The sequence below is a fragment of the Aquarana catesbeiana genome, linkage group LG01 (genome assembly GCF_042186555.1).
Source record: "Aquarana catesbeiana isolate 2022-GZ linkage group LG01, ASM4218655v1, whole genome shotgun sequence".
Classification (NCBI taxonomy): Eukaryota; Metazoa; Chordata; class Amphibia; order Anura; family Ranidae; genus Aquarana; species Aquarana catesbeiana.
Window position 1 is genome coordinate 564,050,320 of NC_133324.1, and position 72,089 is coordinate 564,122,408.

General features: G+C 41.7%; 1 protein-coding gene across 5 annotated transcripts; it reads right to left on the reverse strand.

Moving 5' to 3' along the window:
• Positions 1 to 2,100: 2,100 nt before the first annotated feature.
• On the reverse strand, positions 2,101 to 47,192 carry ADAMTSL5 (ADAMTS like 5). 5 transcript variants are annotated; one of them, XM_073596767.1, is made up of 13 exons: positions 46,980 to 47,192; positions 46,823 to 46,892; positions 44,548 to 44,684; positions 39,877 to 39,937; positions 34,106 to 34,217; positions 21,951 to 22,078; positions 18,975 to 19,098; positions 16,923 to 17,006; positions 14,040 to 14,200; positions 13,721 to 13,934; positions 10,495 to 10,566; positions 2,917 to 2,965; positions 2,101 to 2,733 (listed from the first exon to the last, which is right to left on the reverse strand). In XM_073596767.1, exons 1-13 carry the CDS (start codon positions 46,994 to 46,996, stop codon positions 2,658 to 2,660), a joined length of 1,305 nt encoding a protein of 434 aa, XP_073452868.1. In that variant the 5' UTR covers positions 46,997 to 47,192; the 3' UTR covers positions 2,101 to 2,657. The 5 variants fall into 5 exon arrangements, with proteins under 5 accessions (XP_073452868.1, XP_073452847.1, XP_073452844.1 ...); XM_073596746.1 differs by having other exon boundaries at positions 2,101 to 2,965; positions 10,495 to 10,563; XM_073596743.1 differs by having other exon boundaries at positions 2,104 to 2,965.
• Positions 47,193 to 72,089: the final 24,897 nt, after the last annotated feature.

The following is a 72,089-nucleotide window of genomic DNA, read 5'->3' on the forward strand; positions in this document are numbered from 1 at the left end:
CGTTCCTCCCATAACATCCCCCTTAGGGAGCACTACAGCTATATACAACTCCGACATTTTCTCCAAACCCTTATAAAATCTCAACCAACCCCCTATACGTTAACCCCCTTCGAAAGCCTTTGTAGATCACGACCCCAATCCTCGGGTTTGATTTCTTTAATATATACAGCTATAATAAGCTCCAAAAGGCCACCCTTGAGATCATACCATCTCCAGTGGGAGGCGGAACTGGGGAAGCGATTGGACCCAGAGGATTGACAGGTCATGACTATCGCATTGTCCTGATGCTCCAAGAATGTTCTTTTCTTCTGCCTATAAAGTGCTTTATAGATGTTATTACACACCGGCCAGATTAGCTAGTTTTATCCCAACATATTCCCCCCTGTGTTTTCGTGGGTGTTCTCGGGAGGGTACGATGGCACACATTTGGTGGCAGTGCCCCAGGGTATGCAGACTATGGACTAGAGTCTATGCATTGCTTCGTAGCCTCTTCAATACCAATATAAAGAGAGACCCCTTTGAAGCCATTCTGGGGAAACCGATCACAGAATTACTAAGACCAGAACGCCATTTGGCATCTCATATTTTTACTGCAACTAAACTAACCATAGCAAAGGCTTGGAAAACTCCGGCTCTCAGCTTTGAGGCAGTTAAAAAACGCGTAACTGAGATCATGGTTAATGAGAAGCTGACTGCCGTGTTATCAGATACGCATGATAAATTTCTTCGCACCTGGCAACCATGGGTGGTGTATTCCCACCCTTCCCGTTTTGATTCAGCATTACTCTCTTTCTAGTATGTCTCCACCCCTCCCACCCCCTGGACTCCCCTCTCTCCTCCTTTTCCTTTCCCTGATTACTCCCTCTGTTCTTTATCCTACACACCTATTTCACCCTTCTTCTGGTCCTCTCTCCTCTTATTCCTTCCTTTTACCTTCTCTTTTCTATGTCTCTCTAGCCCACAGGCTAGGCCCTGCTGGGCTCGGACACATGATGAGAAACATCTTACGAACCTATCTTGCCCTTCTTTAATTCCACATTGATGAGTTATGTTTTACATTTATCTTTTTGTTTCTTTTCTTACCACAACTGTTATATAAAGTTCTGCAACTATGTCTGCAAAAAAGTGGAACTTAGCATTTCACTATACTACTAGTATGTGTTGATCTTATGAGATTCCTAGTGTAATTTTGGGATCTAGTGCAAATCCTACTATTTCAGACTATTATTCTTTGAAATTTTATAATCTACGCAAACATGTATGCATAATGTGTCCTTTATTGTCTATATGTATCATTATGTTGATTTATATGTCCAATAAAAACCCTTTGTACAAGAAAAACTTCATAACAACTCGCTCATCCATGTCTTTATTTACCTTGCTTTGTGCACTGGTGCGCAGTCATGTTGGAATAGGTAGGGGCCATCCCCACAAAGTTGGGAGCATGAAATGTCCAAAATATCTTGGTATGCTGACGCCTTAAGAGTTGCCTTCACTGGAACTAAGGGGCCAAGCCCAACCCCTGAAAAACAACTCCACACCATAATCCCCCCTCCACCAAATGATTTGGACCAGTGCACAATGCAAGATCCATAAAGACATGGATGAGCAAGTTTGGAGTGGAGGAACTTGAGTGGTCTGCACAGAGTCCTGACCTCAACCCAATAGAACACCTTTGGGATGAATTAGAGCAGAGACTGTGAGCCAGGTCTTCTCGTCCACATCAGTGCCTGACCTCACAAATGCGCTTCTGGGAGAATGGTCAAACATTCCCATAGACACACTCCTAAACCTTGTGAGCAGCCTTCCCAGAAGAGTTGAAGCTGTTATCGCTGCAAAAGGTGGGCCAACTCACTATTAAACCCTATGGACTAAGACTAGGATGCCATTAAAGTTCATGTGTGTGTAAAGGCAGGCATCACAATACTTTTGGTAATATAGTATGTATATATACCATCAGTTACCAAAATCTAAATTAAAAAATGACCAAATAGCATAACAATTGTAAAAGCATTTTCCTTAATGCAAAACATTTAAAAGCACCATCCATATTTTATTCATATTTCAGATATACAGTACAAGTAATTACCATATAAATCCACTACAGTGTTTTCTAATGCCCTTACATTTTTCTAGGACTTGAAAATAGTAATAAATATTAAATAAAATGGTAATAATTTCCACAAAAAATTGTGTATGCATTATATTTCATAGTTACAATAGCACACATTAGGTTAAAAAATGTAAAAAAAAAAAAAAGGTGAAAAGAAGTAATGAAGAAATGAAGTTGCATCAATAGCATTAGTTCTAACAGGGACAGTTGAATGTGCTTTAGGTTACTTTTGTCAGGGCTTTCATTAGTTATGTGTATTACAGGTTACTTACATTAGGTTAAGGATACAAGCTGCAACATTTGGCAGCCTCATACTGTGACACAATTTTGAAATAATTTGTCTTATTCCTGGCTTGCCTTGTGCATGTTATAACACAAAAAAAACGGAGTTGAAATTCCAGTTAATATTTTTATTGTTACACAATTGCAATTGCCAGACTTTCAGTCTCTTCCAATCGATTTCTTTCTCATTCCTTTTATTGGTTTGGGCCCATCACCTCTCTCCATCTGGTATGTACAATAAAGATGCTGTTGTGCAGGGTCCTCAGGAGGACAATCGACATGATCTGTTTAGGCGCTGCATCTGCTGGTCCTCGTGCTGTGACCATGGCCTGATATAACTATTTGGGGAGAGCAGGATTCTATTTAGAGTGAGCTCATGGTTTACATGTCTTGAAGGCATCATTATATATTCTTGATTATCTTCAAGTTTGGGACAGTCACACTGGTTTGATACCCAAATATATTCACGGTGTACAAGAGGAAACTTGTTTTTAAACACGTGCTTCACATATATGTCGTACCGTGTCTCCAGACCCATTTTTCTTCTCCCCAAAATCTTGACACGGATCACTATACACAGGGTGAGTAGGAAATTAGTTACAATAACTACAAATATAATGATTTTCTTTACAGAAGAATGCATTTTCAACAAAGATGTTATGTGTTCCAAAACACTGAAATTAATTAAAATCAAATATCTGAATTACTGCTATATGTGTAGGTTGCATCAGTCCTTTTCTCATTGAATTAAAAATACCTGGTGATCCAGCCCACAGCACATCACCTGCAGGCAGTCCTATGTGGAGATCCCAACATCACCAGTACTGGCGGGATACTGTGGAGAGAACCATGCCCCGCAGTCCCAGCACATTTACTCCATACATGACCGTTACAAAATAGAGCTTACTTTAAAATTAGTTTACATACAGTATCTCAAAGTGAGTACACCCCTCACATTTTTGTGAACATTTTATTATATCTTTTCATGTGACAACACTGAAGAAACAACACTTTGCTACAATGTAAAGTAGTGAGTGTACAGCTTGTATAACAGTGTATAACTTGTATAACTCAACACATAGCCATTAATGTCTAAACCACTGGCAACAAAAGTGAGTACACCCCTAAGTGAAAATGTCTAAATTGGGCATGTGGGGCATCCTCAAACGGAATGTGGAGGAGCGCAAGGTCTCTAACATCCACCAGCTCCGTGATGTCGTCATGGAGGAGTGGAAGAGGACTCCAGTGGCAACCTGTGAAGCTCTGGTGGACTCCATGCCCAAGAGGGTTAAGGCAGAGCTGGAAAATAATGGTGGATACACAAAATATTGACACTTTGGGCCCAATTTGGACATTTTCGCTTAGGGGTGTACTCACTTTTGTTGCCAGCAGTTTAGACATTAATGGCTGTGTGTTGAGTTATTTTGAGGGGACAGCAAATTTACACTGTTATACAAGCTGTACACTAACTACTTTACTTTGTAGCAAAGTGTAATTTCTTTTTTTTTTTTTTTCCAGATCAATGTTTATTGAAATTAAAGGTCATATTACACAATAACCATACAGAATGATAGCAAACAAGGATTAGTACAGTGCTTTGATATGTAATAAACCATACTAAACATTATATTTAACTTTTATACTAAGGAACTGAAGTATGGTATAACAGTAAGCAAACATAAACAGGTAATAATCATTCTAATGCCCCGTACACACGGTCGGATTTTCCGATGGAAAATGTCTGATCGGAGCGTGTTGTCGGAAATTCCGACCGTGTGTGGGCTCCATCGGACATTTTCCATCGGATTTTCCGACACACAAAGTTGGACAGCAGGAGATAAAATTTTCCGACAACAAAATCCGTTGTCGGAAATTCCGATCGTGTGTACACAAATCCGACGGACAAAGTGCCACGCATGCTCAGAATAAATAAAGAGATGAAAGCTATTGGCCACTGCCCCGTTTATAGTCCCGACGTACATGTTTTACGTCACCGCGTTTAGAGCGATCGGATTTTCCGACAACTTTGTGTGACCGTGTGTATGCAAGACAAGTTTGAGCCAACATCCGTCAGAAGAAATCCTAGGATTTTGTTGTCGGAATGTCCGAACAAAGTCCGACCGTGTGTATGCCCTATAACAGGGGCATCTATGCCTGGAATTAGTTTAGTGAGTATGTTTTTGTTACTGGGATCTTGTTAGGTCTTCGCATGTTTAATAACGTAGCAAAGTGTCATTTCTTAAAGCGGGGTTCCACCCAAATTTTGAACATTATCTCTATGCATTCTCTTCCTTGCCTAGATGCTGACATGCTGTGTAAAAAGAATTTAAATCGCCGTAATTACCTTTTTTTTTTCCTAATCTTCTTAGCACTTCCTGGTTTTCCTCCCATGGGAGTAGGCGTGTTTCTAGCCTCTCCCAGACCTCCCACAGTCCCCTGGGAGATAGTCTCAGGCTTTCCCAGCATGCATTGTGCAACAGCGTCATCACAACATCTCGGTGAATGCTGGGAGCACAGCATTCACCGCATCCAGAAAATACATGCTTGTGGGCTTCAAATGCCCACAATGAAGATGGAAACCGCCTTCAGTGAATTTTATAAGTTATTCTTTACAACGAAATCGGACATAGGGGGACTTATTACACAGAACATGTGAGTAGATAATCATGAGAAGAAAAGTTTGTGAATGAACTCCAAAAAAAAAAAAACGATAGATAGGTGGACCCCCGCTTTAAGTGTTGTCACAAGAAAAGGCATTATAAAATATTTACAAAAATGTGAGGGCTGTACTCACTTTTGTGAGATACTGTATATACACAGTGCCTTGAAAAACTATTTATACCCCTTGATATTTTCCACATTGTGTCATGTTACAACCAAAAATGTAAATGTATTTTATTGGGATTTCATGTGATAGACCAACACAAAGTGGCACATAATTGTGAAGTGGAAGGAAAACGATAAATGGTTTTCAAATTTTTTTACAAATAAAATAAAGAAATATCTGAAAAGTGTGGCGTGCATTTGTATGCAACCCCCTTTACTCTGATACCCCTAACTAAAATCTAGTGGAACCAACTGCTTCTGGACCTGTCCACTGGTTCAGGACTTCTGGGTGGAGGTGGGTTCTTTCATTTCCTCTGCTCTAGGCCTCTCTAACATCATCCACCCAAAAAACGGTCTGCTAGGGATCTTTGGGGACTTACAGATATCACAAGCTAAGAGATTATTACATATCCTTTATTTCTATGTCAGAAAGACTATACTGTTGTCATGGAAGGGTATACAGACGTCTTTGAAATCTCTATGGCTAAAATTAATTAATGACGTTATACCATTGTATAGACTTACCTTTGAACTCAGGAAACGGAAAAAAATGTTCCACAAAATCTGGGGTAGATGGCTTGCCAGCCCCCTGACCCTCTCTTTATAATGTATGCATGGTAGGGATCACTTACAGGCTGCGCCAGGTTAGGCTATACTATATGCAGATTACTAATATTGCTATACACCGACGAAATGCTTGTGTATGTACCTATGTGATCAATATCAAACTGCTGTACCACCATTTGTCTTTTGTTTACACATGAGCTATGTACTTGACAATGTATACCAATGATTGACCGAGCTTAATTAGTGGTTGTTTGTTGTGCTTGTTTTGTACAACTGGTTTGTAAAAAAAATCAATAAAAATATCTTTAAAAAAAAAATCTAGTGGAACCAATTACCTTCAGAAGTTACCTAATTAGTAAATAGAGTCCACCTGTGTGTAATTTAATCTCAGTATAAATACAGCTGTTCTGTGAAGCCCTCCGAGGTTTGTTAGATAACCTTGGTGAACAAACAGCATCATGAAGGCGAAATAACACACCAAACAGGTCAGGGATAAAGTTGTGGAGAAGTTTAAAGCAGGGTTATGTTATAAAAAAAATATCCCAAGCTTTGAACATCTCATGGAGCACCGCTCAATCCATCATTCGAAAATGGAAACAGTATGGTACAACTGCAAACCTACCAAGACACCTAAACTGACAGGCTGAGCAAGGAGAGCATTAATCAGAGAAGCAGCCAAGAGGCCCATGGTAACTCTGGAGGAGCTGCAGAGATCCACAGCTCAGGTGGGAGAATCTGTCCACAGGACAACTATTATGCCGCGTACACACGATTGGGCATTCCGACAACAAAATCCATGGATTTATTTCCGACCGATGTTGGCTCAAACTTGTCTTGCATACACACGGTCGTACAAATGTTGTCGGAAATTCCGAACGTCAAGAATGCGGTGACAACATGTACAACGGACCGAGAAAAATGAAGTTCAATAGCCAGTGCGGCTCTTCTGCTTGATTCCGAGCATGCGTGGAATTTCGTGCGTTGGAATTGTGTACACACGATCGTAATTTCAGACAACGGATTTTGTTGTCAGAAAATTTGAGAATCAGCTCTCAAATTTTTATTGTCAGAAATTCTGACAAAAAATGTCCGATGGAGCCTACACACGGTCGGAATTTCCGACAACAAGCTCACATCGAACATTTGTTGTCGGAAATTCCAACTGTGTGTATGCGGCATTAGTCGTGCACTCCACAAATCTGGCCTTTATAAAAGAGTGGCAAGAAGAAAGCCATTGTTGAAAGAAAGCCATAAGTAGTCCCGTTTGCAGCTTGCGGGGAAGCCATGTGGGGGACACAGCAAACATGTGGAAGAAGGTGCTCTGGTCAGATGAGACCAAAATTGTACTTTTTGACTTAAAAGCAAAACGCTATGTGTGGTGGAAAACTAATGCCCCGTACACACGGTCGGATTTTCCGACGGAAAATGTGTGATAGGACCTTGTTGTCGGAAATTCTGACCATGTGTAGGCTCCATCACACATTTTCCATCGGATTTTCCGACACACAAAGTTTGAGAGCAGGATATAAAATTTTCCGACAACAAAATCCGTTGTCAGAAATTCCGATCGCGTGTATACAAATCCGACGGACAAAGTGCCACGCATGCTCAGAATAAATAAAGAGATGAAAGCTATTGGCCACTGCCCCGTTTATAGTCCCGACGTACGTGTTTTACGTCACCGCGTTCAGAACGTTTGGATTTTCCGACAACTTTGTGTGACCGTATGTATGCAAGACAAGTTTGAGCCAACATCCGTCGGAAAAAATCCTAGGATTTTGTTGTCGGAATGTCTGAACAAAGTCCGACTGTGTGTACGGGGCATAACACTGCACATCACCCTGAACACACCATCCCCAGTGTAAAGAGTGGTGGCAGCATAATGTCGTGGGGATGCTTTTCTTTAGCAGGGACAGGGAAGCTGGTCAGAGTTGGGGGAAATATGGATGGAGCCAAATACAGGACAATCTTAGAAGAAAACCTGTTAGAGTCTGCAAAAGAATTGAGACCGGGATGGAGGGCCACCTTCCAGCAGGACAACGACCCTAAACATACAGCCAGAGCTGCAATGGAATGGTTTAGATCAGGGGCCTCCAAACTGTGGCCTGGGGGCCAAATGTGGCCCTTTTCTTGCTTTTATCTGGCCCTTGGGGCACTATTCTTCGTATTGATATGAGACACTATTCTGCCCACTCACACCAACAATGGGGCATAATTCCTACCACTGACATTAACAGCGAGGCGCTATTTTTCCCACTGACACTAACATTGGGGCACTACCCCCCAACCAATACCAAAGATGGGGCACTGTTTACTCCCACTGAAGCCAGAAAAAAAATTATATTCCTGCTGGTCACAGTCCGGCCCCCCTAAAGTCTGAAGGACAGTAAACTGGCCCTTTGTTTAGAAAGTTTGGAGACCCCTGGTTTAGATCAAAGCATATTCATGTGTTAGAATAGCCCAGTCAAAGTGCAGACCTAATTTCAATTGAGAATCTGTGGCAAGACTTGAAAATTGCTGTTCACAAATGCTCTCCAATCAATCTGACAGAGCTTGAGCTATTTTGCAAAGCAGAATGGGCAAAAATGTCCCTCTCTAGAAAAACTGGTAGAGACATGAATACAAATCTACCCCACACTTTTCACATAATTACTGTATATATCGGCGTATAACACGCACTTTTTTCCCCTTAAAATCAGGGGAAAATCGTGGGTGCGTGTTATACGCCGATCCCCGCTATTTTGTGATCTATCGGAGCGATCGCCACCCGCCATTGGACCTATGCTATGTCCATCATAGGGACTGGGCGTGACTGTGAATGGCGCCGAGAAGAGCCAAGAACCCTCGGCTATGTGTATCTCAGGTCCGCCCAGTCACTATGTTCTCGGCGGCGCTCGTTCAACTCCGCCGAGTCCCTCCGAACTTCGCAGCGCCATATTTAAAACTACACGCTTTGTGTATGTTGGCGGCGATCTGTCCAAGCCTGTAATGGACACTGGGGGCAAGGCTGCACTGACCACTGGGGCAATGCTGCACTGACAAGGCTGCACTGGGGCAATGCTGCACTGAAAAGGCTGCACTGGGGCAAAGCTGCACTGACAAGGCTGCACTGACAATTCTGCACTGGGGCAAAGCTGCACTGACAAGGCTGCACTGGGGCAAAGCTGCACTGACAATTCTGCACTGGGGCAAAGCTGCATTGACAAGGCTGCACTGACAAGGCTGCAATGGACACTGGGGCAAGGCTGCACTGACACTGAAAAGGCTGCAGATGGACACGATAAGGCTGCATTGATGGGCATTTAAATGTAAGGTTTTTTTCCTTAAACTTCCCTCCTAAAAGTTTTTTTCCTTAAAATTCCCTCCTAAACTTGGGGTGCGTGTTATACGCCGGCGCGTGTTATACACCGATAAATACGTATTGTAAAAAATTTGGAAAACCATTTATCGTTTTCCTTCCGCTTCACAATTATGTGTCACTTTGTGTTGGTCTATCACATAGAATCCCAATAAAATACATTTACGTTTTAGGTTCTAACATCAAAAAATGTGGAAAATTTCAAGGGGTATGAATACGTTTTCAAGGCACTGTATATATATATATATATATATATATATATATATATATACCGTATTTATCGGCGTATAACACGCACTTTTTTCCCCTTAAAAAAAGGGGAAAATCGTGGGTGCGTGTTATACGCCGATCCCCGCTATCGCTATGTGAATGTCGGCGATCGCCGCCGACATTCACATAGCGAGTAGTTTTAAATATGGCACCGCGAAGTTCGGAGGGACTCGGCGGAGCTGAACAAGCGCCGCCAAAATCACAGAGCCGAGATACACATAGTCGAGTGTATTCGGCTCTTTCCGGCGCCGCTCACAGTCACGCCCAGTCCCGCCATCGGACCTGTGTTATGTCCATCATAGGGCGGGACTGGGCGGGACTGTGAGCTGCGCCGGAAAGAGCCGAATACACTCGACTATGTGTATCTCGGCAGCGTTCGTTCAGTTCCGCCTGCGCCGATTCCCTCCGAACTCCGCGGCGCCATATTTAAAACATATGTGTATGGCGGCGGCGGCGGTAGGCATGGACACTGGGGGCAAGGCTGCACTGACCACTGGGGCAAAGCTGCACTGACAAGGCTGCACTGGGGCAAAGCTGCACTGACAAGGCTGCACTGGGGCAAAGCTGCACTGACAAGGCTGCACTGGGGCAAAGCTGCACTGACAAGGCTGCACTGGGGCAAAGCTGCACTGACAAGGCTGCAATGGACACTGAAAAGGCTGCAATGACACTAACAAGGCTGCAGATGAACATTGATGAGGCTGCATTGATGGGCATTTTAATGTAAGTTTCTTTTCCTTAAACTTCCCTCCTAAAAGTTTTTTTCCCTAAAATTCTCTCCTAAACTTGGGGTGCGTGTTATACGCCGGCACGTGTTATACGCCGATAAATACGGTATATATATATACACACAGTACATACACACACACACTGTATATATACAGTATAGTATATATGCTACTGTAATGACAAAAAATAAAGGCTTTTAGTGGTTAAACAACTTATCTCAAATCTGACAAAGGGTTAAAATAGCTTATGCTGCTTAGAGCATTGATGTTATGATTATTATGGTTTGTGATCACATTACTCATAGAAAGGAAATGATTGTAAAACCAGTTTTTACAATGTTTGCTCTTACCAAAATCACTCTGGCAATAATGCTTCTTCCTTTGAGATTTTCTTTTAAATGGTACACACTTTCCACACCCTTCTTAAAACAAAAACAAAAAAAACAAAATAAAAACAAAATGCTTAAATTCCCCAACATAATTGAAAAAGATTTACCAAGGAAACATAACTATCAATCATGGGAAATAAACAACACTAGGGACCCTGCAAATTACCAAGTGTTTAAAGCATTTAAAGAAACAGTAAAAACGTGTGTGTATGTATATATATATATATATATATATATATATATATATTTATATATATATATATATATATATTTAGGTTTTATATTTACCACCTGCAGTTAGCAGATAAGTGTACTTACAGAGGTGCTGTCTGCTAGAGCAATTTGAGCTCCAAAGCAAATATACCAGTGCACATTTCTGCCACAAATTCACACTTCCAGGGTGTCCGATCCTCAAACTCTTGGGTGGCCTGCAGTGCCTTACCCCCTAGCCCCTACAAAAGTGTTTCTGCTGCAAGTTCACAATTCTCCAAAGATTAGCTGCTGCAAAGTAATCCTTTTGTTATTGTTTATTATGCAGTAGAATTCAGTGCCAATCTTTGAATATTTTTGTACATTCTACAGAAACACTGTGATGGTGTAGGGGCCAGGGGATAGGCATTTTAGGAGGCCCAGATGTGTGAGCATCTCACACTTCCAGAAGGGTTGATCTTCTGGCAGAATCGTAGCACTGATATTTTTGTTTAGGAGACTCAGATTGCCAGTCTGCGTTTTAGTTATCAAGTTATAAGGTAGGGACAGATTCAACAACATTTTCACTCACTCAGCATTGCCATTGATTTGGGCAGTGTTTTATGGGGCGCGTGGCAGCCCGCGGGAGAGGTCGGCTGATACTTTGCGTGAAAGTATTGCTGTCTGATTCTACATGCTGCCAACACATCATATGTTGATCTTAGCTGCAGCACCTAGCAGTTAGTAAAAAGAGCCCCATATGCATTACTGCATATGTAGCCTGATTGCATTACAGTAATATATAGTGAGGGTTCAATTTGGCTTTAATACATCATTATATATATTTTTTCTAAATACAAGCAGTGTAAGTAGCTGAATTTGCCTGGGCATCAGCCTCCTGCGGTCCATGTACAAATGAGCTAATCATGTGCTGACAAGAAACATGTTGATAAAAGTGGAGAGCAGAATGACAGACAGATGAGCTTTTCAGTGTGCTGTTTTTTCCTTTAAGCTGGCGATAGATGGATTGAAATTTGGCTGGATCAGTAGGGACCAGACAAATTTCGATCCGTGTGTGGTCCCTCCTGCTCAACAGAAGTTGATTTGACAATTATCTTCTGTCGAATGAGCTTGTTGGAAAAGTGTTCTTGATCAGTGACTGCAAATAATGGGCTGCAGCTGCTGATCAGTGTATTCTGACAATGGAAAGTCCCGCTGTCAGAATACAATGTCTAAGTGAAGAGGATTCCTCTTTTCACCTCAATTGTGTGGATAGAAGAATTCGTTCAGCTTTGGCTAAACTTACTTTCCAGTAACAGGCTAGGCCTGGGCAGGAAACCTGTAGGAATTATCTAAAAGTGGTTGTGTATATATATATATATATATATATATATATATATATATATCAAGTGAAGCGAGTGGCCTCGGGTGATACACAGTAATTAAACAAATTCTCCTACATAAGGTGTAGCTGTTTATTTGCAATCTTTTCTTTGCTACATCTTTTCAAAGTCCAGAATTTTTAAAGCCTGTCAACACTGTGTCAGAGCTGAACTGACAAGGGCAGGGAGTTAAAATTACACTTTGCAAAGCTCAGTGAGGAGAGCTCTGTGAGCTGATTGGAGGGAAGGGACACACCCCCTTCACCCAGCACACAGGAACAGAGCTGAGAGACTGTGAATCAACTGGAGATCCCTCTGCTGTTACCTTTTTTCTCTTGGTGTCAAGAAAACCTGTCAGAAGTGATTTATGCTGATAGAAGAGGAATGAAGCAGCAGACAGAAATAACAATTAGTGCTCTTTTTTGAGGCAAGTTCACACTAAAGCGAAATGTCCTTTGTTCATGTTTCATGTCTGAGGTTTACAAATACTTTAAAGTGGTTGTAAACCCTCATGGTTTCTCACCTTAATGCATTCTATGCATTAAGGTGAAAAACCTTCTGTGGTGCTGCAGCCCCCTCCCCCCTTTACAGTTAGTGTAGTGTGTCCTCTGCACAGTGTGCACCTAAAGCTACCTGAAGACAATTGCTGTTGTTCTGATCCTATTAATACCACAGGCAGGCAGCTACAGTATTTACAGTTAGTGTACTGTGTCCTCTGCACAGTGTGCACCTAAAGCTACCTGGAGACAATTGCTGTTGTTCTGCTCCTATTAATACCACAGGCAGGCAGCTGCAGTATTTACAGTTAGTGTACTGTGTCCTCTGCACAGTGTGCACCTAAAGCTACCTGAATTAAATTAGTGGTGTTCTTCTGATCCTATATTAATACCACAGGCAGGCAGCTACAGTATTTACAGTTAGTGTAGTGCGTCCTCTGCACAGCCCCTGTTTTACTGTTTTACTTACCTGACCCCGTTTCTTTGCTGGCCTGGGAACGAGCAGACCAGCTCTAGCTGGTGTCTTGTGTCCTGATTGGATTGATTGATAGCAGCACAGCCATTGGCTCCCCCTGCTGTCAATCAAATCCAATAACGCAGCACCAGGGGGCGGGGCCGAGTCCTGCATTCTGTGAATAGACACAGATGCAGGACTCGGGAACGCTCCCGCATGGGTGTCCACCGTAGGAGAGAGCTTCTCCAACGTGGACACTCGATGCGGGGAGGAGCCAGGAGCACCTCTGAGGGACCCCAGAAGAGGATGTTCGGGGCCACTCTGTGCAAAACGAACTGCACAGTGGAGGTAAGTATGACATGTTTGTTATTTTTTTAAATAAAAAAATGAAGCTTTACAATCCCTTTAACTTCAGTGTAGAAAAAAAAGCAGGTCTCCTGCCCTGTCAGACAGTACTTTACTGGTGGCAGAACAGTTTTAATTTCAGAACTGAATGTGCAGAAAGTCCTTTGGTGGGTAATACAGTTTTCTTATACATCATTTGTCTATATATTTAGCAGTTTGCCTGGAGTTCAGCTTAAAGAATCCTTCACTATTCTGTTATGTGTTTATCAATGGTAAAATCAATATGAGGGTCTGTATAAATTAAAATGATATTGAGATACCTGTTTTTACATTAGAAGGATCATCTAGCTTTTTTTTTGTCCTCACTGTGTTTCCATCACTGCCAGATGCAGGCGTGCGTACCCAGGCATCCAAAGCTGTATCCCTGGGTTGCGGTGGAACTTGTCTTTGTGAATCCCTCTGGATGCTAAAGTACTTGTCCTTTGGTAGCCAATACTCATATTCAATGCCTGGGTTCTGCACTTGAAAGAGTACCTATAAACAGATAATAAAGTATTGTAGGTCAAAAGCTACTATGCATACTGCAACTACTATGGTATTATGGTTCGGTAGAAATAAATTGTGAAAAAGGCTTCTCACCAGAATATATAAGTCCTCATTTGTAGGTCCTGGTGCTTCTAGGAACTCATGACTGCCATTATGACCATAACGGACCTCTGTACCTGCTACCCTGTAAACTCCTGGCCTGGACATGGCCCAATTTCCATTGATCTCATAACCCTTGCTCAGGCTCATCAGGGCTAAGGCAAATATGGAAGTGGCAGCTCAATATACAGAACTGTACAATACACAAACATTAGACACAAAGGGTTCCTCATTTTCTAGAACATTTAACAATCTTGGTTTGACATAAAGCTTGTACAAAGAAGAAAGGCAAATGTGTTTCATTTTTGTTTTAGTGATGGTCAAGGTTAAAAAATAATTTTTTTACAAATTAGTTTTTAGGTAAATCTTCTTAATCAGTTACAGCATGCAGTTGTTTCTTTTGGGATAAAGGTTTTGTATGAATAAATAAAAGCTGATAATTGTAATGTCTTCTGCCAGTGTTAAGTGGTTTCTCTCATCCATGTAAACTAATACATTTTGCTGTAGAGCTTGACTTTTTGTGAAAATCACCAGATTTGCTGGCTGATTAACCAGGTAAAAATAGAAGAAATACAGCCTAAAAAAGGAAACAAATACAGCCATCACATCTAAGATTTGGTAGGCTGGAATACAATAAATTGATCAAAACCGTTATAGTTTTTCTTTAAAGACAGGATATCAGGCTGTATACACAGTTTAGAATTGCAATGTAATTACTCAGTAACACAAAAATGAAATATGAGTAGGGAAAAAAGGGAACCAAGATAAAAATAGAATTTTGTACTAACTGAAAAATTATTTTCCTGGAATCCATTGAGGGACAAAGAAAATCATTAACTTTAGGATTATTTTGCCACCTTAAAGGGTATCGGACACTGGCAAACACAAAATAAAAATATAGGCCAGCTAAGGATAACCCCTCTCACTACTAGCATGGCTCAGTTTTATAGTAAAGAACTACTGACAGCATGATCAATGATCATAAACACAGAGGTGAAACCTGCATAAACAGAATGTTGAGCTGTAGAGGTCTGGAGTGAAGCTGGGAGTACCTTGAAGGAGACTACTATCAGACCCCATACTCTCATGCAAAAGTAGAGAGATGGAAGACTCCTGGATTAAAGACTATGAGCCTGGACTAGCGAGTGAGGTTTCACCTGAGAAACACACTGGCCTCAGCTGTGCCGAGGACTAGACAGAGATACTTTAAACAAAGAACAAAGCAAAGATTTCTGGAGGTTCAGGATCTATCTAAGCTGTTGTAATGTCTGGGCAATCATGACCACATCGTCCGACAAAGCCTGCACTGACTGTTCCCGCTATGGAGATGCCACAAGAAATGTAGCAGTGCTAGTACTGGTGCCAGCCCAAGGTGTAGATAATGGGCCAAATAGCAGAGTCAAGTGCAGAAACCCACAGCAAAAGTGCAGGAAATACTGATGCACTGGGAAGATAGGGACATGCAGGTTGACATCCTTGATGTGCACAGAAGCCAGAAAGTCTCCCTGCTTAAGGAAAGCGGTGACTGACCTGGTAAATTCCATGCAGGATTTCTATTCCCAAATGAAGACATTCAGTGCTGTAATATCTAAGATGAAGTGGATACCCCCTTTGAGTTTAGGGACTATGAACAGGTTGGAGTAAATTCTCTGGAGCCGCTTGGCAACAGGAACTGGAGCAGTGACACTTGGATCCAGAAGTCCTAAGAGGAATCAATGGAGATCTGATAATCTGTGCAGTGATACAGAACGATTGGAGGTAAGCTTGTAGCCTTGGAAGCCGCCTCCTATACTCAAGCATCTGAGATGCGAGCTATTCAAATGTCTGTAAAAGAAAGTAGGGGCACACCTTTATGCAGAAGGTGGTTTGCCTGAGAGTTTACAAAAGAGAAAACCACAATGAGTGTAGCGCTATTGAAATGAAAAAACATCCAATATGAAAAAACGTTAAACCAACAGTTCCAAATGTAAATGGTAGGGAAGAATCATCCGTATATAAATAGGTAGAGAGTCTTCAGGAACTAAACATTTCAAGCAGAGATATATGACATCTGAAATGAAGACAGACACATCAACACCGAAAATGAAGAGGCTTACCAGATGGGATGGACCCAAAAGGGCATACGCCGAGTTGGGTCGGATAAGGCTTAGGTGGTGAGTGGCTGTAGATGGCCCAGAAAGGCGATGATTGTGGATTGACCCACAAGTTGCTGTATCCCTCAAAGCGATGCCAAAACCCGGAGGGGCGAAGTATATGGAACGAACCACGCGTTGTTATATCCCTCCACACTCGTCTCCTCCGCGCTACATGCAGCAAAGGTGCCACCTTAAAGTTTTTTCATATTGGACGTTTTTTCATTTCAATAGCGCTACACTCATTGTGGTTTTCTCTTTTGTAATATCTTGTTGGTTGTGTTAGCTGCTTGTCTCTTCTCAGGGCAGCGCAGAATTGTTTTGTATATGCCTGAGAGTTTAGCAGACTTTGAGCACTAGACCTTGTTGGTGGACTGGGAGTCATGCTTAAGAGGTCTTGATGTGGTGGTTGCGAGAGTGGTGCAACAAAGAGAACTTTTCTTAGTCACTAGCAAGGGATTCACTTTTTAAGTCTGTGCCTTAGGCTTTTTACGCTGGAGAAGATGGTTTTCCCACCAGCAGTATTTTTGGTAATGACATCAAGGGTTGGTCCAAAGAGACATTGTCCCTAAAGGACATGCGGATGAAACACTTCTCACATGCAGGTTGGTAATACACTGTTAAAGCCTTGTATAACAATAATTAAGTAAAGAAATCTGGCAATGGATAAGTAAAAGCCAATTTCTTATTTATTTAAATATTATATAATATATTTATTATATATGTAAACATATTCTGTGTTTACCTAAAATATTGCGACTTTGGTCTTTCACCTTAATATGTAATGCACCAGCTGGAATCTGTGTTACATTTTTGTATTGAAAGAACCCTAAAATTAAATTTTAAAATAAAGTTAAAAAAAAATTAGAAAAAAAAACAGAAAAATAACTTTAACATGATTTATGATTTGATATGAACACCATTTCTGAGCAAGTGTTAAAAAGACTTTTTCAGTAAATAATGCATTTTTGCTCTGTGTGTTTAAAGAGACTCTTTTGATATTAGAATACTGAAAAACAGTTGTCTGTGCGTATCTGAAGCAGCTTTCAGTATCTGCCCAAATGTGGGTTTCTTCTGATGAGTAGCACCAAAACTTTATGTTAAACCTACCCCCACACATTCCTATTGGTCCGTCGATATGATAGGTCATTTTGCAGACCAATAGGAACGTGTGAAAGACTGAATGACCATGGATAAGTGTTAAACGTTTACTTTCAGAATGGCCCGATATTCAGGCAAAGCAGAGGATAATAAAAGGTGACAGCACATAATACCTGTCAGCGGTGTTCCTACACATTAAAGCCCAATTCCAGGGACATTTTTTAATTATCTCTTGCTGTGGGTAATTGCTCATTTTTTTCTAGGGGAGAGGTGAAACACTTTTACTTACCTAATTCTCCGCTCCCCTGGCAGATGGCTCTTCCCTGAGCTCTGACGGTAGACTGTCCAATGGCATTAATGTGTTGGCTATGGACTATGAGCTATGTACCCTGCTTTGGTCTTGATGATTTCAGGATCCTAGATCGCTTGATTGTGGAAAAGAAAGGGGCTGCAGGTACTTGTCTAGCTGTAGGGAGGAGTGGAGGATCGGGTAAATAAATCGTCTTCTTATTTTGTTTCCGTAATCCTAAACAAGCAATTAAACCTTGTAGTGCAGGGGCAGCACCACTGCAAGAGATTTTTTTTTTTAGTTGCCTGGAGTTGGACTTTAAACATCTATTCAAGTTACTATTTCTACGTGCCTAGCTAAGTGATATTGCTGACCATACTAAAAAACATAGGTCATCCACAATGAAAGATGCTTTAATAATTAGTTGTTATCGAATTACCAAGTATCATATAGCAGCTGTTATTTTCTCTCTCTGTTTTCAATGATTTCTTTTTCTGCAGTCATTGAAAAAAATGTTCCTTGACCCAGTGAGTCAAAACAATTATTATGTTTGAGATCATTTTCTTTTCATTTTAACACTGTAACACTATATACTGTCTATCTTAGAGTTCTGTGAAGCTTATTGTCAGTCATTCCTCAAACATAACCTCCTAAGTTTTGGTAAATAAGTGTTAAAAAAAATGAACAGGAAAAAAAATCAGAAACATAACCACTAAGTTGATCATAGTTCTGAAAGAAAATAGAAAAAATAGGATGCACCAGCCTTGTGCATTATCCTTTGATAGGTTTATTAAAAGAAAGAATAAAAACTACTCACAAGCATATAAAAAGAATCGCAATATGAAAGCCTTTAACTTGTGGCAATCTGTCTAGTGATAGCTGTCTCCAGATGATGGAAGAGAGGACATACGAACCACTGCTGGCTGATGCATTTCGAAAGGGGTACCTTCTTCCTGAGGGCTTCAGAGGCTCCGAGGAAGAAGGTATCCCTTCAAAGCACGTCAGCCAGCAGCGGTTCGTACGTCCTCTCTTCCGTCATCTGGAGACAGCTATCACTAGACGGATTGCCACAAGTTAAAGGCTTTCATATTGCGGTTCCTTTTATATGCTTGTGAGTAGTTTTTATTCTTATTAAAAAAACATATCAACGGATAATGCACAAGGCTGGTGCGCCCTCTTTTTTCTATTTTCTTTCTGACTGCTAGGATACCCCTATCTTGGAGGGCAGCAAGGCCTGAGACATTATCCACCCTGAACCTTAGATCACCCGATCAACACACTTGTGCGCAAGAGTATTTGTTTTGCTGCTATCATGATCATAGATCTGATCTAACATGATCTGTCATGTAGTTTTGCAGGAATGGGGTGAGTAGAAATAGCCACAAGTTCACAGAAATACAACATAACCTGTAGAGGGATAAGAGTCCCGGAAAACATTCCAGATAAAAATGCAGGAGTCTATCTTGCCACTGCAACTTCCACATGAGTCAACAGTCTCTCCAGATCCCAGAACACCATCACAGCCTGCTGTCTACAAAATAAGAGCACATGCAGAAATGACAAGAGGTAAATTATTGTTGATGTAGCGATCCTTGTTTTTACTGCCAATAAGTTTTCAAAAAAGTACAGTATGTAACATGTAATCATAATAACAGTGTACTGTAAACTATAGTATTAAATTGAGACCATAGACCTCTTGTGTTCTAAAGTTAGAGCTGTTATACCACCTGTAAAGAAAAGGACTTTGGTATGAGGAGGCCAGGTTAAAGTGTCACTTAGCATAGCCTTGTACATCCTAAGTTTGCCCTATATGTAACGGTGTGTGTAGTCAACTTGGAGAAACCCAACTTTAAAAAGAAAGGGAGACCTAGAGGTAAGTGGGGGGAAGAGGAGGAGTGAGGGTATTTCAAATCCCCTGATTGTTCTCTTCCAAATACAAGAAAACAAACATTAAGACCATAAGACTTTTATGAGAAATGCCAACAAACTTAAAAAAGCAAAAGTTGTTTTTTGTGTCTAGAAACATGTAGGTGTGGAGAACCGACATTCCACGCATAAGATCATATATATTGTTCCCTTCAAAGTGGTATGCTATAAGGAGGTTAGGCTGTCGGGTAAGAGTGATGTTTGAGCATATTGGATCCATGGGTTCAACAGAACTGAGAAATAATTTGTGAGTATCAATAAGTATTCAAGTAAGCTTTTGTAAATCATACACATTGGTTATGCCAAGATTTGCCAATAGTTTGTTTTACTGACAGTAAGACAAAGTGATCCTTGTTTTCAGCAGCAGCAGCCAATGAGAGCTTAACCTCCCTGGCGGTATGATTATTTTGGATTTTAGGTGCTGAAAGCGGTACAATTATTTTGCATGGAAATTTGGCGTTTTATATTGTAGGCTTGTAATTCTTAACAATAACCCACTTAAATCTGTCCACCAAGAGTCTAGTAGATATCCCGGGTATGATGACGTTTGAAACACAAAAACATAAATTATAATATAATAAATAAATATAAATCATTTAAAAAATAATAATATAATAATAATAAAATAAATTTCCCCACGATTCACTATCGCTCAATTCTGCAAGTGTTCTAATTTACTATCGCTGTTTTCTAGCTGGTCTAAAGCCACTTTTGACATAAAGGGACACTTTTTGGTTGCTATGGACAATCTCCAGTTTCCAGGCAGAAAGAACAGTATATATAATATAAAACTGCATGCAGGGCACTGGACAAAGCACTGGGGAAAAAAGGGATGTGAAATAATTTCATACAGTACTGTAATCTGTAAGATTACAGTACTGTATGTGTTATGATTTTTACATTTTTTTGAATTTGCCGCCAGGCTCCATCCCCGTGCGTCGCGCCGCTCGCAGGGAACGGAGCCTGGCACAGAAAGGCTTCGGAGGAGACACAGCCCACGGACACTGCGGGGGACATCGCAGGATCCTGGGGACAAGGTAAGTAAAGCCGCACCAGGATCCTGAGATGTAATCCCGAGTGTGGCTCGGGGTTACCGCTAATGGGACTGAAATTTAACCCCGAGCCACACTCGGGATTACCGTCAGGGAGGCTACGGGCTCATTCACATGGGTGCTGGGGCCCATCCTCTCGGCTTAGCAGCTTTTTTCTGCATGTGCATCCACCACAGAGCTGTGCGCTGACAACCTATAGCGCTCATCTGAATGAGCCCTCAAAGATAACATTTGTAGATAAATTAATTAATTCATTATTAATAATAATAATGTGGTATAACATCCAAAATTACCTTTCCATTTCAATCTGATATCACTTTACTTTTAAAAAAGTTTCAAAAATGTAATGTAATATGGCAACTTGGATGTGGTTCTGTACACAGCTGGTGTATGGAGCACCCCCAAAAAATGTAATTTCCTGCTTGTGTGATTGGTTCACTAATTTTCTCACTAATATAATTTTTGATAACATACTAAGTTATAACTACTTCTAAAGGGATGCAGACACTGCTGCTCTCCTCATTAAAACACTGAAAGTGCATTAGATGGTTATAATAAACACAGATCCTCCCAGGAATCAGTGCAGAAAGAACTTATTCTAAGATTAGTTGTATCAACCTGATCTCTTTTACAAGCAGATCTGAAAATGACTGAAAGGATTGCATTTTTTTAAAAGACCTAGTCTATCCAATACACATTTAGTTCTTAGTGAACATTGATACTGTAGGTTGATTCGCCCACTCTTCTCATATCTCATGGGGACTTTAGCGTTCCTATGAAATATAAAGTGGTTATGAAAAGGGAGGGAAGGGATAGAGGGGGCAGATATTTATTGTTGCTTCCATAAGCATTGGTCTCTCTGGATCTATCAAAGCACTGTGTTTTCTTGTGCATAAGGTACAAAGGAAAGCAGTGTGCGGTGTATGCCAAAACAAAAATATTTTTTTAAATAAAATTACAAGTAAAAAATAGCATAAATCATGATCATCCACCTAGAATGTAAGTGAACTTAGGAAAATATTGTGTTTAGTTAGTGTATTTTGCCTTGAAGACATATTTTTAGAAAGAGATGAGACCTGAACTACAGTACAGTGATTTAACTAAAAATGTATAATTTTGTTTTTAAATATCTCTATTATCTACTAATTTAATGAACATTACCCAGTCCACAAAAGCGTGTATGTGAATGTTTGGAAACCAAAGACATACATCAGCCAGCTCCCCAACCCCTATAATAAAGAACCTCTGTCCCCAAAGTAAAATATAAATACAAAGCCCCAAGAACGTAACTCTTTTCTATAAAAATTCGAATATATATATATATATATATATATATATATATATATATATATATATATATATATATATATATATATATATATAAAACAAAATGAAAGATAATTACCAGGCAATTGCCACTGATGCAGGTACCGGCAGAGTCTGCTCCACAGCTGGTTCCATCAAGTACTCGCCCAAAGGTATAATAAAAGTTATATCCAACAGCCAAACAGTTTAAATCACAGGCATTGGAAGCTGAAATTAATTATATATTTGACATGACGATGATAGATAATTATTCATTATTTTTACACATATTATTATTAAATCATAAGTAAATTCTAACACCAATTTTTCTATGGTTCTTAGGGACAGGGGTAGGATTAAAAAGTAAATAAAATTAGACTTTTAAAATAATGATCTCTAAGTTCAAACTCAGCAAAAATAGTTTGACTAGTTTTAGGCAGAGTGTAGAAAAGTTAGAACTTGTCAGTTTTTTTTTTTTTTAAATTTCTTCCTGTGTTTTTATTCACTTCCTTTCCTAATGATGAGACAAGCTGTTAAAAGAAAACTACCCAAACTAAGGGGACAATCCCAACCTTAAACCTTTTTGCCAGGTTTGCCTTTTTGGAGAGTTCTCCTCCCTTTTTTTTCACTGTGGTGAGATCTTTTGTTGTCACCAGGGCAGGAAGTGAGGGTGAATCGTACAGAAGTTTTAACCTTTCTCACTTTCTTAAAAAAAAAAAAAAGATTGATTGTCTGCTTTAAGCTGTTAATGGTGTGATAAAGAGACTTTGTCCTAAAGCAAACCATTGTGTAAGGTGCTTTATGCTGTGCATCAACATGCATTGCATTAAAGCAATCCATTTATTTGAACAGGCACACTGGAAAATGCACCTGCAATCTTTTTCCTGATGCAGTGCACCACAATGCAGGGTCAAGTGTTACTTTGTATTCTACTGCAACACATATGTCTTTCTTTTGTGAATTTGGGGTGCCATTGAAAATGAATGGCATTGCAACACACTAAAGAGTGCATGGTGCATTGCCTGCAATGCAAGAAAACTATAGGTGTGAAGCCAACCTAAGGGCCATGCCACACAGTTTTCACCAGCTTCAGGATCGCTAAGAGCTCCCTCGCTAAAACTGCCAGTGAGATGTTGCTCCTTCCCTGGCACATAACTAGTGAGGGAAATTCGACAGCGTCCAGGACCAGCAAGGAAACAATTCAACAGAAGTGAGTGAAATGTGCTCCAGCGTCTGTCACTGGCAATGTGCTATTAGTTGCACAGTCAACTGTTTGACATTATCCCAAGACTGTTGTGATATAAGTAGCTGTTTGAAAAAAAAATATTATATATATATACAGTGGGGATGGAAAGTATTCAGACCCCCTTACATTTTTTTACTCTTTGTTATATTGCAGCCATTTGCTAAAATCATTTAAGTTCATTTTTTTTTCTCATTAATGTACACACAGCACCCCATATTGACAGAAAAACACAGAATTGTTGACATTTTTGCAGATTTATTAAAAAAGAAAAACTGAAATATCACATGGTCCTAAGTATTCAGACCCTTTGCTCAGTATTTAGTAGAAGCACCCTTTTGATCTAATACAGCCATGAGTCTTTTTGGGAAAGATGCAACAAATTTTTCACACCTGGATTTGGGGATCCTCTGCCATTCCTCCTTGCAGATCCTCTCCAGTTCTGTCAGGTTGGATGGTAAAAGTTGGTGGACAGCCATTTTTAGGTCTCTCCAGAGATGCTCAATTGGGTTTAAGTCAGGGCTCTGGCTGGGATATTCAAGAACAGTCACGGAGTTGTTGTAAAGCCACTCATTTGTTATTTTAGCTGTGTGCTTAGGGTCATTGTCTTGTTGGAAGGTAAACCTTCAGCCCAGTCTGAGGTCCTGAACACTCCGGAGAAGGTTTTCGTCCAGGATTTCCCTGTACTTGGCCGCATTCATCTTTCCCTCTATTGCAACCAGTCGTCCTGTCCCTGCAGCGGAAAAACACCCCCACAGCATGATGCTGCCACCACCATGCTTCACTGTTGGGACTGTATTGGACAGGTGATGAGCAATGCCTGGTGTTCTCCACACATACCGCTTAGAATTAAGGCCAAAAAAGTTCTATCTTGGTCTCATCAGAACAGAGAATCTTATTTCTCACCATCTTGGAGTCCTTCAGGTGTTTTTTAGCAAACTCCATGCGGGCTTTCATGTGTCTTGCACTGAGGAGAGGCTTCGGGCCACTCTGCCATAAAGCCCCGACTGGTGGAGGGCTGCAGTGATGGTTGACTTTCTACAACTTTCTCCCATCTCCCAACTGCATCTCTGGAGCTCAGCCACAGTGATCTTTGGGTTCTTCTTTACCTCTCTCACCAAGGCTCTTCTCCTCCGATAGCTCAGTTTGGCTGAACAGCCAGCTCTAGGAAGGGTTCTGGTCGTCCCAAACATCTTCCATTTAAGCATTATGGAGGCCACTGTGCTCTTAGGAACCTTAAGTGCAGCAGAAATTTTTTTGTAACCTTGGCCAGATCTGTGCCTTGCCACAATTCTGTCTCTGAGCTCTTCAGGCAGTTCCTTTGACCTCATAATTCTTAGTGATGATCCGCCCCGTGAACACCCACTTGCTCAGCGGGGATCGCTCCGCCGATCCCCGCTGAGCAGGAAGATGACAGGTCCGTCGCTGCACACTGTGCAGCAACGGACCTGTCAGAGTGCTGCTCTCCCCTACGGTGGATCGGATGATGACTGACCATAGGGTCCGTCGTCACCCGATCCGATCCGATCCGAAAACGGATGGAAAAGTAGGGTTTTCCTCCATTACACTTTTTGGATCAGAGCGGGTCGGATGTCAGCGGATATGTCACCTCTGACATCCGACGCTCCATAGGGATACATGTATGTCTGTTTTTCATCCGAAAACGGAAGGATGAAAAACGGACATACAGATCCTCCGTGTGAAAGAGCCCCAAAGGGTCTGAATACTTAGGATCATGTGATATTTCAGTTTTTCTTTTTTAATAAATCTACAAAAATGTCAACAATTCTGTGTTTTTCTGTCAGTATGAGGTGTTGTGTGTACATTAATGAGGAAATGAGGAAAAAAATTAACTTAAATGATTTTAGCAAATGGCTGCAATATAACAGAGAGTGAAAAATTTAAGGGGGTCTGAATACTTTCCATCCCCACTGTGTATATATATATATACACCTTTCAAGCCCCTTGAGTGCCACTCTCTTTTGGGTTTATATGCACTATAGTCTTTGCTGTGCACCCAGGCCCATCTTTTATCCCTGATTTGTGTGCGTTGACAACCATTGGCTACATATATATATATATATATATATATATATATACACACACACGGTATCTCAAAAAAGTGAGTACACCCCTCACATTTTTGTAAATATTTTATTATATCTTTTCATGTGACAACACTGAAGAAATTACACTTTGCTACAATGTAAAGTAGTGAGTGTACAGCTTGTATGACAGTGTAAATTAGCTGTCCCCTCAAAATAACTCAACACACTTAATGTCTAAACCGCTGGCAACAAAAATGAGTACACCCTAAGTGAATATGTTCAAATTGGGCCCAAAGTGTCAATATTTTGTGTGGCCACCATTATTTTTCAGCACTGCCTTAACCCTCTTGGGCATTGAGTTCACCAGAGCTTCACAGGCTGTCACTGGAGTCCTCTTCCACTCCTCCATGACAACATCACAGAGCTGGTGGATGTTAGAGACCTTGCGCTCCACCACCTTTCATTTGAGGATGCCCCACAGATGCTCAATAGGGTTTAGGTCTGGAGGCATGCTTGGCCAGTCCATCACCTTTACCCTCAGCTTCTTTAGCAAGGCAGTGGTCGCCTAGGAGGTGTGTTTGGAGTCGATACCATGTTGGAATACTGCCCTGCGGCCCAGTATGCGAAGGGAGGGGATCATGCTCTGCTTCAGTATGTCACAGTACATGTTGGCATTCACGGTTCCCTCAATGAACTGTAGCTCCCCAGTGCCGGCAGCACTCATGCAGCCCCAGACCATGACACTCCCACCACCATGCTTGACTGTAGGCAAGACACGCGTCTTTGTACTCCTCACCTGGTTGCCGCCTGCTTGACACCATCTGAACCAAAAAAAGTTTATTTTAGTCTCATCAGACCACAGGACATGGTTCCAGTAATCCATGTCCTTAGTCTGCTTGTCTTCAGCAAACTGCGGGCTTTCTTGTGCATCATCTTTAGAAGAAGCTTCCTTCTGGGATGACAGCCATGCAGGCCAATTTGATGCTCTGTGCGGTGTATGATCTGAGTACTGACAGGCTGACCCCCCACCCCTTCAACCTATGCACAATGCTGGCAGCACTCATACGTCTATTTCCCAAAGACAATCTCTGGATATGACGCTAAGCACGTGCACTCAACTTCTTTGGTCGACCATGGCGAAGTCTGTTGTGAGTGGAACCTGTCCTGTTATACCGCTGTATGGTCTTGGCCACCGTGCTGCAGCTCAGTTTCAGAGTCTTGGCAATCTTCTTATAGCCTAGGCCATCTTTATGTAGAGCAACAATTCTTTTTTTCAGATCCTCAGACAGTTCTTTGCCATTAGGTGACATGTTGAACTTCCAGTGAAAAGTATGAGAGAGTGAGAGTGATAACACCAAATGTAACACACCTACTCCCCATTCACATCTGAGACCTCGTAACACTAATGAGTCAGATAACCCTGGGGAGGGAAAATGGCTAATTGGGCCCAATTTGGACATTTTCACACAGGGGTGTACTCACTTTTGTTGCCAGCGGTTAAGACATTAAAAGCTATGTGTTGAGTTCTTTTGAGGGGACAGCAAATTTACACTGTTATATAAGCTGTACACTCACTACTTTACATTGTAGCAAAGTGTCATTTCTTTAGTGTTGTCACATGAAAAGATAGAATAAAATATTTACAAAAATGTGAGGGGTGTGCTCACTTTTGTGAGATACTGTATACACATACACACACACAGTACTGTTCAAAAGCCTTAGGCAGGTGTGAAAAAATCTTCTATGGATATAGGCTGCCTCAAATTCTTCTGTCTCTGTAATTCCAGCAGGGACGTGCAGTGAGGTCAGTGGCTGGTGAGGCACTGGCTAGTATCAGAGCTAGATACACACAGGTTACGTACGCCGCGATCATTAGAGCGAACGTAATATATCTAGCACTAGACCTCTGTAACTCTAAACATGTAACCTGTAAAAAAATTTAAAGCGTCTCCTATGGAGATTTATAAGTACTGACGTTTGACGCCATTCCACAAGTGTGCGCAATTTTAAAGTGTGACACGTTTGGTATCTATTTACTCGGCGTAACATCATCTTTCATATTATTCAAAAAAATCGAGCTAATGTTAGTGTTGTTTTTTTCCAAAAACAAAATGCTTTTAAAAAAATTGCTGTGCAAATACTGTGTGACATAAAAAGTTTGTGACATAAAAAGCAACGACCACCATTTTATTCCATAGGGTGTCTGCAAAAACAATATATATAATGTCTGGGGGTTCTGAGTAATTTTCTAGCAAAAAAAAAAAATGATTTTTACATGTAATAAGGGACAGATTACTGAAGTTTGAATTTATAACTTCCAACCAGTAATTTCACAGTAAATAGATAAATAATACATTATTATCTTATAACATTTAGCTTGAATGTAACAGTACCTTTTCAGCAGGATTCTCCCTCTTAACTGTGTGAGAAAAACATGAGATTGTGGGTAAATCTTATACCAATAAACCCATGTTTTTTTCCTTGTAGTTAAAGTGGTAAACCCACTTTAACAAAAAAAAACTAACACCTGCAAGACAAAGGCATAATGAGCTAGTATGCATAGTTGTAAGGCGCCTTTCACACGGACGGCTATTCTGACGCAGTTAAAAGCATGTTTTTTTTTCTGTGAAATTCAAGACTTCAGGCACTGCGATCAGCTGCATTTGTACAGTGCGATTAGCTGCGGTTGCGTTTAGCTGCAGTTTGCCATTTCCATAGCAACCTGACAGGGTACCGACTCGTATTGAACGGGGATCCGACTTGGATCCCCTCCAATGCCAGGCACTGTTTGGTATGAATCTTGAGGGGGAACTCCACGCCAAATTTTAAATAAAAAAATGGCATGGGTTCTTCTCCAAGAGCATACCAGGCCCTTCGGTCTGGTATGGATTTTAAGGGGAACCCCTAAGCCTAAAAACGGCATGGAGGTCCCCCTCAAAAACCATACCAGACCCTTATCCGAGCAGGCAGCCCGGTCAGTCAGGAAAGAGGGTGGGGACGAGCGAGCGCCCCCCCCTCCTGAACCGTACCAGGTTGCATGCCCTCAACATGGGGGGGTTGGTGCTTTTGGGCAAGGGGGGCACCCTGCGGGCCCCCCCACCCAAAAGCACCTCATCCCCATGTTGACGAGGACAAGGGCCTCTTCCCGACAACCCTGGCCGTTGGTTGTCGGGGTCTGCGGGCGTGGGGCTTATTGGAATCCGGGAGCCCCCTTTAATAAGCGGCGAAAGAGCAGAAGATAGCGGAGGAGCCCGGCACAAGGAAGAAGGCACCGGAGAAGAACCAGAGAGCGTGGAGACGACACCGGAGAGAGGGAGAAGAGGCCTGACAGACCCCCGAAGTCGAAAGAAGACCACCGAAGTCGGAAGAAGACCCCCGAAGCTCCCTAATAAATCACTTTAAAAACCTGTTGTGACAGACTCACCCGGGACAGAGGCTTTTGAAAGGGACTGAATGTCAGCCTCTTGCCTACAGATTATGGGCCCTGGCATTTGGGGTACCCTAGAGGTGTTGTTACTTTGGCTTCGGGTCCTTGTCCCCCAGGACACACAGACTCTGGGGACCCTGTATTTGCCATATTAGCAATAGTGATTGAGTCATAGTGTTGGGAGATGCTTATATCATCAACTCTGCTCACGTGTCTAATGTCTGCTATAATGTGTTTAATGTAAATGAGTCTAGTCTGGCTTACCACAGCTTCTAAGGGTATTCCACACATTGTTGTTTGTTCTAATTAACCCTCTGTTGATGTTTATGGTAATGTGTATTGAATAGTCAATGAGCTAGGAGACGTAAAGTCTTAAACCCAAAGGTCATGTCTCTGAGTCACCTAGTCTGGGTAAATGATTTAGTAAACTAGCTCATGTTAATTAGGTTACAGTTGTATTGTTAGAGTAATATGAGCAGGAGGGGGGAACCTCCTCTAACGGTATATAAAGACTTGTAATTTGGTTCTAATAAATGAGTCCATGTTAGCATCTAAGCAAGTCTCGCCTTGTTTTGTGCTTTGTGAGCGGTTGGAATATCTGATATCTATATCCAGACTGGGAGGAAGTGGTATACTGACGGAAGCACTCAAGAGGAGTGAGGGACGTTCCGTGACACCTGTCTACTGTGTTTTTTTTATTGACACTTTTTTTCCTAGGTGAATGGGTAGGGGTACGATGCACCCCATACTCATTCACATAGGGTGGGGGGCCGGGATCTGGGGTCCCCTTATTAAAGGGGCTCCCGGATTCCGATAAGCCCCCCACCCGCAGACCCCAACAACCAACGGCCAGGTTTGTCGGGAAGAGGCCCTTGTCCTCATCAACATGGGGACGAGGTGCTTTGGGGGCAGGGCGCCCCCCACCCCAAAGCACCAACCCCCCATGTTGAGGGCATGCGGCCTGGTACAGTTTAGGAAGGGGGGCGCTCGCTCGTCCCCACCCCCTTTCCTAACCGACCGGGCTGCGTGCTCGGATAAGGGTCTGGTATGGATTTTGAGGGGGACCCCCACACTGTTTTTCGGCTTAGGGGTTCCCCTTAAAATCCATACCAGACCGAAGGGCCTGGTATGCTCTTGGAGGGGAACCCATGCCGGTTTTTTATTTAGAATTTGACGTGGAGTTCCCCTTCAAGATTCATACCAAACAGTGCCTGGCATTGGCGGGGATCCAAGTCGGATCCTCGTGCTTGTCGCTCATTGGGAAAGGAAAAAACATTTTTCCTTTCCCGATGAGCGAGCCAGCTCGGCACTGCTATCCGCAGCTGACACAGTGCACTGCGATTACCTGCGGTTATGTGCGGATAGCTGCGCTAAATCGCTCCTGGACGCAGTCAATTCTATTTTTTCTATCCTCACCAAACTGCATGTAATGGAAACGCAGCTAAACGCAGTGTGTGAATGGGGCCAAAGGAAAGCATTGTGTGCATTTAGCTGTGGTAGAAAACGCAGCTAAAAGCACAATTCTATCCGTCTGTGTGAAAGGGGCCTAAGAGTTTACAACCACTTTGAGGGCTGGGCTGGAAGGGAGCATTTGTCTTTTAGACACATGCCCTTTCTATGACACTGCAGTGAGAGGCGTGCATTTACTGCAGCATTTTTATTGGACAGCTGGGACCAATGGTACTTTACCATTGGTCCAAGACTCCAAGTTGTTTATTGAGCTCAGTGCCTCTGACAAGAAATGAGGAGAGGCACTGTGAGCTCATCCTCTCAGTCTGCTGCAAACAGAGTGCGTCAGCTTGTATTTAAAATGGCCGCTCTGTATTTCGTTTTTGACAGGCTGCGCAAGGAGTCCCATATCTCTGGAACCATATGTCGTAGGAGCCCCAAATATTTACCAGTGGTGGGGTAGGACTTAGGCTACATACTGCCAAACCCGCGAAGCTCATTTTTTTAAATTTTTTTTTTATGTTCATAACAGGTGAGGCCCTGTCTCACCTGCCTCCCCTGACTGCACGTCTCTAAATTCCAGACAGACTCGATGTGGAGATCAGGGCTCTGTGGGGGCCAAATCATCACTTCCAGGACTCCTAGTTCTTCTTTATGCCAAAGATACTGTAGTTCTTAATGACATTGGCTGCATGTTTTGGGTTGTTGTCCTGCTGCAGAATAAATCCGGGGCCTCTCTGATGGTATGGCATTATGAATAATTATCTGCCTGTATTTCTCAGCATTGAGGACACCGTTGATCCTGACCAAATCTCCAACTCCATTTGCAGAAATGCAGCCCCAAACTTGCAAGGAACCTTCACCATGCTTCACTGTTGACTGCAGGCACTCATTATTGTACCGCTCTCCAGCTCTTTGTGAACAACCTACCTTTTGCCACAGCCAAAAATTTAAAATTTTGACTCATAAGTCCAGAGCACCTGTTGCCATTTTTCTGCACCCCAGTTCCTATGTTTTTGTGCATAGATGAGTCGCTTAGCTTTGCTTCCATGTCCTATGCACATGTCTTCAATGCTGAGAAATACACGCAGATACTTATGCATTATGCCATACCATCAGGGAGGCGTGTAACTGGCTCCAAATTTATTCTGCAGCAGTACAACGATCCCAAACATACAGTCAATGTCATTAAGAACTATCTTCAGTGTAAATAAGAACAAGGAGCCCTGGAAGTGATGGTTTGGCCACCACAGAGCCCTGATCTCAACATCATCATGTCTGTCTGGGATTACATGAAAAGACAGAAGGATTTGAGGCAGCCTACATCCACAGAAGATCTGTGGTTAGTTCTCCAAGATGTTTGGAACAACCAACCTGCCAAGTTCCTTTAAAAACTGTGTGCGAGTGGACTTAGAAGAATGGAAGAATTGACACTGTTTGGAAGACAAAGGGTGGTTTCCATCAATAAAAATAAGTTATTCACACTTCTATTTCTGAAAGCATTCTCTAAAACATTTGTACAGTACTATGCTACAGTATATACTGTAGTGTGTGTGTGTGTGTGTGTAAATGAATGAAATATATATATATATATATATATATATATATATATATATATATACCCGTATTTATCGGCGTATAACACGTGCCGGCGTATAACACGTGCCGGCGTATAACACGCACCCCAAGTTTAGGAGGGAATTTTAAGGAAAAAAACTTTTAGGAGGGAAGTTTAAGGAAAAAAAATTTACATTTAAATGCCCATCAATGCAGCCTCATCAGTGTTCATCTGCAGCCTTGTTAGTGCAGCCTTGCCCCAGTGTCCAGTGCAGCCTTGTCAATGCAGCTTTGCCCCAGTGCAGCCTTGTCAGTGCAGCTTTGCCCCAGTGCAGCCTTGTCAGTGCAGCTTTGCCCCAGTGCAGCCTTGTCAGTGCAGCTTTGCCCCAGTGCAGAATTGTCAGTGCAGCTTTGCCCCAGTGCAGTCTTGCTCCAGTGCAGCCTTGTCCCCAGTGGTCAGTTCAGTGCAGCCTTGTCCCCAGTGGTTAGTGCAGCCTTGTCCCCAGTGGTTAGTGCAGCCTTGTCCCCAGTGGTTAGTGCAGCCTTGTCCCCAGTGGTTAGTGCAGCCTTGTCCCCAGTGGTTAGTGCAGCCTTGTCCCCAGTGGTTAGTGCAGCCTTGTCCCCAGTGGTCAGTGCAGCCTTGTCCCCAGTGGTCAGTGCAGCCTTGTCCCCAGTGGTTAGTGCAGCCTTGTCCCCAGTGGTCAGTGCAGCCTTGTCCCCAGTGGTCAGTGCAGCCTTGTCCCCAGTGGTCAGTGCAGCCTTGTCCCCAGTGGTCAGTGCAGCCTTGTCCCCAGTGGTTAGTGCAGCCTTGTCCCCAGTGGTCAGTGCAGCCTTGTCCCCAGTGGTCAGTGCAGCCTTGTCCCCAGTGGTTAGTGCAGCCTTGTCCCCAGTGGTTAGTGCAGCCTTGTCCCCAGTGGTTAGTGCAGCCTTGTCCCCAGTGGTTAGTGCAGCCTTGTCCCCAGTGGTTAGTGCAGCCTTGTCCCCAGTGGTCAGTGCAGCCTTGTCCCCAGTGGTCAGTGCAGCCTTGTCCCCAGTGGTCAGTGCAGCCTTGTCCCCAGTGGTCAGTGCAGCCTTGTCCCCAGTGGTCAGTGCAGCCTTGTCCCCAGTGGTCAGTGCAGCCTTGTCCCCAGTGGTCAGTGCAGCCTTGTCCCCAGTGGTCAGTGCAGCCTTGTCCCCAGTGGTCAGTGCAGCCTTGTCCCCAGTGGTCAGTGCAGCCTTGTCCCCAGTGGTCAGTGCAGCCTTGTCCCCAGTGGTCAGTGCAGCCTTGTCCCCAGTGGTCAGTGCAGCCTTGTCTCCAGTGCCGCCGACATACACAAGTTTAGTGTGTATTTTTAAATATGGCACCGCGGAGTTCGGAGGGACTCGGCGGCGCTCGTTCAGCTGAACGAGCGCCGCCGAGAACACAGTGACTGGGCGGAGCTGAGATACACATAGCCGAGGGTTCTCGGCTCTTCTCGGCGCCGTTCACAGTCCCGCCCAGTCCCGCCATTGGACCTCTGTTATGTCCATCATAGGGACTGGGCGTGACTGTGAACGGCGCCGAGAAGAGCCGAGAACCCTCGGCTATGTGTATCTCGGCTCCGCCCAGACACGCTATGTGAATGTCGGCGGCGATCGCTCCGATAGATCACAAAAATAGCGGGGATCGGCGTATAACACGCACCCACGATTTTCCCCTGATTTTAAGGGGAAAAAAGTGCGTGTTATACGCCAATAAATACGGTATATATATATATATATATATATATATAAACACACACATACACTAGTTCTAGGCCATTGAGTTAGTAAGACAGATTACTGTTATGCAGAACATGATTCGGGAAAGACTGTGTGACAATATTTTTTAATATACATCTATTACATGTACTTATACCTTGCACAATATTTTCCAGGTGCTCTAAGATGCAGAAGCAGTAAGTGAAATGCATCTATTCAAGTTATCATCTATTCAATTTACCAAAAGAACCACACCCATAGGCATGTGCAGGGGGTGTGCCAGGTGTGCCTGGGCACACCCTAATAACTCTGTGTGGTGCCGATTCCCCCTACTGCCCGGGCTTCCCCCCGTGTTGCCCCCATCCCCTCTCCTGCAGTGCTGCTGGCTTCCCTCCTCTTCTCTCCTCTCCCCTCGGCTGCTGCGGGGGATGTTTCAGGATGGAGAGCAGGGGAAAGGGTTAGTCAATATGTCATTTACTGGCTCTTCCTTTTCTAAATGAACACAGTGAACACACTCGCTCACTGTGTTCATTCACAAACTGAAGCAAAGTAAGCACAGTTTACTATGCTTCAGTGTGTTTGAGCTTTGGGGTGCACATCCTAATGGAATAAGCTGCACACACCTATGACCACACCATCATAAAAATTATAAATACTTGCATTCAGAATTTTACCTATATAGTACATTTTAGAACTATGGTGCCACTGTTGTTTTGAGGGATTTTTAACAATGGAAAAAGCATCAGACATTACCTAATCAGAAACTGTTTGTGGATTTTAAGCTTTATTAAATCTTAATGTTCTAACATTACCTTCATAAAATGGCACCCAGTTGTATGTTTGCTCAGATGAACCTGGTATTGGTCTGTTGTTGTAGACAGCACATTGCACATTTCTGAAAGGCACGGAATCTGCAGGGCACTTCTGTAAAATCACACAGCAAGCAAAGAGAAAAATGCCAGTTAAAGTGTATGTAAACCCGATTGATTAAATTTGACCTAAGCATATATATCTGTAGTGTTTTCTTATCTCTCTCCAAAACCCTAAGTGTCGTGTCTTTCTGCTGTTTCGTTCTTCTGTTATCGGCATGATAACTTCTGACAAGTTCTCGGAGAAGGGAGATAAAACCAGCCTGAGATTTGTGTTGGGGTGGGTGCTATAAATAGATTTAAATAGATTAGCAGAGAGCTTGTTTTGTCACAGTACAGCTCTAAAGGTATCTTCGTTCTTCTGCCTATGTGGAGGGGGGTGTATGCCTTTCCTCCAATCAGCTGTCACACAGTGTAAGTCCAGACACCACTCCTATTGCAGAATGAGAAAGTAAAAATTCTAACACCATGTAAGATTTCTAAAGAATATATAAAGCTGAAGACAGCAGATATACATGTAAAACTTATGTAGAGATATTTGTTTAATCTCTGTGTATCATCTGAGGCTGTTCACTTCACTAGGTAAAGGAGAGGGTTTACATCCACTTCAAATATTGTCTAACTACAAGAGGCATCTGTATTCCTACTTATTTTAGACCTAGATGTGCTTTGTATATTTCTTTAAAATGTATGCAAGACTACATCAGCTAAACAGACAATGGCCAAGGCGTGGAAATCTCCACTAATTCCTGAAGCAGAAATAAGGTCAAGAGTTACGCAAACCATGCCCCATGACAAAATTGAGGTGAGGCTATCGGGCATGATGTAAAAATACACATCAATATGGTACCCTTGGTTCTCCAAATGCCTTCCTATGGGTACTGATGGCAGCCTTTAGGTCTAGATAAATGAGTGGGCATAGTCCAGGCTGCCCTTGCCCTCTCAACCCCCTTCCCCTTCCTTCCTGCTCTGCTGACTTCTCTCATCGCACTAGTCCCTCTGGCTGTTATTTTCCCCTCTTCTTCTTTCCAACCATAACCATGTTACAATGGGACATACTGTATTCACTATTCTGTATATTACCTTGTTTACTTGATATTCAATAATGATATGTCAATGCTTTCAGAGGCATTCCACATGTTACAATATTATCTCTACATTATCTCTCTGAATTTTGAGATGTCTATGTCACTCTAATTAATTATTCAATATAAATCATTTAACTAAATATGCAATAATCCAGCATGAAAATTAGATTTTGTGCTGGGGACTCCTATAAGAAAGACCAGGCACTGCTGTTCTTTCATCTTATTCAGTGAGACTGTTCTTGTAGTTTTCTGCAAGCAGCCTGTTGTGGGAAGTGTGATAAACTGCAGTGTCAGATTCCAGCCGCTACCACCAATGTGTTAAATGCCAGGTCACTATCCTGCCAAAGTCACCAGTATGTGACCAGTAAAGACTTTCTGTTGATTAGGTAAATCGCTATACAAAACAGGTAGCAATAGTAAAAGTTTCAACAGGTTGGGAACATTTAGGAGAATCCAGGCTGGTAACCTTAGGTGTGGCCTACGCAAGCTATTTCGGGTCTAGACACATGGGGACTACGTCAATATAACCCAAACGATATTCTTAAAGCGGAGTTCCACACAAAAATGGAACTTCCGCTTTTCGGAACCCTCCCCCCCTCCGGTGTCACATTTGGCACCTTTCAGGGGGGAGGGGGGTGCAGATACCTGTCTAAGACAGGTATTTGCACCCACTTCCGGCATAGACTCCCATGGGAGTCTACGCCACTTCCCGTCCCCACCGCGCTGTCTGCTGGGAACACACAGCTCCCAGGAGAGAGCGGGGACCACTTGGGACGTGCAGCGCGACTCGCGCATGCGCAGTAGGGAACCGGGAAGTGAAGCCGCAACGCTTCACTTCCTGATTCCCTCACCTAGGATGGCAGCGGCAGCTGCCGAGAACCGAGCGGGTTCTCGGCGTCCCCTGCCGACATCGCTGGACCCTGGTAAGTGGCCATGTATTAAAAGTCAGCAGCTGCAGTATTTGTAGCTGCTGGCTTTTAATATTTTTTTTTTTTTGGCGGTGTGGGTGGACCCCCGCTTTAAGTTTTGTATGTCAGCAGACGGAGTCTCCTCATGTACCAGAGGTGGGCTTTGGAGGAGAGGACATGGATACACGTTTCTGGCTCATGCATTCTGAGTGAGATTACATTGGTCAAACTTTCCCCATAACCTCAGACATAATAACTGAAAATTCCTCCCTGGATAAAAAGGAGGGAGAGTCAACCCTGAAGGGGTTAAAGAGGATTCTGTGGAGTGCAGCGACCCGGACTAGGAACAATGGTCCAGGTTATCACTATCAGGTCCTTAGAAGGAACTCAGAAATCCACCCTGAAACTGTTAGGGGGTTGTAACCTGCAAGGACTGCTGCCCTTATGCTAATGATCTGCCATACTGATGTAAGTAAGTGAAGGATTCCCACAAGGGGTACTGACAAGCACCCATGACAAGTGCACTGAGGAATTTTGAGAACAAGATTCAATAAATGTGGGTATAAGAAAAAGTGGCCTAGTGCAACTGTTAAGCCAAAGAGAGTAATAGGGAAGAACTTTTATATAAACGCTGGAATACTGATTTGAAAGAAACTACTAGACTCAGCCTTCAATATATAAATCTCTCTTTTAGGATTAAGGTCCCTGTACCAAACACTGGCATTTCTTGTCCTAAGGGATCATGCACACAGGGTGTTAGAAAAAACAAGCTGCAGCGCCACTACCGACGCCAGAAAAAAGCAGCTGCAAAAACGTGCTTTTAGTAGCTGTTCGTATTGGCGTTAATGCATGTTTAGCCACGCTAGCTTTTAGTGGCGTTTCTCTGCCTCTATTCAAAATCAATGGTTCCCTATGAGAGCCCATTGATTTGAATAGAAGTCGGATCATGATGATCCGACTTGCAGTGCGACTTGTCCGCTGAGGATCTTGTATGGATTTTAAGGGGAACCCAAATGCCAAAAAAAACGTTATGGGGGTCCCCCCCAATAGCAATACCAGACCCTTATCCGAGCATGCAGCCCGGCAGGTCAGGAAAGGGGAGGGACAAGCGAGCACCCCCCCATCTCCTGTACCATACCAGGCCACATGCCCTCAACATGGGGGGGTGGGCGCTTTGGGGTGCTGCACCCCCACCCCAAAACAACTTGTCCCCATGTTGCTCGCTGGTTGTCGGGGTCTGCGTGCTGGGGGGACTTATCGGAATATGGAAGCCCCCTTTAACAAGGGGGCCCCAGATCTCGGCCCCCCCACCCTATGTGAAAGAGTATGGGGTACATCACCCAAAAAAAGTGTCAAAAATAAAAACAGTACACAGGAATGTATTAATCATGTATATTGCACTTAGCTCATCTGAATGACTCTGGTTCAGGGATTTTGTTTCTCTTTCATTTACACTGATTTCATTGAGTTGATTTAATCATGTCTTCACTCTCTGGTTCTTCTCCTCTCACCGCTGATGACTTCTTCCGCTGCCGGTTCTCCTCTCTCTGTTTTCTTCCGCTGTCTTCTCCCCCTGTTCTTTCTTCAATGTGCTCTCAACGCTCTCTACCGATGTAATACTAGGGCCGCCAGAGTCTCTGCCCCCTTGTGATGTCACCGCACCTGGTGGTGACATCACAAGGGGGCAGAGCCTCCTGATGACGTTGCCGGGTGGCCCAGCCCCATGGCAATACAAGTATTGGCACACGGTGCCCTAGCATTACAATGGAAGAGAACGTCGAGAGAACATCGGAGGAAGAACAGCGGGAGAAGACAGCGGAGAGAGGAGAACCGGCAGCGGAGTAAGTGAGAGGAGAAAAACTGGAGGGTGAAGACATCGCCAGAGGGAGAAGAAATCGTAAGGAGAAGAGACGCCAGAGCTGCTTTAATAAATTACTTTGTCAAAAAGCCGTGTCCTGTTTTTATTTTTTGACACTTTTTTTTTGGTGAATGGGTATGGGGTACGATGTACCCCATACTCATTCACACAGGGTGGGGGGCCGGGATCTGGGTGCCCCCTCATTAAAGGGGGCTTCCAGATTCCGATAAGCCCCCCACCTGCAGACCCCAACAACCAACGGCCAGGGGTGTTGGGAAGAAGCCCTTGTCCCCATTAACATGGGGACAAGGTGCTTTGAGGTGGGGGTGCAGACCCCTGCCCCAAAGCACTCACCCCCCCCAAGGTTGAAGGCATGTGGCCTGGTATGATCCAAGAGGGGGGGCACTCGCTCATCCCTCCCCTTTCCTGACCCGCCGGGCTGCATACTCGGATAAGGGTCTGTTATGGATTTTGGGGGGACCCCCACACTGTTTTTTTGTCATGGGGTACCCCTTAAAATCCATACCAATCCGAAGGGTCTGGTATGGATCTTGGGGGGACCCCACGCCGTTTTTTTTTTCATTTTGGTATGGGGTTTCTCTTCAAGTTCCTCAGCGCACAAGTCGCACTGCAAGTCGGATCATCATGATCCGACTTCTCGTGTGACTCCTATTCAAATCAATGGGCTCTCATAGGGAACCATGATTTTAACATGTAAAAAAAAAAGGATTGACAGCGTTAAGCCGCTGCTCCTGAACGCACAGGCTGTCATTTTTTTCTACTGCCTCTAAACGCTTATGTCTCCAAACGCCTCTGAGAGTTTATGTGTGCATGGACACATAAGCTAACATGGAGAGGCATTTAGAAGCAGTTAAAAAATCGTTGTATGTGCATGAGCCCTTACATACCCACATGCCTGTGTGTACAGCACTTTAAAGAGACAGGTGCTATGTATGAACTATACTGCTCCTTTTTTATATTTATTTCCTTGAATGCAATTCATTTACATGTCCATCTCTTGTTGCTGACCATTATACTGTGTTATGTTTTGTGGCCCTAGGAACCCACCTAGATCGACTTGTGGGCAATCCAGCTCTGACTGTGTCTCCAGGACCGGAAGTTGAGGGAAATACGTCCAGCTGGACACAGAGAGCAAAATATAATCTGATAGGGATTTGAAATCAAATCCTTCCTTACTATATTTAACAATACAAAAAAAAAACGTTTGGGTAGACATACAATTTAAAACGTCAATATTACCAAAAGGTAACACACTTCAAATCAAGGCCAACAAGGTAAAAAATACATCCTACGACAAGTAAAATAACATATTTGCTATCAGAGTGCTTGTTGGGTAGAAATGCACATTTTTATGAGCCTTTTGAACATTATAGAATGGCTTATGCCTGATTTTCTATTTCTAAACCTGAAATATGTTATTTCCTCATGCAGATAGCCATGTCTTTTAGCACGTTTTTATAGCTATATTATAAAGAGGTCTGGTATCGGTCAAAAACTTTAGCTCAGTGTGACAAACCTATGATCTGCCCTGACAACACTTCCTCAACATTCCATTGCTTCCACAATTGTGCCCATGGTCCTATTTAGCTTACTTACAAGTGGAACATTGATTTCTTAGTCAGAATTTCAACCTATATATGAATACAGGAAGTATATAGAGATTTGACAAGCTGGAAACAGACACAGACCAATAGGGGACAACAATAAAACCAAAATCAGCAATGGTGGCACAACCTAAGCAGGATCTGACATTTTAGTATGTCGTGTGACACCATATATTAGCTTCTATATATGTGTTGGGGATTTTTTTTGTTCACTGACCTAAACCAGCAGACTTACCTTGGACTGACAGGATTTGTATTGTCGTAGCTCTCCGACACATGTGTCCTTTGCAGAAATCCTTTGAAAAGCAAAATCAGCATGATATGATAAAAGATATATGATATGATAAATCAGAAAAATGTTTATATCATTGTACAGCTATAATTTGACAACTAGTTAATACAAACTGTATTTGAATTAATTTGACAGCATATTCTTTGTATCTCCAGAACATATGTAAGGCTAACCAAATTAGCTCTCAATCAGCATAAAAATAATAACTACGAGGAAAAGGGGGGAAGTGAGTAAATTAAAGCTGGCCATACCCGGATCAAAATTTTGCCGCTGCAGCAGGGACCAACCAAATTTAGATTCATGTATGGGCACTATGGTTGATCTACTGATCAATCACGCTGTTGCATTTTAGCCACTCGATCAGCATTGCAGGCTATAGCATGCAGAGCTGATCAGTGTATTCTGACAGTATGAAGGTCTCCCAGCTGCCAGAATACAATAGCTCAGCGGGAAGGTTTCCTTTATTCACCTTGGGAATTGTGTCAGTTTTTTGTGTGATTAATGTATGGGCAGCCTATGGCTGTTTATGGTTACCTAAGGTTAATAAAGAGTTAATTAGAAACAAATTTCATTTACAAAAAATAATTTGGTAGGATTTCTTTAACTGTTCATATACTGTTCAGAAACTTTGTTTTACACAGCTGTGGCTAAAGTGGTGGAGGGAGGAAGAGGAACAGGGCATATGACAAATGCCCAAGGTACTTTGTTGAAATTTTATAGGGTGTACACTGTATGCCTTAAAGTGGTAAAAAACAAATGTTCAGGCGCATAGAAAAAATTCCAAGCAAACAACCAAAAGAATGAATGGAGCTGCTGTCCAAAACTCATAGACCAATGAGATGAAAATAGACAATCGGGGGAAGAGATAGCGCTGAACAACAGACATATGCAAAATCCTCATGTATGAAGCAAAGACTCTATTTTATAAAAAGTAGAGCTGCACACAAAAGGGGGAAGTTCCCCTTTAAGGCCTCTTCCCCTGCTCCTGTTTGTGAAATGGAGCTTTTGGGGAGGAAGGGGGAGCGGGTACATGATTTTGACAAATTCCCACTCCCACTTTCACTCCGACCGCCTAGGCGATCAGGAGCAGAAGTTCTCCTTCTCCTCCTCCCTTCCGCATTCTTCTGGGACAGGTCCCAGAAAACTCCAGGACCATTCACAGTGCACAGTGCCGCTCGCACATTAGCAGTGGGCACCTGGCTGTGAAGCCGCAAGCTGTCACAGCCGGGTGCCCATAGTAAAGATGCCGGGGAGAGAGGACACCCGGAGAAAACGCCTGGGCTGAGCACAACACTTGATCCTGGGACAGGTGAGTGGCTGTTTATTAAAAAAAGTCAGCAGCTACAGCTTTTGTAGCTGCTGACTTTTAATTTTTACATAGCAGACTGGAGCTCTTCTTTAAGTAGCTAAACATTAACATAATTTACTGGTTGTTTAAGATTGTTATCCATTTCAAGAAACAACAATCCTAATGTATACTGGCCTATCACAAGAATAATAATGGGGTTGGCAGTGCTGGCTTCCTTTGGAAAATGCTAGTTGACAGACTGCATCTTGCAAACATTTGGAATTAAACAAAAGTCAGGAAAATCATGAACTACCTATCTTTATACTTGCTCTTAAGGCGGCCATACAGGGATCAAAATTCACCTGGTTCAACAGGGACCGGGCAAATTTCTATCCATATATGGGCACCCTGGTTGTACAGAAGTCGATCCACCGATCAACTTCTGTACAACAAGCCTGTAGTTTTTTTCCTAAACGATCAGCGTTGCTGGTTATAGCCGGCAACACCGATCAGTGTGTTCTGACAACAAGGACATCTTCCAGCTGTCAGAATACAATAGCACAGCGGGAGTGATTCCATCATCCACAATGAGTGTGTGGATGGGGGAATCAGGTCTTTTTTTCTTTTTTCAACCCGCTGGTTGAAAAAAAAAAAAAAAAAAATGAATGTATGGCCTGCCTAAGTCAGTGATTCAAAACGTATCAAAGATAAAACATCAGCAAGACAGCCAACCAACTAACATTTTTAGAAGAAGTTGTCAGCAACGGCAACCTACATCATTAGGGTTAAGGTTAAAGCTGCATTCAAAGCAGATATAATGGAGTATGCATTCACTAATAAATCATTGAATGTTTTTGTAAATGCAATGTAAGTACCTGACTTTTACTTGGTATCAATCTCTTGCTTTCCGCTTTACAGAATATTTTAGATTGGAAGAAGGGTGGGTAGCACTAGAAGCCAATCAGTTGTGCTCTATGCAAATATATGGAAAACATATGGAAAACAATGGCTAAATGAGAGAGCAGTCTGCTGAGCTCATTAGTCTATTACTGTTCCCTTAAATTTTAATATACAAAAATCAGGTCTCATGCAAGCCTTGCTGTGCTCTCTGAAAGGACTGTCGATCTCAGGACTGGATGAGCAAAAATTAGTCTTTTGGCATCCAAGTAAAGGAAAGAAGTGTTATGGCCCATTTTACAGTTAGGGATAGTTTAGATATTACAAAAAAACATACTGTTGTATTTACAGTGCTTTGAAAAAGTATTCACACCCCTTGATATTTTCCACATTTCATCATTTTACAACCAAAAACATAAATGTATTTTATTCAAATTTTATGTGATAGACCAACACAGAGTGGCACATAATTGTAAAGTGGAAAGAAAACGATAAATGGTTTTCCAAATTTTTTCCAAATAAAAATCTGAAAAGTGCGGCGTGCATTTGTATTCAGCCTCCCTGAGTCAATACTTTGTAGAACCACCTTTCACTGCAATTACAGTTGCAAGTCTTTTTGGGGATGTCTCTACCAGCTTTGCACATCTAGAGTGACATGTTTGCCCATTCTTCTTTGCAAAATAGCTTAAGCTCTTTCATATTGGTTGGAGAGCGTCTGTGAACAGCAATTTTCAAGTCTTGCCACAGATTCTCAATTGGATTTAGGTCTGGAATTTGACTGGGCCATTCTAACACATAAATATGCTTTGACCTAAACCATTCCATTGTAGCGCTGGTTGTATGTTTAGTGTCGTTGTCCTGCTGGAAGGTGAACCTCCGCACCAGTCTCAAGTCTTTTGTAGACTCTATCATGTTTTCTTCTAAGATTGCCCTGTATTTGGCTCCATCCATCTTCCCATCTTTCACTGTGGGGATGGTGCGTTCAGGGTGATGTGCAGTGTTAGTTTTCCACCACACATAGCGTTTTACTTTTAGGCCAAAAAGTTCACTTTTGGTCTCATCAGACCAGAGCACCTTCCTCTGCATGTTTGCTGTGTCCCCCACATGGCTTCTCACAAACTGCAAACATGACTTCTTATTGCTTTCTTTCAACAATGGCTTTCTTCTTGCCACTCTTCTATAAAGGCCAGATTTGTGGAGTGCACGACTAATAGTTGTCCTGTGGACAGATTTTCCACCTGAGCTGTGGATCTCTGCAGCTCCTCCAGAGTTACCATGGGCCTCTTGGCTGCTTTTCTGATTAATGCTGTCCTTGCCTGGCCTGTCAGGTTAAGTGGGTGGCCATGTCTTGGTAGGTTTGCAGTTGTGCCATACTCTTTCCATTTTGCGGATGATGGATTAAACAGTGCTCTGTGAGATGTTCAAAGCTTGGGATATTTTTTTATAACCTAACCCTGCTTTAAACTTCTCCACAATTTTATCCCCGACCTGTCTGGTGTGTTCATCGGCCTCCATGATGCGTTTTTTTCACTAAGGTTCTCTAACAAACCGCTGAGGGTTTCACAGAACAGCTGTATTGAGATTAAATTACACACAGGTGGACTTTTTACTAATTAGGCGACTTATGAAGGCAATTGGTTCCACTAGATTTTGGTTAGGGGTATCAGAGTAAAGGGGGCTGAATACAAATGCACACCACACTTTTCAGATATTTATTTGTAAAGAAATTTGAAAAACATTTATCATTTTCCTTCCACTTCACAATTATGTGCCACTTTGTGTTGGTCTATCACAGTGATGGTGAACCTTGGCACCCCAGATGCTTTTGAACTACATTTCCCATGATTCTCATGCACTCTGCAGTTTAGTGGAGTATCATGGGAAATGTAGTTCCAAAACATCTGGGGTGCCAAGATTCGCTATCACTGGTCTATCACATAAAATTCCAATAAAATACATTTATGTTTTTGGTTGTAAAATGACAAAATGCATACCTCCCAACATTTTGAGATGGGAATGAGGGACACCTACTAACAAATGTATGTAGACATAGGACACGCCCCCTGCCACACCCCCTTAAAGGTGAATTAACCGAAAAAAGGTTAATTAAATCCAGAAGGGCTTTTTTTTGCCACTACTATTTCTTTATATTCACTTTTAAAATGTACAAATGCAGCAATTTAGAACTTGGATGAAAGGTTTAGCACTGGGAAACACTTTTTGAAAGCTATATTTTATATACAACTATATAGATCAGACCAAAATGAGAGACAAATGGAGGGGAAAGAGGGACATTGCTTCAAATCAGAGACAGTCCCTCGAAATCAGGGACAGTTGGGAGCTATGCAAAATGTAGAAAATTTTAAGGGGTATGAATTTTTTTTCAAGGCACTGTATTAGCCATTTTTAAAAACATTTTGTTTATGTACCTTAGACACTTGCGGCTTCTAAGTACTACTCCATCCCCACATGAACTGGAGCAAGTAGTCCATGATCCCCATGTTGTCCATAGTCCAAAGGAAGAGTGCAGCATTCTCTCACTTTGAAGGCTCCACCTGTCTCTTACCTACTTTATATAAAGAATCAGAGATTTTGTTAGAACTATGCATAATTGTACTATAAAGCTGATGGCAAAACATTTCTAGGGCCTAACTCCAAAGCCCAAAACAGTCCTGGAATTCTTGGGCAGGTGATATCTATAGTATCAGTAACATGAAAATACATTGTCATGCCACTAGCATGACAAACAGAGCTACAGCAGATGGCATAGCCATCATATAAAAAACTGCAGGAAAACAGAGATGACATACAAAACAGGTCAGAAATCTAAGAAATGGCTTCATGTGCAATACAGACCACTTTCTTCTGTTTGTTCGTGGAAAAAAAAAACATAACTTTTGAAATAACACCTAATCCTCAGATATAAACCAAGCTGCATCAGGTACAGTTACTGAAACTTAATTTGAAATTGCAAAGTTTGTAGAAAGCACATTGTTTTCATAATTGGAATGCCTGTGAGTACATGTTCCCCCATGTATTGCAGTGAAGAGAGCAGAGAGTTTACCAGTGCTGATATAGCCTCCCTGACATTTCTGTGTGCAGCAGCTGGGGACGAAAGGAAATGGCAAAACAAAAGGAATTTGAGAGAATTCCTTTTAGACCAAGAAAACAACTGTAATAAGATTGTTTACTTAATAAAATGACGCAGTAAAACAAGAAATTATTGTTTGCATTCATCTTTTAAATATATTCTCTTTTATATAAAGTATTTTATGCTGTAATCATTTAGGCAACATTTTTCATTAGGTTGTAAACATTTACATACCCAAATTAATAAATATACAACCACCTGCAATGTATATACAGTATATACAATACGATATAATATAACATATATATGCTCTGTGAGTAAACCCTCTATTTTTGTACACTTACAAAGTTTAACAAACTGTATTTCTGTTTTAAAATTACAGAGTGCTACTTTGCAATTATAATAGGAGCATATACTTTCTTGCACATTGTGCAAGTCAGCAGAAAGCTACAGCATGTGCGTCCCTCTGCTCCAGCTCCATGTGCAACGTTTTGTATTATATGTATATTTCAAGCAAAGTACTACATATTGAACAAGGAGGGCACTTTGGTGCACATGGCCAGTCCAACATGTACTGAAATATATACATACCTCCCAACATTTTGTAATGGGAATGAGGGACACCTACTAGCAAATGTATGTAGGCATAGGACACGCCCCCTGCCACACCCCCTTAAAGGAGAAATAACCCAAAAAAAAGGTTGATTAAATTCACAAGTGCTTTTTTTTTACCACTACTATTCCTTTAGAATGGCTTTTAAAATGTACAAATGCAGCAATTTAGAAATTGGATGAAAGGTTTAGCACTGGGAAACACTTTTTGAAAGATAAAAAGTGCATTTTATATACAACTATATAGATCAGACCAAAATGAGGGACAAATGAGGAGGAATGAGGGACAGAGGGACAGAGGGCTCCAAATCAGGGACAGTCCCTCAAAATCAGGGACAGTTGGGAGGTATGTATATGATTAAGAACCTCTGTTGTAATATACAAAAAATGTTTAAGTCAGAACTGAGCAGACATCAGAAACCAAGTAACAAATGTCCCATAAAGAATACTATTACTGCCTAGCTCTGTTGCTGTCAGGAGGGAAACTTGTTCTTTGAATTTAAAGGCTAGTATATAAAGGCTTTAGCAATCAGTTTGCAATTTTCTAACTTCATCTCAAAAGACCATGTTCACTATATGAACATTGCAGATAGTCCACAATATGCAGAATATCTGCAGATGCATGCAGGTGCCATTAATTCAGTATCATGCTCTTTGGTGCAGCGCAATTTTAAAAGTCACACCTGCCATACTTTTTGCACGTTCCTCTGCATTCTGCAGCCCACTGAAATGAATAGGCTGTCAAAAAAAAACCACAAGCAAATGCACGAAAAATATGAATGTGCAAACACACCCTATATGATGTGAACCATCCCTAAATGTGCTTGTCATGACATTTTTTGTTCATCTTTTTGTTTATATATATATATATATATATATATATATATATATATATATATATATATATATATATATATATATATATATAAACTCTTTTGGCCAATGGAAAAGCATACATAAGGTACATACATGATCTGGAAGTATATTTAGGAACATCTCACCTGAACTTGTCTGGTAGTGTGAATCATAAATAAAGACAAGAGCAGTCTTACACCTGGGAGCCTGATCCTGCTAAACACACAGAAATTTTACAGCTAAGTAGCAATTATCTCACATGCATTGGCAAAGAGTTATACTAAATAAAAAGTGAAAACTCACCAGTTTTCCTGCCACATCTTAAGTGTTTTAAGAAAAAAGAAGAAAAAAAATGTATATTTTTCAAAATGCCCAGCTATATTTCTCTACCAAAGAAGCCAAGATAGCAGTTTCAATTACTGTTCAGTTTGGTGAGTTTGCAAGATTCCTTATTGCTTACAACAAAATGTGTCCATAAAAACGAATCCAAGATCTTGAACTTCTGCTTTTTCCTCAGAAACACGCCTCTTAGATAATACATTTTTTAACAGTCTCCTTCCCAAGGCAGTCTGTTCATATCAGCTGTGACAACAAACCATTTAGCATTCATATGACACCAACACTTGAGCTAAATCATTTTAAAAGTGCTCAGTTTTACTAAATATCAGTGCCATCTTATGGAATACCAAATAAAATACAACTAGCAGTATAATTTATACACTATTTGGAAATTCACTAGGAAAAAGTCCCAGTTAGTAAGAACCTGTTTTCACAAGAAATTAACGTTTCTATGTCTGCTTTATGGACTTTATTTCAGTTCTTTACCCACTACTGTTTTGCATACACTGATACAAAAACGGAAAATTGTATACTCACCTTTCTGTAATTTTCCTTTCCTGTCGCATCTCATGGCAGCATACATCTATGGGTTGTGGCTTTGCCTCCGCAACCTGATAGGATCGCGTAGCTATTACACCCTGAGAGGGCACCCGCCCCAGTATTCTCCGTATATATATATACCTCACCTCAGACGGGTGGGCATCTGTATGCTGCCATGAGATGCGACAGGAAAGGAAAATTACGGAAAGGTGAGTATACAATTTTCCGTTTTCCTGTTGCATCATGGCAGCACACACCTATGGGGAATAACTCGCAAACTGCGTGGGTATGAGCATAAGATAAGTTTATTTACAAGGAATAGAGGTGTTGGACTGTATAACTGCTCTCCCGAATTCAACCGTGGACAATCTAGCGGAGTCCACTTTATATTGGGAAATAAAGGTGCTCTTTGAAGACCAAGTAGCTGCTTTGCACATGGTTTCGGAAGATACCCTGCAGTAGGCCGCCCAGGAGGTTGCCATTGCCCTTGTGGAGTGTGCCCTTAAGCCCTCAGGTATTTGTGTGTGGTTAGATGAGTAAGCTCTTTTAATGATCTTCACCAACCATGCTGCGATGGTGCGAGAAAGGTCGCTGCTTGTCCTCTCCTAAAGCCATGTGGAATGATTAAGAGATTCTCTGTCTTTCTCAGGTTACTGGTTGCTGAGAGGTAGGCTTGGATACTGGACTTTACATGGGTTAGGATCACCCTGTTCTGTGGAGAGAGTGGGAAGGCATAACTCTTGATTAAAGTGGAAGGAAGACGACACCTTTGGGATGAAGCAATCCAATGGTTTTAAGACTATCTTGTCTGGGTAGAAAGTTAGGTATGGTTCCTTTGCCAGCAAGGCCTGCATTTCCGAGACTCTTTTAGCCGATGTAATTGCTATTAGAAAGGTGACCTTGAGAGTTAGGTTCCAAAGAGAGATGCCTTCCATCGGAAAAAATGGTTCATGGGATAAGGCCTCCAGCACTACCGAAAGGTCCCATGTCGGGAAGGAAGGTTTTCTGGGTGGTCTCAACTTTAGGCAAGCCTTTTGGAATTGGGTGACAAGAGGCTCCTGTACCCACTTCACTCCTGTCATAGTGGACAGGGCTGACACATGTACCTTCAGGGTACTAGACCTAAGTCCTTTATCTAAGCCTAGCTGGAGAAACGCGAGGATCTGAGCGACTGTTGGAGATGATGAGTTCCAGGATTGCTGTTGTGCGACTGAAAGAAACTTCTCCCAGATCTTTCTATAGGTATTGTTGGTTGTGCATTTTCTGGCTTGAAGGAGAGTGTCTACCACTTTCTGGGAACAGCCTTGGACTAAGAACCTAGCCCTTTCAATCTCCAGGCTGTTAGATGCAGCCTCTCCAGGAATGGGTGAAGGAGCTGTCCCTGCTATTACTGTAGACTTTGACCTCTTGAGTTTGAGTAGGAATCTTGGAATGAGGGGCGTCGGTGGAAAGATGTACCCCAGACGGAAGTTCCAGTTGTGCTGTAGACAGTCCGTGCCCTCTGCCGATGGGAAAGGACTTCTCGCCAGATACCTCTGGCATTTTGTGTTGGTCGGTGTCGCTGTCAGGTCTATATCCAGTATCCCCCAAGTTTTGGTTATGAGGGCAAAAGCTTGGTGGCTTAAAGCCCAATCGTTGTTGGATACAAAACTCCGGCTTAGAGAGTCAGCCAGTAGGTTTTGAACTCCTGGAACGTACATTGCCGTTAATCCTGACAGGTTCAGTTGTGCCCACTCGAGAACTGGGTGGACGTCTTGCATCATGGAGCGACTCCTGGTGCCTCCTTGCCTGTTGATATAGGCAACTGCCACCCTGTTGTCCAATTTTAACAGGACTTCTTTCCCCCTGAGGGGGCTGAAGGCTAGCAGAGCTTGGAATTCTGCTTTCATCTCCAAGATATTTGAGACCACGTTTTGTGTTTTGAACGTCCAACGGCCTTGGACTGCGTAGTGACGGTAATGTGCCCCCCAGCCTTTAAGGCTGGCGTCCGAAGTGATTACTTCTTGAAGAAGGGGGACTATATGCCTGCATCTCTTCAGATTGTTCAATCTGGTCCACCACCAGAGTGATTGTTTCACTTCTTTCTGGATTGTGATTGGCTGAGACAACGACACCCCGTTGCACTGTCTTAAAAGTGATGTTTGAAGAGGTCTTGTGTTCCATTGAGCCCATTGTACCATCGGGATGGTTGCTGAAAATGATCCCAGTATGCTGAGGTACTCTCTGACTGGCAGTGTGGTAGATGCAAGTAGCTTCTTTGCCTTTTGGATTAGACTGGGAATTTTCTCCTGAGGGAGTTCTATTGTGTTGAGGCGGGTATCTAGTTCTGCCCCCAGGAAGATCATTCTCTGGGTGGGCTGTAAGTTGCTTTTCCCCCAGTTTATAATCCAGACGAAGTTTTGTAGGGTGGTGGTCAGAATGGATCGATGCAGTAGGAGGGAATCTCGATTGTCCGCAAGCAGGAGGATGTCGTCCAGGTAATGATGGACTCTTAAGCCTTGTTCCCTCAGTAAGGCTATTACTGGCAGTAAGACTTTGGTGAACGTTCTTGGGGCGGTGGAGATCCTGAACGGGAGACTTCGGAACTGGAAATGGTGATGATCTACTGCGAAGCGGAGAAACTTTTGAAATGAAATGTGAATGGGAATGTGCAGATAAGTGTCCTGTAAATCGACGGAAAGCATCCGATCCCCGATATTCATGGCCTGAAGAATTGACTGCAGGCTTTTCATTTTGAATGTCCCGACTAAGATTGACCGATTGAGATTCTTTAAGTTCAGTACGGGACGCAGGTCCCCTTCTTTTTATCACCAAGAATAACGGGGAGTAAAACCCTGTTCTCCTTTGGGATAGTGGAACTTTCACTATGGCCTCCTTCTGGAACAGATCTTGAACGCATTTTGTCAGTAGCATCCTTCTCTCTCGAGATGCTGGTAGTCTGGTTGTACAGACCTGGTCTCTTGGCGACTGTGTCTTGAATCTCCATTTGTGCTCGAACTGGACAGTATCCACTGTCCATGGGTCCTTTATTGTTTCCGCCCAGACCTGCTTGTACTTCATGAGCCTGGCCCCTACTATAGCTGGTTGGGCGGACGCACCTTCAAAAAGACTTTTGATCCCTTGTGGTAGGGGTCTTGGATTTTTGGAGCTTGAGGAATGATGACTGGGGGTTCTTCCAGTTTCTCCTATACTCTTTACCGGGCCTGTAAGATTTTGCCTCCCTGTATTTATCCGGGAGATTTCTTCTAGAGGCAGGTGGTCTTTGTTGTCTGGGCCTTCTGTCTGAAGGGATAAGCCCCGATTTTTGACTTTAGAAATGGCCGAGTCCAGCTTTTCTCCGAAAAGGTTTGTGCCATCGAAAGTTATTTTACACCAGTTGGATATTGAGGAGGGATCTGTCGACCAGGGTTTTAGCCAAAGCGCCCTTCTGGCCATCACTGAACTTAACATTGCTCTTGAAGTGGTTTTAATTATATCCACGGAGGCTTCTGAGACAGTCGCCTGCAAGACTAAGCTCCTGGAGGGCTGAAATGACTTTCTCCTGTTCCACCCCCTCTGTCACCAGCTTTTCGGCATTAGTGGACCAGCTAGAGATAGCTCTACCCACAGCTGCCAGTGCCACTGCTGGCCTGCAAGCGCCACCTGCCGACAGGTAGGCTCTTTTGAGATCCAGGTCGATCTTTCTATCCAGTACGTCTTTAACCTCCCTGGCGGTATGATTATTTCAGATTTTAGGTGCTGAAAGCGGTACCATTATTTTGCACAGAAATTTGGCGTTTTATATTATAGGCCTGTAATTCTTAGGAATAATTCACTTAAATCTGTCCAAACAAGAGTCTAGTAGACATCCCGGGTATGATAAAGTTTGAAAAACTAAATAAAAAATTATAATATAATAAATAACTATAAATAATTATAACATATAATAATAATAAAAATTATTCAATAATGTAATCAAACCAAAAACACTGAAATTTGCTCAGTTGCAGAATTGTCGCTTTCGTTACTTTTAGTGTTTGGTGACGGATTTCCCCACAAATCATTATCGCTCAATTCTGCGAGTGATCCTAATTGATTATCACTGTTTTCTAGCTGGTCTAAAGCCACTTTTGATGTAAAGGGACAGTTTTGGTTGCTATGGACAATTTCTAGTTTCCAGGCAGAAAGAACAGTATTTATAATATAAAACTGCATGCAGGACACTGGGCAGACCACTAGGGACAAAGGGGGCATGTAATTATTTGATACAGCACTGTAATCTGTAAGATTACAGTATACTGTATCTGTACTGTGTGTTTTACTTTTTGAATTTGCTGCCGAACTCCATCCCTGTGCGTCGCAACGCTCGCAGGGAACGGAGCTCGGCACTGTGAATCGAGCGAGACACGGCGGCTCGCCGATCACAGCAGGGAGACATCGCAGGATCCAGGGGACAAGGTAAGTAAACTCTTCCTGGATCCTGCGATGCAATCCCGAGTCTGGCTCGGGGATACCGCTTTTGGTATTGAAAATCCACCCCGAGCCGGAATACCGCCAGGGTGGTTAAATGTGACTGCGTCCTCTATTGGAAATGTTACATGCCTAGCGAGGCGCATCAGAGAGGAGTCGACCACTGGCGGAGATACTAGTGGGTTGACGTTAGGTTAGGTTCTTTAAGCGGATAGAGTTTTGCTAATCTGTTACTGAGACTGGTCTTTTTCTCAGGCTTCTGACACTCATCCTTGATTAGATCTTCAAGTTCGTCGATGAATGGGATAGTCTCCGGGTCTTTTTTAAGGTTTGGAAAGTATTTCCTCAATTTTTGAGGAGATTCTTTTTCCTCCACCCAATCGATTGCTTCCTTCACTGATTTCACGAATGGATCAATTAGTGAAAAATCAAAGCCGGTGGATGTCTCTAGGTCATCATTGTCAGATAGAGGATCCGACTTCTTTGATGATGATGGAGTAGCAGATGAAGTGCCTTGTACAGGTCTGTTGACCTCGGACCCTGCGATTTGAAGGGATGATTCTCTATTTGACTCCCTTGTATCTATCTCTCTGTCTCTGTTTGCCTCGTTGAAGCACATGCGACAGGCTAGCTTGTCCGGCAGCGCTGTGACGCCGCAAATCCAACAGGAGTTCCCGGATGGACGGGGAGGCTGGGTGGCAGGAGATTTCCTGCGCGTAGGAGATTTTTTGTGATGGGAGTGACTATGCCGTGATTTTGATCGGCTTCTCCTGCGACTCGATCTGCTTCTCCTGTGACTTGAGCGGCTTCTCCTGCGACTTGAGCGGCTTCTGCCGCGATCTGTGCGGCTTTGCCGGTGGCTTGAGCGGCTCCTTCTTGAGGGCTCGCCTCGTCTTGAATGTGTCGATCTGGAAGACCTGGTAGGGCTGTTCAGTTTAGACAGCATTAGTGAAGGCTCTCTTTTTCCTTTTTTCTTCGTACTTACCAATCATTCCCTCTTACCTATTAGGCTGGCGATGGTCTACCGGCGCAGCGGCCTCCATGAAAGGTGATTGAACCTGACCTAGAACATATATGTTAATCAGCATGCATATATATAAGCAGGCTGAGTGAGCGTGAGAAAAAGAAGCTATAGAGCTTACCTGGTAATTGGAGAGAGGGAGAGAGAGAGAGCAGCGTGCAGACTAGATGATACAGCAAAAAAAATCAGATCATTTTCTCCCTTGCAGAGCTCAGGGGAGAAACACACACACAGCATTTTTAAACTTGCCGCCGTCGCGGCGGTGATGATGTCACACTCGCGCATGCGCAGAAGCACTCCGAAGTGTCTTGGAAGCTGGAAGAGAGGATCAATGGACGAGATACCGGTGTCTGAGACGCTCGGCGCTATACACACAGAGCAGAGAGGAACTACAGGGCTCAGAGGCGCTGATGTAAGAAAAAAAGGAAAGTTTTTCCCCAAGTGCTCAGAAAGAGAAGGCTGGAGGCCGCTGCAGGCAGTAAACCTATTTAAGGTTTGTAATGCATTTTAACAACATACTCCTGAGACCATCAGAGTGGGGTTCCTTCTGTTTAGCTCATTTAGAGGCTGTACAGGTAAGGACTTCCACCCAGGAGAGGCTTGAACCTGGCTGGGGCGAGAGCGGTAAGGGATGCATGTTCGGTCCTTGACAGGTGAGGAAAAAAAGGAGAATACTGGGGCGGGTGCCCTCTCAGGGTTTAATAGCTACGCGGTCCTATCAGGTTGCGGAGGCGGAGCCACAACCCATAGGTGTATGCTGCCATGAGATGCGACAGGAAACAATTTTTGTATTCAGCACACCTATCCCTATCACAAAGTAAAGAAACTGCAGATGCCAATAGCATTTCTGCCTGGTCTTGAGGGGCCACCACTGGTCTGATGGACTCCATCCAAAATCCCTTGAGCCAGATGAAAGCATTGAGAGCCTTGTCATCCAGGATAGGGAAGACAGCCTTATTCCATTTTGGTACTGTAGATAGGCTTGAATAAAACAATTGTTGTGGGGGAAAATAACAACTGAGATGTTAAACAGGGAAACATCAACACTCTGTTGTCCACAAGTGAAGATGGACCTCCGTGCTTCTGTGGACTTAAAGTATATGTAAACAATCACTTTGTAAAACAACCTATTCAGTTTAAAATAGAAATGAAAGCTAAAACATTTGTGTATACTGTAGATATCAAAAAAATTATAAATACCTTTTTCCCCCTTTTTTTTTTTTTTTTTTTTATAAGTGAGAACACTCCCTCTGTTCCAGGGACGTGCAGGTCTCTTCTGCCATGGACATTAAAAAAAAAAAAATCAGCTGCGAGGGTCGTAGCTCGGCGACCTGGGGTCACAGAGACCCCAATTTTGGGGGGTATGTAGCCTAATGCCCTGTACACACGGTCGGACTTTGTTCGGACATTCCGACAACAAAATCCTAGGATTTTTTCCGACGGATGTTGGCTCAAACTTGTCTTGCATACACACGGTCACACAAAGTTGTCGGAAAATCCGATCGTTCTAAACGCGGTGACGTAAAACACGTACGTCGAGACTATAAACGGGGCAGTGGCCAATAGCTTTCATCTCTTTATTTATTCTTCAGCATGCGTGGCACTTTGTCCGTCGGATTTGTGTACACACGATCGAAATTTCCGACAACGGATTTTGTTGTTGGAAAATTTTATATCCTGCTCTCAAACTTTGTGTGTCGGAAAATCCGATGGAAAATGTGTGATGGAGCCTACACACAGTCGGAATTTCCGACAACAAGGTCCTATCACACATTTTCCGTCGGAAAATCCGACCGTGTGTACGGGGCATTAGTCCTGCCCCACCACTGGTAAAATTTGGGGCTCTTACGACCTATGGTTCCAGAGATACGGAGCTCGTTGCGCAGCCTGTCAGAAACTAAATACAGAGCGGCCACTTTAAATACAAGCTGACACACTCTGTTTGCAGCAGACTGAGAGGATGAGCTCACAGTGCCTCTCCTCATTTCTTGTCAGAGGAACTGAGCTCAATGAACAGCTTGGAGTCTTGGACCAATGGTAAAGTACTATTGGTCACAGCTGTCCAATAAAAATGCTGCAGTGGAGGCACGCCTCTCTCTGCAGGGTCATAGAAGGGGCATGTGTCTAAAAGACACATGCTCCCTTCTAGCCCAGCCCTCCTAACTACAAGGAAAAACATGTGTTTATGGGTATAAGATTTACCCACAATCCCATGTTTTTCTCACACAGTTAAGAGGGAGAGACTGATTCTGCTGAAAAGGTACTGTTATATTCAAGCTAAATCATATATTTATATGCTATATACAGTGGGGACGGAAAGTATTCAGACCCCCTTAAATTTTTCACTCTTTGTTATATTGCAGCCATTTGCTAAACTCATTTAAGTTCATTTTTTTCCTCATTAATGTACACACAGCACCCCATATTGACAGAAAAACACAGAATTGTTGACATTTTTGCAGATTTATTAAAAAAGAAAAAAAATGAAATATCACATGGTCCTAAGTATTCAGACCCTTTACTCAGTATTTAGTAGAAGCACCTTTTTTAACTAATACAGCCATGAGTCTTTTTGGGAAAGATGCTACAAGTTTTTCACACCTGGATTTGGGGATCCTCTGCCATTCCTCCTTGCAGATCTTCTCCAGTTCTGTCAGGTTGGATTGTAAACGTTGGTGGACAGCCATTTTTAGGTCTCTTCAGAGAGGGCTCTGGCTGGGCCATTCAAGAACAGTCACGGAGTTGTTGTGAAGCCACTCCTTCGTTATTTTAGCTGTGTGCTTAGGGTCATTATCTTGTTGGAAGGTAAACCTTCGGCCCAGTCTGAGGTCCTGAGCACTCTGGAGAAGGTTTTTGTCCAGGATATCCTTCTACTTGGCCGCATTTATCTTTCCCTCGATTGCAACCAGGCATCCTGTCCCTGCAGCTGAAAAACACCCCCACAGCATGATGCTGCCACCACCATGTTTCACTGTTGGGACTGTATTGGACAGGTGATGAGCAGTGCCTGGTTTTCTCCACACATACCACTTAGAATTAAGGCCAAAAAGTTCTATCTTGGTCTCATCAGACCAGAGAATCTTATTTCTCACCATCTTGGAGTCCTTCAGGTGTTTTTTTAGCAAACTCCATGCAGGCTTTTTTGTGTCTTGCATTGAGGAGAGGCTTCCGTCGGGCCTCTCTGCCATAAAGCCCCAACTGGTGGAGGGCTACAGTGATGGTTGACTTTCTACAACTTTCTCCCATCTCCATCTCTGGAGCTCAGCCACAGTGATCTTTGGGTTCTTCTCTACCTCTCTCACCAAGGCCCTTCTCCCCTGATAGCTCAGTTTGGCCGGACGGCCAGCTCTAGGAAGGGTTCTGGTCATCCCAAACGTCTTCCATTTAAGGATTATGGAGGCCACTGTGCTCTAAGGAATCTTAAGTGCAGCAGAATTTTTTTTGTAACCTTGGTCAGATCTGTGCCTTGCCACAATTCTGTCGCTGAGCTCTTCAGGCAGTTCCTTTGACCTCATGATTCTCATTTGCTCTGACATGCACTGTGAGCTGTAAGGTCTTATTTAGACAGGTGTGTGGCTTTCCTAATCAAGTCCAATCAGTATAATCAAACACAGCTGGACTAAAATGAAGGTGTAGAACCATCTCAAGGTTGATCAGAAGAAATGGACAGCACCTGAGTTAAATATATGAGTGTCACAGCAAAGGGTCTGAATACTTAGGACCATGTAATATTTCAGTTTTTCTTTTTTAATAAATCTGCAAAAATGTCAACAATTCTGTGTTTTTCTGTCAATATGGGGTGCTGTGTGTACATTAACCTCCCTGGAGGTATGATTATTTCGTATTTTAGGTGCTGAAAGCGGTACAATTATTTTGCATGGAAATTTGGCGTTTTATATTGTAGGCCTGTAATTCTTAACAATAACACACTTAAATCTGTCCAAACAAGAGTCTAGTAGATATCCTGGGTATGATGAAGTTTGAAACACAAAAACATAAATTATAATATAATAAATAAATATAAATAATTAAAAAAAATAATAATATAACAATAATAAAATAAATTTCCCCACAATTCACTATCGCTCAATTCTGCAAGTGTTCTAATTTACTATTGCTGTTTTCTAGCTGATCTAAAGCCATTTTTGACATAAAGGGACACTTTTTGGTTGCTATTGACTCGGTTGAATTGATGATAGGCAACTCCTATCCTCATATTGATTAGTGGTTCCAAATTAATAATAACTACTGCAGTAGGGAACAGACACAAAAGATACGCTCAGCATCTTTCCAAATTACTGTTCTGCTTTATTATGACGCAATTGAAGGTTTTTATGCACATGATTACGTAGGTATCACATTAATATTACAATTGTAGGTTTATCGTAACAAGGGGCGTTACATAGGCAGGCTTATTCTAATCAGGACTCGAAAGAATGTAAACATTTACTGAAAACATTATTAGTGCTGTTGCACAGTGAGGGCAGTGTGCAATACATACAAAATACAATACAATTATATACAGAACTTACAAATTTCCATTACAGTCTCCCCTCTTTTGATCAATATTTTGATCACTAACCATACCTGCTATCACCTTTAACCTGGAACCTCCACACGCTTAGGTGGAGGTAGTCCTGGCCAAAGAAGCAAAAAACTCCATTGTGGAGAAAATAATAGCTAAGCAACTTTTTCATTACCAAAATGACTTTTCATTGTGAAAAACAAATGATTGATAAGACATATTTACAGAGTACTGGCTGTACACTCCTGTGGCCAGAATGGCCTTCTAGCTTAATTGTTGGCATGCTGACTTATCAGCATATGTAAACACAGACAATTCTACATGAAATGGAAGACGCACAAAAGACAAATATGACTTCAACTTGGCTGAACTACTTTTCAAATATATATATCCCTTACAATTAAAGTAACTGAATTAAAAAGTACCCTAGACTGTGATCACAAGAGGGAAACAAATCAAACAGAGATTTCTTTAATTTAGTCATTTTTGCAGTGTCTGGTGTGGATCCAGGTGACTTTTCCTTCAAGTTTTGCAAAAACTGTACATGAAATAGATGCTGTATTGAGTCTCCAAACATTTCCTTATATATAAATGTCTCTTAAAAATCCACAAGTCACCTGGCTTTAGTTTTAGATCCTTCCAAACTTTTAGGATCTGGAATTGGGGAGAAAACACATAAATGAGTTTGTCAAAAACCTTAAAAGATCAGCAACATTCTCCGTGAGATCCGAATGGAGGACTTCGGCTGCTGAGACAAAATATAAGCAAGTGAGTAACACACTCCCAAACCAAATCTCATAGGGAGAGAGTCCAATATCCCCCTTAGAGGCCTGATAAAATTTAAGAAAACATTCAGGCAAAAGTTTTCTAGTTTCTTACTTTACTTTGTCCGCTATATTGTAGACAGTAGGGGGTGTAAAAATAAAACCTCAAAACTTCTAGTAAGGACTCTCCTATAAAAATTGATTTCCTCTGTTACTCTCTGTACTTCCTGGCACTCTGTACTTACAAACTACTTCTGATAACACTTTTTACTGTGGCCTTTGCAGTAGCATTTGCCACTGGACATCCAAAAAACATGTCCATACAGACAAAATGCATACTCGTAAGATCCTAACTTGGGCATCTGGATATATCTTTTTGTAATCTCTGGGAGGGATGTTCAGCTTTTGGTAACACCTTTGGTAACAGGTAAAACAAGAAGTGGTATGTTATAAAAACAACTGTGGAGAACCCTGGCTCTATCCCATGCTCATTTACTAAGGCAGCCATAACTGCTTGTGACTCATGACACGGTCCATGTGTCAAGCTGAAGGGAAAAGAGTGGCTGGCAGACATAAATGATCACCTTTTCCAAAGTCCTGTTTCATAAGAAGTTGCCCCCTGTGGACCACTTGTTCTTCTCGTTCTGGGGTCCTTAAAGTTGAATTATTAATCCCAGCTATACTGGGCCAGAACTAGGGTGGAATCTGTGAGTTGCACAGACCCATCAAGTGTCCGGGGCTGTAAATGCAGCATCCTTAGTCACCTGGTCTGCTTCCATGTGTGAAAGTTAATATGGCTACCTCAGCAAGAAGCTGGAAGGCTGAAAACAGCCAATCAAATTAACTTGGCATGCTTGGTTGGTTTACCTGCCGAAGTAAAAACAAACTTCTGGCCCTTCAAATGGAACTAAAAGCTCTCTATATCTCGACTATCTATATAAATATACACTCTTTTTACAGCTCACAGGCTTTGCTAAAACATGGAGCTCTGCTTCTTGAGCTGGGCAAAAAGGATCCAATGACTTTGAATACAGAGTGTCCTTCTGGGTGATAAACTGCATACTCAAATCTACAAAAAATTAAATATCTGGGTCTTCAGGGAGTGTGTCCTGCACTGGGCTCACAGCAGCTGATTCCTACACCATCAATTTAACACATGTGTCTTTTCCTTTCTTTTGAATAAATGTACGCATTTGTCATGGTTAGATTTGTACATAAACAAACTCATATTTTAAACCTTTCATTAAACAAACATTTAGTTAGCTGTATATTTGCTGCACAGAATGTCGGACCATTAACCAAAACAATATCTAACTTTGTCTAATAGCACCTTTGCATAAGAGCTACAGCTCTGATATATCGGGGTGAACCCTTCATTACTGGGTCCAGCTTCCATAAATATATTACAATGGCTTGTTTTCTATCACGCTGTTTGTGTAAGAACTCCAGTTTCATGTTTCAAAAGACAACTTTTTCCTGGCAATATTATAATAAATGATAACAATACCCTGCGGTCATGGAGAGATGTCCATAAATCCAAAATATTCTTCTGCTTATACCACTGTACTTACAAGAAAAAGGGGCACATCATTTCACTATCCACACATTCTGCTTTGGATTTCAAAAATAAAAAAATAAATAAAAACAAAAGGACCAATCTGTATGATGGACCAGAAAGTATCAAAAACTATAAAACAACTGGCTGCAGGTGGCATCTATCCTAACAGGGTGTGTGGACTTGATGTGATGAGACTGTTATATTTAAATTTTATTTATTATTACTCTTACATCATGGGCCGCACATCAAGTTTTCATCAAAAACCTTACAATATCATTTTTGTAGAAAAACTTCTTATGTATCCCATCCGTCTTGGCTTTGTTAAATATTATGGCAGCTTTATTCAAAATAACAACCTCATCTTAATCTTTTTTCCTCTCAATAAGGGCTTATTGTATAAATGTAAAATTACAAAATTGTTATCTTAATCTAAACTAATCTCATTCATTACAAATTTCCCCAATAACCTGGATTTCATTTCCAACCAAAGGTTGTCTAAACCAGTTTCAATATATCTATACGTATTATTAATATAATTGTTAAACTCATATTAGAAATTAATACTCATTATTACTTAATTTTACTTAATTTCCCTTTTTTAAATGCACTGTTTCCACTATCAAAGGATATTCAATTTGTGTAATACACGGTTAAATGTAACCTTCATTTTACCATGTTTGGAAAACAGATTCAAAATAATTGTGATCACATTGTTTACCATTAGATTCGTTAACACGGCACATTTTGTTATAAATGTTTTGTCTAAAAAACAGAAATTGGCATGGTGTCCTTCCAGCTTATCACTGACCACATTCTTTCATGAGAGCGCAAAGGAGGGGGTCACATCTGCGTACATGACACACACAAGCAATAGAACTAAAGGTCCCAGCATTCGCACACACATACACCAATATCTCTCTAAAATCGCTTACATTTTTCCCATTTGTGCACAACACATGCATATCATTCTCTCACTTTCTTTTAACTCTCATTAATATTTTCCTGTCTAAATTCTACTTTCTTTATTTTGTTTAAATAACTTTTATATCTAGCTTCTATGATTCTATGATCAGATGGGGAGCCACAGTGCTCATCCCATCTTCCCTCTCTGACAACATATAAAGTATTCTGTTTTACCTCTCATTTCTCTGTTTCTGACTCTAATAGTTGTAGTGCCTGACCCCAAATTCATCCCACAACTTAACATGAAAATGTCCCTTTCTGTCTAGTGTTAATGTCACCCTTGATCCATCCTGCTCACATAGATAGCTGTTTCTCTAGCTGTTTACTCTGCATGATTCTCAGTCCATCTGGACTTTGGTAACCCAGTTACCCATTGTGGATCCGTGTCCACTCTAACCATTAATGTAGGGGCTCAGTATAGGCGGAACCACACCTTTGGTTCATATATAGCGCTCCTCTTGCGCTGGGCATTTTTGAGGGTCTCTTACCCTTCATTCCCTTACTTAATTTAATGCCCATAATGACTGGCCAGTCTTCTCTCTTCTCTACTTGTGCCTATACCCTCTTGCCTCTAAACTACTTTATCTAGCAGATGTACTACATATACCTGTGAACAGCACTATTCTTCCCTTTCTTATCTATAACACTCCGATGGACAATAGACAGGGACAACATAACATATAACCACCAATCAATACAGTTCGATTAAGGGGAGTAAAATAGGTACCCTTTGTCCAGAAAATGCCTTACCGATCAAGGAAGTCTGATAACTCAAATGTAAGCAAAAGGCTTACCTCAGCCGGCTGATTATCAGAAATTCCCAGATCGTCTCAAGCTCCTCGTTTCGGATACTCAGGGTCACCTGGAATCCCCTCCTGGCTGGCTCGCCATGCTGACTCGGTTGAATTGATGATAGGCAACTCCTATCCTCATATTGATTAGTGGTTCCAAATTAATAATAACTACTGCAGTAGGGAACAGACACAAAAGATACGCTCAGCATCTTTCCAAATTACTGTTCTGCTTTATTATGACGCAATTGAAGGTTTTTATGCACATGATTACGTAGGTATCACATTAATATTACAATTGTAGGTTTATCGTAACAAGGGGCGTTACATAGGCAGGCTTATTCTAATCAGGACTCGAAAGAATGTAAACATTTACTGAAAACATTATTAGTGCTGTTGCACAGTGAGGGCAGTGTGCAATACATACAAAATACAATACAATTATATACAGAACTTACAAATTTCCATTACACTATGGACAATCTCCAGTTTCCAGGCAGAAAGAACAGTATATATAATATAAAACTGCATGCAGGGCATGGGCCAAAGCACTGGGGACAAAGGAGATGTGAAATCATTTCATACAGTACTGTAATCTGTAAGATTACAGTACTGTATGTGTTATGGTTTTTACATTTTTTGAATTTGCCGCCAGGCTCCGCCCCCATGCATCGCGCTGCTCGCAGGGAACGGAGCCTGGCAGGGAAAGGCTTCGGAGGAGACACAGCCCACGGACACTGCGGGGGACATCGCAGGATCCTAGGGACAAGGTAAATAAAGCCCCACCAGGATCCTGCAATGTAATCCCGAGTGTGGCTCGGGGTTACCGCTAATGGGACTGAAATTTAACCCTGAGCCACACTCGGGATTACCGTCAGGGAGGCTAATGAGGAAAAAAAATGAACTTAAATGGTTTTAATAAATGGCTGCAATATAACAAAGAGTGAAAAATTTAAGGGGGTCTGAATACTTTCCGTCCCCACTGTATGTTATAAGATAATAATTTATTATTTATCTATTTACTGTGAAATTACTGGTTGGAAGTTATAACTTCAAACTTCAGTAATTTGTCCATTAAGCCACCTGCTTGAGTACAGATTTTGAAAATATAGTAAATTACCCTAAAAACAATATATAATAATTATTTGTATACTGCTTATGGTAGTTAACCCTTTGCCACCCAGGCCAATTCTGACACTTCTCTCCTACATGTAAAAATCATAATTTTTTGCTAGAAAATTACTTATAACCCCCAAACATTATGTATATTTTTTTTTAGCAGACCCTAGGGAATAAAATGGTTGTCATTGCAACTTTAAATGTCACACGGTATTTGCGCAACACATTTTTTTTGGGGGGAAAAACTGTTTCATCAATAAATAAAAAAAACACTAACATTAGCACAATTTTTTTGTATAATGTGAAAGATGATGCTACACCGAGTAAATAGATACCTAACATGTCACACTTTAACCGGCTCCCGACCGGCGCACTCCGATGTACGTCAGCAGAATGGCACGGCTGGGCAAATGGGTGTACCCATACGTCCCTTTAAATTTGCCGCCGTGCCATTGCGTGCGCGCCGGCGGCGGCGTGTGCCGGCCAGGAGCTCTGTGAGTCGGGTTGCGGGTCCCGCGGACTCGATCACCGTGGGGATACGCGCGATCGCCTCACGGAAAGGATGAATGGGGAGATGCTAATGTAAACAAGCAAAATCCAAAAAATTACTAAAGCGCTGAAATGGATATAAGTGAATTAATTGTGTTATTATAGGGTGTTATCCCTGTAAAAATTAACCAATTGTGACTTAGAAGAAAATCAAATAATAAAAGCTGCAAACCATAAAAGTGTTCAGACACCTAAAACCAAGTAACAAATAAAAATAATGTGTTGCACTAATATTAACCTTCCAGTCAATCCGCGCTCAGTGTATATATATATATATATATAATCCCTCCAATTAATCACTTACTCAGAATTAATGTGGGTGTGATTGGGTTAAACTGAAAAAAACTAAAAAAACTATACACTGCAATATTGTGCTTCAAAAGAATGAAAAAAAAAAAATAAAAAAAAAAAAATAAATAAATAAAATTAAGACCCAAGATGCCGTCTGTGATAATCATTAGATAAAACATAAATCAAAAATATAACCACTATATATGTTGTCCAATATCAATATCAGAACATGCATCTAATTAGAGAGTTGAAAAGAGTCTTGAGGTTGGTAGATATCTGTTCTGAGTTTAAGTATGCATTTCACTCATCAATATTAGGCATAGTCCCATATATACTGAGAAACGAATCTGTTCAGCAAATTCCCCCAATATTGCTATATATAAAGGTTTCCAGAAAGATATTCTCCGGTATCACGAACATATGCAATAAAAAAGAAGAGACATCATTGTGCAGTAACCGATTATGAAAAACAGCAGCACTTCAAAGAGTGCACTCACATAAGCCTGGATGTTCAAATGCCTGGATGAAAGATGACAAGCAGCCGCTTGGGGCGTGGTGATTCCTCACACCACTTGTTGCAAGCTGCTGACCAGCCTCAATACTAAGCGTCACTGACTCCTCCTACGCGTTTCATCACCCGACACGTGACTTTTTCAAGGTTAGTCATGTGACGCTCGATTCTCCATTTATATATTGGTGCTAGCATCAGCGTTACTATAGAGAGAGAGGTATCATCGGATCATCATTTTGTTCTTTCATCAAACTTGATTAAACATACTACATAAATACTTTATTAAACACTACTTTAAGATTAGAATTTAAGGATCACTATTCACCAAACGCTTAATATATTCATCTACATTAAAACCAAGAAATACTGTTTAATTCACATACTCCCTCTAGTGGTGGTTCCATATATACACACTGTTAAATCTATTATTATTTCATTATACTAATACAGAGATGTTACATCGTGGTTCAGTCTATTCTAAATCAATCATGATCATTATATATTACATAGATATCCATGCATATACAACTACTTGACCAAAAAATCACATTTACGAAAAAAGAAATATTAACAATATGGATAAAGTATATGGTTTTAAAATGAGAGAGCCAAAATCGAAATATAAAAACACTTATTATCACTAGATAGTAGTTTTACTAATTACACTTAATTAATATTTAGATCTTCATTATTCAAACATATAGAAAGTTTTTGCAGTTAAAAATTATTAAAAAAATAATAATTAAAAATTAAATATAGATAATAGCTAGACACCCCTCTAGTGGTGGCTTACTCTAATTACACATTGTCTGACAAACTGAGCCAACCAAAGTGGCATAGCCTAATACTGTCATAGGCTGCTATATAATTAAAATCTGCTGAGGGTGAGTAGTAATGTAAATTAGGCTATATTAAAAAATATTAAAATATTAAAACATTAAAATGTTAAAACATCCAAAAATTAAGAGAGAAAACGAGGATATTAAAATCTTCAAAAAGATATGGAAAGGAACTAATAGTCTGATATGAAACCATTTAAATCAAATTCAATATTTAACCCCCTCGGCGCAAGTGTACACATCTCAAAAATCCACCTGGATTCACTTTTGCTCAGTTCTCTAATTTTGTTAGATCCTCTCCAATGTGGCGTGTATCTATCAATGGCCCAAAATTTTAAGCCTCTCGGGTCTTTGTTGTGGTGGGTTGTGAAGTGTTTAGAAACACTGTGCTTTGGGAAACCGTTCCTAATATTCTGTATATGTTCTCTAATGCGTTTCCACAGTGGTCGTTTTGTTCTCCCCACATACTGTAGGGAGCATGCACATTGTAGCACATAGACCACTCCCTCAGTCCTACAAGAAATAAAATCTTTAATTTCACATTCCTTCTTTGTGCTTGTAGACTCAAATTTTGTACACTTTTGTCCGTTGAAATTAGTGTTTTTACATGCAAAACATCTTTTACATGGGTAAAAACCTTTACCCTGGAAAAAAGTTAAACCTGCTGATTTTTTTGGAGGACATTCTTTACTACTAAGTCTCTCAACGTGGGTGCCCGTCTATAGATGAAATGGGTTTTTTTCGGTAGACAGTTTTGGAGCATTTTATCAGCTTTGAGAAGAGGCCAGTATTTTTTAATTATTTTTTCCACCTGTTTGTGTTGAACACTGTAATTCATTATTAGTGGAATCTCCTTTTGTTGTTGTTGGTTTTTTGGTTTGTCTTGGATTAATTCATCTCGTGGCATTTTGAGTACTTCCTGTATTTTATCTTCAATATATTCCTTATTGTACCCTTTTGCTAGGAATTTATCTCCTATCCACTTTGCTTGTTCCATATATTCATTATTATTTGAACAGTTTCTTCTAAGCCTAATCATCTGGCCCTTCGGGATGTTTATCAGCCAGGGCTCATGATGGCAACTGTCCACCGGTATATAGCTGTTTCTTTCTACCGGTTTGAAAAAGGTTTTTGTACTAATGCCACCTTCCACAACCTTTACTTGCAAATCAAGAAAGTTGATAGCCTCATCATTGATTTCATAGACAAGTTTAATGTTTTTATGGCTGACATTAAGTCGATCAAGAAATTGAGTAAGACTCTCTTTGCCCCCCTCCCATATTATGATGCAATCATCAATAAACCTCCTATAAAGCTTCAGATTTGCAGGTTTATTGGAAAAAATGGTTTGGCCATAAAAATATTGGCTACACTAGGTGCATATTTAGCACCCATTCCAATGCCATTCAATTGCCTATAGTAATCTCCATTGTACCAAAAATAGTTATGTTGCATCCCAAAAGCTAGACATCTCAAAATAAATCTTCTTTGCTTGGAGACAAAGTTCCCAAATTTTTCCATGGCCCACTTCGTAGCTTGAATTGCATCATCATGATCTATTATTGTGTATAATGATGAAACGTCTGCCGTGGCTAGCCAATATTTATATTGTGATTTTAATTCTATATTGTGCAAGATTTGGATCAGATGCTTGGTGTCCCTTAAATACGCCACACTGTTTGGTACTAAAGGTTGTAGGTATTTATCCACGTATTCTCCCAACCTTGCATTTATAGATTGGATTCCGTTAATTATTGGTCTTCCCAGTGGTTGTGTATGATTTTTGTGAATTTTTGGTACTGTATAAATAATGGGTACTTTGCATGTATCAGGAACCAAATAGATAAGTGAAATGGGAATGAAAACGGCGCTGCCCTCTAATTTGATAAGTGCTAGGTACGAGTGTCGTAAGTAAATCCAAATGACTATAATGTATGAAAGCTCAGTTAATAGCTATCAATGGTGCGGTCTAAACCAAAGAAGACCATATATTCAGAGGTAACCGAAAAAATACCAGTATTTTAGACACTGCTGAATAAGTTATGTCCCCCCAGTAGGATAAATGTATCAGCCAAAGTAGGATATAAGGTAAATGAGTGAAAAGATAGTATGGTGAACTGTGTAGTTAAATAGGAATAAAAAATAATAAATACTAATAAGTTGACCCCAGAGTTCAAAAATTTTGGGACAAAATGGCGCCAGAGGAAATGTTAATTGTATAGTGAGAAATTATATGTGCATGGTAATGTTAGTGTGATGTCCGTGTTGCCCCTTCCGTGTATATGTACAAAGTATTAAGTTGGGTCGTGAGTTACCCCAATGTTCAAAAGTATTGGGACAGTGTGGCGCTTGTGAAACGTGGGATGTCTTTCTATGTGACACAATACTAAAAATAAAAAATATACATAAATCATAGATTCCAATTTCTTAAGTGTGTAACAAACAATCATTAACTTCTAAAAAAATTAATATATAGTCCATGCAAAAAAGTTGTGTGTTTTTAGCCAAGTGGAAAAGCAGAGTTCAAGTATAAATGCTGATTGTTTCACCCTTGGGGGCACACCTCAGTGACTTCTGTGCGTTTTATTCAAGATGGTGACTTGAAGTGCTCACCCCCCAATGCTTCCCCACTCACCAGAAATAATCACCCCTGCAGGGGTACCGAGCGACAGAGTGGGTGCCTCAGGGCAGATGGTGTTCACTCCTGATATGCTTCCGTTCCTCTGCTATATGCGATCCTTACAGCTGTTCCAGGGAAAATGTGTGCTCTAATGTGTCCATGCTACTCCAACGATATACCACCTTATTCTGTTAAACTCTCCAGAAAACCGGGGAAAAGAGAAACACAAGGGGGCTTCCTTCGTGAAGTATGTTAGGTAAGTTTATTGCACATAAGCCAAAAAAGAGTCCAAATAAGCCAAAAAAATGTCCACAATTACAAGCCAAAGCTAAGGTAAAGTTAAACCAGGCACCGCTGTGTGCAGGGATGGGACCAGCAGCGATCTGCGAGCGTGCGTCCCACCATGCATTCCAGCCTGCACTTCCGGGTATGACGTGTGAGCGTGACTCCGCCTTACGCGTTTCGTCATAGGACGTTTTCACAGACGATTTTTTGGTCAAGCAGTTGTATATGCATGGATATCTATGTAATATATAATGATCATGATTGATTTAGAATAGACTGAACCACAATCTAACATCTCTGTATTAGTATAATGAAATAATAATAGTTTTAAAAGTGTGTATATATGGAACCACCACTAGAGGGAGTATGTGAATTAAATAGTATTTCTTTGTTTTAATGCAGATGAATATAATAAGCGTTTGGTGAATAGTGATCCTTAAATTCTAATCTTAAAGTAGTTTTTAATAAAGTATTTATGTAGTATGTTTAATCAAGTTTGATGAAAGAACAAAATGATGATCCGATGATACCGCTGTCTCTATAGTAACGCTGACGCTAGCACCAATATATAAATGGAGACTCGAGCGTCACATGACTAACCTTGAAAAAGTCACGTGTCGGGTGACGCAACGCGTAGGAGGAGTCAGTGACGCTTAGTATTGAGGCTGGTCAGCAGCTTGCAACAAGTGGTGTGAGGAATCACCACGCCCCAAGTGGTTGATTGTCATCTTTCATCCAGGCATTTGAACATCCAGGCTTATGTGAGTGCACGTTTTGAAGTGCTGCTGTTTTTTATAATCGTTTACTGCACAATGATGTCTCTTCTTTTTTATTGCATATGTTCGTGATACCGGAGAATATCTTTCTGGAAACCTTTATATATAGCAATATTGGGGGAATTTGCTGAACAGATTCGTTTCTCAGTATATATGGGACTATGCCTAATATTGATGAGTGAAATGCATACTTAAACTCAGAACAGATATCTACCAACCTCAAGACTCTTTTCAACTCTCTAATTAGATGCATGTTCTGATATTGATATTGGACAACATATATAGTGGTTATATTTTTGATTTATGTTTTATCTAATGATTATCACAGAAGGCATCTTGGGTCTTAATTTTATTTTTTTTTCTTCATTCTTTTGAAGCACAATATTGCAGTGTATAGTTTTTTTAGTTTTTTTTAGTTTTTTTCAGTGGTTTAACCCAAACACCCACATTAATTCTGAGTAATTGATTAATTGGAGGGATTATATATATACACTGAGCACGGATTGACTGGAAGGTTAATATTAGCGCAACACATTATTTTTTTTTGTTAAATGTAAACAAGCATCTCCCCCGTTCTGCCAAGTGACAGTGTCACTGATCTCTGCTCCCTGTGATCGGGAGCAGAGATCAGTGACGTGTCACATGTAGCCACACCCCCCCACAGTTAGTAACACTCCCCAGGACATACTTAACCCCTCCCTAGCCCCCTAGTGGTTAACCCCTTCACTGCCAGTGTCATTTACACAGGAATCAGTGCATTTGTATAGCACTGATTGCTGTATAAATGACAATGGTCCCAAAAATGGCCGATGTGTCCGCCATAATGTCGCAGTCACGATAAAAATTGCCGCCATTACTAGTAAAAAAAAAAAAAATAATAAAAATGCCATAAACTACCCCCTATTTTGTAAACGCTATAACTGTTGTGCAAACCAATCAATAAACGCTTATTGCGATTTTTTTTTTTTTACCAAAAATATATAGAAGAATATGTATCAGCCTAAACTGAGGGAAAAAAAATGTTTTTTGAAATATTTTTGGGGGATATTTATTATAGCAAAAAGAAAAAAAATAATGCGTTTTTTTTCAAAATTGTAGCTATTTTTTTGTTTATAGCACAAAAAATAAAAACCGCAGAGGTGATCAAATACCACCAAAAGAAAGCTCTATTGGTGGGAAAAAAAGGACGTCAATTTTGTTTGGGAGCCACGTCGTACGACCACGCAATTGTCAGTTAAAGCGACGCAGTGCCGAATCACAAAAAACGCACTGGTCAGGAAGGGGGTAAATTCTTATGGGGCTGAAGTGGTTAAAATTGTGCACACTTGTGGAATCGCACCAAACTTCAGTACTTCAATCTCCTTTGGTGATGCTTTAACATTTCTTACAGGTTACATGTTTAGAGTTACAGAAGAGGTCTAGTGCTAGAATTATTGCTCTCGCTCTAATGGTGGCGAACGTAACCTGTGTGTATCTGGCTCTGATACTAGCCAGTGCCTCACCAGCCACTGACCTCACCGCATGTCTCTGCTCTGGTTTCAGTTGCATAAGAGCTGGGGAAGGAGAAACAGCAGTACACTACTCTTCCCAGTGAAAGGCTGTGCAGGAAGGGGGGGCATGTCAGGACGAGTCTGATCATTGGAGAGCAGGGTGAGTTCCCAGCATAGTTAGAGAACTGACTACTGTGGGCTCTCTTGCTTAGTGTGGTCTGTTTTTAATAGGAAAGCAGAGGGACTGGCAGGAACACCAGAGATTTCAAACAAAGGAAACAATACAAACAGAACAGGGTACTTTTCAAACAAGTACATGGTACAGTGGACACATATCAGGAATATGAAATGTTGGGTTTACATATTATTTAACCATTTCCCACCCGGCCACTGTACATAAACAGCTGGGTGGGAGCTTCCCCGTTCTTGGATGCAGACCATCACAGATCGGGATATGGGCTCTGTGATTGGCCCTCTCGATCACAGTGTAAACAGAGACACTGGTCTCTGTGTCAGTTTTCCCTGCTGAGCTCAGTGTGTGTGGGGGGGGATGCTGCAGCCTGTGCTGACAGCTCTCTGTGTACGTGATGGTTTTACACAGAGAGCTGTCACAGATCACACAGACTGCAGCCATCCCCACACAGTACACCAAGCACCACTGTCGCCACTGTCCCATGAACATCTGTCACAGTGTCCCATCAACATCTGTACCAGTGCACAAGAAAATCTGCAATAGTGTTCCATTGCAACATCAACATCTGTCAGTATGCACCGTTGGACGATCAACATCTGTCAAAGTGTACAAGTGCACAAAAACATCTGTCAGTGTACCAGTGTCCCACCAATAAATAAGTACATGCACACGTTGGTCCAGTACGCATACGTAAACGGGGATCGCACCACACATGTGAGGTATTGCCAGTGGACATCAGAGCGAGAGCAATAATTCTAGCATCAGACCTCCTGTGTAACTCTAAACTGGTAACCAAGAAAGGCTTATAAAGCCTCGCCTATGGAGATTTTTAAATATCGAAGTTTGGCACCATTTCAAGCGTGTGCAATGAAACCATGACATTTTTGGTATCTATTTACCAGGCGCAACACCATATTTTATATTTTACCAAAAATGTGGGTATTATAATGTGTTTGTGTGCATTGAAATTCGTTAAAATATATTTATGCGTTAGTATGTAAAATTGCATAAAATTTTTTAAAACCCACCATTTTATTCTCTAGGGCCTCTGCTACAAAATCATAGAATGTTTGGGGGTTCTAAGTAATTTTCTCACAAAAATACAGATTTTTTACTTGTAAACAAGAAGGCCTGGTCTTAAAGTGGATATTGCCTGAAAGTACTCTCTTTGGTACACTTTGGATGTTGCACATCTCTAGTGTCTCTCTGGGGGATGTCTATGTGCAGGCTCTTTGGATATATTACCTATTCCTGGATACCGTCTCACTGGGACGTATTGGTGTGGCTCTGATCTGCATACCCTTTACAGGTTTTAACAATTATTAAATGCAAAGGTGCGGTGTCTCTGTTTAGTGTAGCACTATATGTGCAACCAGCTAGTCTCTTACTCCTGATACCACTATAAACTTTAGACTTAATCCCTTTCATAGGGACCAACTTTAGCACCTATTTGAGCCTGCATAATCATACACAAAACCTCCCTTTAGACCAATACTAGTTGTATTATGTGTCTGTAAGTGGGTTCCTATGCCCTCCGGGGTGGGTCACCTACTTTCTGAGCCCCCGGCTACTCGACACTCCTCGGTAAAAGCATAGAACGACGCGCTGATGTCACCTCGTGTGTTACAGTTCATTTCCCGGAAGGACAGGTTTGTCTGATTGTGCGCCGGCCAACACATCAGACTTTAGGCTCTTATTGACGCTACCATTGTAAATGCAAAAAGGTTTTACACTATTTGGAGCAATTATTTTCTATGTACCACGTGCACCCACTCACCGGTCTGAACTTG

Coding starts and splice junctions, on each gene's coding strand:
- ADAMTSL5 (XM_073596743.1), bottom strand. Junction 34,218..39,876: donor ACAAATCCTGTCAGTCCAAG/GTAAGTCTGCTG, acceptor GTGATTTTACAG/AAGTGCCCTGCAGATTCCGT. Junction 13,935..14,039: donor ATGAGGACTTATATATTCTG/GTGAGAAGCCTT, acceptor ATCTGTTTATAG/GTACTCTTTCAAGTGCAGAA.